General features: G+C 44.4%; 2 protein-coding genes across 2 annotated transcripts in view; one reads left to right on the forward strand and one right to left on the reverse strand.

Moving 5' to 3' along the window:
- LOC113485844 (cytochrome P450 3A29-like) overlaps window positions 1–9,768 on the forward strand; it is a 13,096-nt gene extending 3,328 nt beyond the window's left edge. Inside the window, exons 4-13 of the mRNA XM_026859254.1 lie at window positions 197–296; window positions 722–835; window positions 1,424–1,512; window positions 2,090–2,238; window positions 2,738–2,865; window positions 3,202–3,286; window positions 4,271–4,431; window positions 4,632–4,858; window positions 6,313–6,475; window positions 8,619–9,768. Coding sequence (XP_026715055.1) covers window positions 197–296; window positions 722–835; window positions 1,424–1,512; window positions 2,090–2,238; window positions 2,738–2,865; window positions 3,202–3,286; window positions 4,271–4,431; window positions 4,632–4,858; window positions 6,313–6,475; window positions 8,619–8,708 — 1,306 coding nt within the window. The 3' untranslated portion in view covers window positions 8,709–9,768. The remainder of the gene's footprint in view (window positions 1–196; window positions 297–721; window positions 836–1,423; window positions 1,513–2,089; window positions 2,239–2,737; window positions 2,866–3,201; window positions 3,287–4,270; window positions 4,432–4,631; window positions 4,859–6,312; window positions 6,476–8,618) is intronic.
- Window positions 9,769–35,098: 25,330 nt separating this feature from the next.
- LOC113485635 (cytochrome P450 3A9-like) lies at window positions 35,099–46,809 on the reverse strand. The gene is made up of 13 exons (XM_026858946.1): window positions 46,703–46,809; window positions 43,923–44,016; window positions 43,451–43,503; window positions 42,231–42,330; window positions 41,509–41,622; window positions 41,129–41,217; window positions 39,969–40,117; window positions 38,815–38,942; window positions 38,102–38,186; window positions 37,586–37,746; window positions 36,915–37,141; window positions 35,942–36,104; window positions 35,099–35,720 (listed from the first exon to the last, which is right to left on the reverse strand). The coding sequence occupies exons 1-13, from the start codon at window positions 46,771–46,773 to the stop codon at window positions 35,622–35,624; spliced, it is 1,533 nt and encodes a 510-aa protein (XP_026714747.1). The 5' UTR covers window positions 46,774–46,809; the 3' UTR covers window positions 35,099–35,621.
- Window positions 46,810–71,283: the final 24,474 nt, after the last annotated feature.

Raw genomic sequence — 71,283 nt, forward strand, 5'->3', positions numbered from 1 at the left:
CTTTGTCCTGTTTTACTACATAATAAAACAGTTCCAGCCTCATCCCGTTGGCTGTTTTGTCAGAGGGGACTCAGCTGGCCCAAACCCTTTGGGCTCCAGCAGTCAATGTGCATGGCTCTGGCCACAGACAAAGCAGGCTGCTTTTGCTCCAACTGACTGAGAGAGATGGACTGACTGTGGGTTTCTCTTGGCTTAGAATTTTTGACGGCAGACAGCCTGTGCTGGCTGTTTTGGACCCCATCCTCATCAAAAACATCCTGGTGAAAGAGTGCTATACCATTTTTACCAATCGTCGGGTAGGTATCTAGTCCCACACTTTGCTCTCTGGTACAGAGTGGATGCAGCAAGAAAGAAAGTTTCTTTTTGGTTTTTATTCTCCTTCTCTGAGCCCTTTTGCAAGTAGTTGCTGTCTGTTGTGCCCCAGTTTATTGATGGAGCCAACAGCAGAACTCTGCTAGGGAAGCGTAGAGGCCACTCTGCCCGGCACACTGGGACATCAGCCTGGATGTGCCCTAGGACTGATATAATTTATGACTCTTACACTTTTGTTTCCATTTCTGTTTGCTGGTTGAGGTAGAGTTGATATGACTTCAGGTGCCAAATCAGCACTTGTGGTGGGGTATTTTTTTTTGCATTTCTGTGCTGTGGAAGGGGGCTAGAAGCATTCACCCATCTCCCTGTATAACTGTGCCCCTTTTGCTGTAACATTCTCCCTGGGCAGAACTTTCGTCTGAATGGGATCCTGGAGTCAGCCCTCAACATAGCTGAAGACGAGAAGTGGAAAAGGATTCGTACTGTGCTGTCTCCAACCTTCACCAGTGGGAAGCTGAAGGAGGTAGAGCAGAGGCCACTGGTACTTTGCATCAATTGCTGGAGGAGGACAGAGCCATTTCTGAGTGCAGACCTTCCCCTCAAAAGGGGAAGTTGCCCTGTTTGTCAAGACCACATCCCTTAGCACCTGAATTGGGTTCTGTTCAGCAACACAGTGGCTGTCTGCCATCAGGGGGAGGGAATCAGGAGAAGGATATGGGAGATGAAATGGCACACAAGGTATCACAAGCTGAGGCTATTGGCCCTATGACCTGTATTTTCTTCTTGCTAAGCACATCGCTCAGACCACGGGTGCCTATTTTCAGGAGCCGTGTTCACTCAGAGCTGGAATGGATGCTTAGCTGGAATAGGAGCTCTGTGTAGATTTCAGGAGGAGAACCTTGCTCCGTCATGGCCATATGAGCTCTGTGAACTGCTTATTAAGATAAGAGAAAGCAATGTCTGAGGCTTGGAAATGATACCTTCCCCTTGCCTGCCCTTCCTCCGCAAGCCCAAGACTTGGCAAGTCGCAGACAGCAGTGCAGAATGGCCCAGCCTTGTTTGGTGGAGGTGAAAGAGTCAACAGTGCATTTTACTCTGGTTTGCGTTTCAGATGTTCCCTATCATTAATCACTACGGTGAAAAGTTAGTGAAAAACATTGAGAAGAAAGTGGCTAATGATGAGTTCGTGACCATGAAAGAGTGAGTAACTGTGTGGGGCTGACAGGAAAGAGTTTGTATTCAGTGTGGGGAAGGGACCGTTTTGGACAGTCTTTTCCATGCTGCAGCACAGATCCTTGTCAACTATGGAGGCAAACTCCATAGTGGTCATGGGCATGGAATGTTCCTTGGTGGTGAACTTGCTGTGCTCTGCTCAAATGGAGTAACTGTGCTTTGTTCCCTGTTTCATTTTACTGGGGATGAATTCTGGGGAAGGTGTAGGACCCATTCCAGAATCTCCACAAGATGTGGTATTTTTGGATGTCAATTTTACACTCTCTTTTACAAATGGAAATCAGAATATGGTCTTTGTTACCCTAGACTGCAGTTCAGTGTTTTCCAACTACAGCTAGTTTTTGATGCTGAGAAAAATTGGGGGACGAAAGCAGCTGGGGAAACTTGGGAAAATATAATGATGGTTACTGGCAAATCAGGATAGGACCTGCTATGTTAGGACTCTGCACTGAGATTCCTTCTCTCAAGGATTGTTCCTAGATGGGCTCTTATTCACTACTCTGGTTGGGTTCACTCCATTCACTCTCTCTCCTTCTTTACCCAGCATTTTTGGAGCCTACAGCATGGATGTAGTGGCCAGCACTTCTTTCAGTGTGAATGTTGACTCCATGAACAACCCCAGTGACCCCTTTGTCACCAACATAAAGAAATTTCTCAAATTCAGTTTCCTAAACCCCGTGTTCATATTGTTAGGTATGACAACTTCATCTTATACAGCCCTGAATCAATGTCAAAGGTGGTGATCACCTGCATTTCTTGGTAGCTCCCTTAGCTTTGAGTCCTCTTTGGTGTATGGGAGATACTCAGCACTTGGCAGGGTTAGATTCACCCTAGCAGATCTGCAGAAATATTTCCCCAGGGAAACTGCAGTCAAGATTTTTAATAGCCCATGTGGGTCTTTGCAGCATCCTCCTGCAAGCAGAAACCTGTTTGCAGAGACATAGTGGAGACCTTCTCTGTCACAAAATGTTGCACTTAGTGTGGCATTGTGGCCCTGTAGTGATATATGGAAGAGATTCTCAAGTGCTAGTGCATTGCAGCCACGGTTAGGTAAAAAGAGAACTGAAGGCAACAAAAAGCAATTTTTGGAGTTAGAGTCCAGATTTATCCCTCTTCTGTCCATGCTTTGTGCCACTTCTCAGTTTTGTGAGCCCCTTGGAGCTAAAATATGTTGTTGCTTTATCTTCTTTAGTGTTGTTCCCCTTTGTTATCCCGGTGCTGGAAAAGATGAATGTGACTCTGTTACCCTCAAAGGTCATGGACTTCTTCATGAGTGTCTTCACAAAAATGAAGAAGGAACGAGAACAGGGCAGCAGCATGGTGAGTCCAGCCCAGGTGGCCTTTTCTCTTCACTGTGCCGTCCTGAGTGCAGGAGGGGCCTGGTGGCATCTTCAGAAGCTGTGATGTATTGCCTACTCTCCATAATAGCTCCTAGCACATCAAACCTGGGAAGGGCCAAAAGCATACCCTGCCTGGGCTTCCATGTGGAGAAAGCATCTGTGTTCACAGAGGAACTCCAGTCTCAGCGTGGACTGAAGCTGTGAGCCTGCTGGTGGGGCTGTGAATGCAGCAGGTGTCTCAGCAAGGAGCTTGTGCGGGACAGGGTTTGCCTCCTCCCCACCCACATCCTCTCTGACTGCCTCTGTTTCTCCCCAGGACCGGGTTGATTTCCTGCAACTCATGGTTGACTCACAGAGCTCACATGAGAGTTCCAAGTCTGCTGAGACCAACTCGTACAAATGTATGTCTTGAGATCTGTCCTCCTCTCAGCAGAAAACGTGGTAGTTCATTGTGTGGGTAAAAGAAGGAAGTAGGAGAGCATTTTAGTCATTAATCCTACAGGAGGTTCAAGGTCTCAGTAGTGGGGTCATAATGATGCTTACCACATATCAGCCACATTTTATTATATCCTACTTCCTGGGATACATCTTGGGATCTGTTTGTGCAACAGAGCAAACAGAGTGAATATCTCCTTACTCCCATTTCTTATTTTCTCTTCTCTGAAGGCTGGCGATGTTGGCTGTATTTCATAAAGCACACAAAGCACATATGCTACATGTGCCTTCCTCATCTGTGAGCTCATCTCTGTTCCTCATCCTAGGTAAACTGTTAGATTTAGAAAATAATGGCTCAGCCAAGGCATAGTTCCAGTCCATCAACCTCAGTCAAGGCAGGATGCCCATAAACTTTTGAGGTGCCAGGACAGGGTATTTGTCAAGACCCTGCACTGCAGGCTGCATCCTGGCAGCTCTTGGCCACTACTGCGGTACCAGCGTTAAATCCTGTATTGTCCTTATTACCCCTGCCACATTAAGCTCAGGCTTACCAGCCCCTCGGCAGTGCAAGGCTCTTCTCATGACTTAGAGGAGCTACTTGACATCTCTTCATCTCTAACTTTTCCTGGCATGTGCCCCCATTTTTTCAGGCCCAGGAGCGTGGTCACAGAAGATAGCAGAGACTTTCTGAATCAGGTTCAGGCTGCACATACCTTGACTCTTCTCTTAAAGGAAGCAACATAACACTGCTGATCTTGACAGCCATTTTCTGGCTGTACAACAGTGCCAGATCCACCCATTTGTGGTACCAAAGGGTTAGCTGGATGTTTCTTTTACAGTTAAATCGTTATGAACAGTGTTACCTAGCTTGATGAGTGGGATTCTGAATTTCCAAGGGTTAATCACTGTAGTTTTCAGCTGCTTGCATGTGCTTTTATGCCTCTTTTCAGCTTTGAGTGATGAGGAGATTCTGGCCCAGGCTCTTATCTTTGTCTTTGCTGGTTATGAAACCACCAGCTCCACCCTCAGCTACATATCATACAACCTGGCCACCCACCCTGACGTGCAGCAGCGACTCCGGGATGAGATTGATGCAAACCTGCCCAACAAGGTAAAGGAGGGTGGGGAGATGCGGGGTCGTTCCCATCTGTGCCTTGTAGACCCTGAGCCAAAAGCCAGGTTGGAAACAAAACCAAGTGGAGGAGGTGCTGGCACTGAGATTTCCCCTCCTCTGGTCTCTGATGCTGGAAGGAGAAGTGCTGCAGGGTGTTGGGGTGGGGGTTGAAGTCCTGTGTTCATGGCTCTCCCCAGGCTACTCCCACGTACAATGCCATCACGCAGATGGAATACCTCGATATGGTGGTGAATGAATCTCTCCGGCTCTTCCCTCCTGGGGGCCGGATTGAGAGGGTCTGCAAGAAGACGGTGGAGCTTAACGGTGTGACTATTCCGAAGGACATGGTGGTCATGATCCCCATCTACGTGCTGCATCGTGACCCAGGCTACTGGCCAGAGCCAGAGGAGTTCAGGCCTGAGAGGTGAGGGCCAGGCGGGGGGAATAGCTGCACACTCAACCTCAGCCCTGGGAATGGAAATGGAAGCGAAAGTGCGGAATGTATGATTATAACATTTAAATTAGGCATTTATCATTGTCTGACATCTAGTCCCAGCATTACCATGAGGAGAGTTTTATGATCTACATCCATAAACTGTGCATGGAATTTAATTAACTGCATTGAAGGGAGAGACAGTGAGAGCAGCTCCTAGCAGCTGTAACACTGAGGGGTTTATGGCCAGATATTGCCAGATATTAAAACAAGAGCCATTGGGTGACTGGCACAATGCCGTGCAAATCAGCAGTGGAAGGACAAAGACGGCTAGGAAATAAAACTTAATTTTTCAACTCAAGTTATGAAACAATCCTCTCTTAGGAGTCTCTCAGACCCTGCAAAATGAGGCAATAGCCCAAGGCAGACCTGGGAGACCCTGGGCCTGCTAGTTAGTCTTCAGGTGGCCACGATGACATTGAGGTCTGGTCCAGAGAGAGCAGGACAAGATCTGTGCTCTTGCACCAGGAGTTGAAATACCCCTGGAGGCTAACCCTGGTGTGGGGATGCAGGCACCTCAGGGACAAAACGTGTCAGAAGTCTCAGGCAGAAGATAGGGAGGGAGACAAGTGCTGGTGAAATCACCTGTGGACCCCTACGGTCACCTCGTGTTGAATGCAGAAGGAGCCACCCAACTAGGAGTACTCTGGCAGTGGGCAGGTTACACCAGTTACTCCAGTTAACTAATCAGTCATGGGTAGCTGGACAGGAGCTCTTTAGGGATCACTTGCCTTGCTGGAAACTCATCAGAGGGATGTGTTGGTGTCTCAGTAGTGAGATACTTCACTGCTGACTTAGCATGTATCTGGACCTCATGCACTGGGAATAAAAAGCTTCCTGACATGAAAACTAACTGATCACTAAGAAGCATTACTGAAAATGCTCAGTGGCAAATTTCCCTGTGAAGCTGATTGTTCTTCCATGTTTTTCATGATGAGGAGAGGAATGGCTGGCGTGTCTCAAAAGCAACCCTCCCTTTAGTCACACAGGGGGAGAACATCTTTGTGTTCACTCGATCCTTTGATCTAAAGGGAAGACGTGAAGCTGTAGACCTCTGTGTTTTAGGGTTTGAAATCTGGGTTCAGTTTTTGAGCTGAGAGAGAGTTCTGAGAAAAGAGCAGTTATGAAATCCATTAGCATATTTCAGGTATTCCCTGTTCACCTGTTGCACCTGGAGATGCACAACCAACTCCAAGCAGCAAGATAAAAGCAGAGGCATAAGGTATCTATTGAGACGGAAATAAGGGACTTAGCAGGGTTCTTCTAATACACACAGAAACACAAAAAGCTTTTGTCTTCCCAGACCCCTCATCACTTCAGATCTGAAAGCTGACACATCCTGGAACAGTTAACTCTTTCTAACATTTTCTTGTTGTTGTAATCAGGTTCAGTAAAGAGAGCAAAGAGTCTATTGACCCCTACACCTTCCTGCCGTTTGGGGCTGGCCCCCGGAACTGCATAGGAATGAGGTTTGCTCTCCTCATCATGAAAGTGGCTGTGGTCGTCCTGTTGCAAAACTTCTCATTCAGAACCTGCAAAGACACTCCGGTGAGGATATGGGATGATGTGTTTCATTATCTGCCCTTTAGTCCTACTGAGATGGTCCTGTGTGCCCTCTTTTGCCTGCATCTCAGGGCTGACAGGGAATGGTCTCTCATGCACATTAAATCCCTCTCTTCCCCGAGGAGTTCAGAGACCACTAGCTTCAGGACTGCTGAACCTGTCTGCAAACTTGGGTTTTACTACTTCTCACCAAGGAAGATTTCACTGTGGATTAGAGAGGCATGTGGGAATAACTGTATTTAAATCTTCACAGTTAATTTAAATGGTTCACCACAAGTTACTGACGCGTATTTTTAAGCCCCTACAGAAGCAAATTCAACGTTGGTGGAATATGACACGCTGAAATCCCTGATGCCCTCTGCCTTTCTTTGGGTGCACCTAAGTGGTGGAGTGCTTGCTCCCCTGTGGTGCACTGCCCGTCTGCCTTGACCCAGCTTAGGAAGACCCTGCTCCAGAGAGTAAAAAGGGAAATATCCCCCCAGTCCACTCCAAAGCTTCACTTTGCAACACAAACATAGCTATTCTCTGTGAGAGACCCCAAGACACCAAAATTCATCTCTTATGGCCCACCAGACAGTCTCTAAAGAGTAACAATTTTCAAGCAAGTGCAATCTGAATTGGCAGCCCTGTCCTTGGAGGCTCTGCCGGATCCCACAAAGTTCTGGCTTTGCCTGGGATCCCTGTGAACACTGCACGCAGTTCTGATGGGTCAGGCCCTGCAAGATGGGGCTATTTGACATAAAGTGAATGAGATGGCTGTTGGAAATTATATGTCAAGCGAGCCCTCCTGAAAACATGGCAGCTCCCTATGACTCAGAGGCAGGTAGCACTGTGTTTGTGTTAGCTTCTAACCCTGATCTGGGTTTCTGCATTTACTGCCGCAAAAGATATTGCCATTAATACATTTTGTTCACAAGGCGAGCTTGGGAAATCAGAGCAGAGAGGGCAGCAAGTGTATTCAAAGGACATTTGTTGTAAGAAACAGAAAAATCCTTATTAAGTTATTACTTGGCACGGGTGCTCAGCTGGAATCTCTGCAGATTCAGATTGCAACTCAACTAGTAACCTGGAGGTGAAAGACTGTAATAGTCCATTAACAATGCAGTGACCTATCCACCCTCCCCCAAGTCTAATGACATTTTTCTAGTCCCCTGCAATCCATAAAATTGATTCTTTTTATAACTGCCTTTAATTAAAAGGAGACAAGTTAAATATGTATTGTATTATTGGTGCCCATAGGTTTATGGGGCTCTTTCGGCCCTTTTTTCTACAGAAGATGTCAAATACATCAGACCAGAGCAGGAGGGAAAAAGTCATGCCAGAACATCCCTTTGGACTATGCATATGGAAGCTGCATCCTCCTCTCACTCCTCCACTGATGGCCCATTGGGCTCCAAGCCACATTGCTTAGATTTCCTGAAATGAAGATTACTGGGCTATGGGGATTTTAATGTAGCTTGTCAGGCTGCAGTAGTATGACCCTTGTCCTGATGGGGAGGAGAGCTGGGATACAAGCAGCATCAAACTGATGGAGGAGACTTGGTAAAACACTCTTCCCTTCCCTGCAAGATGACTCCCTCCAACACCAGTTTTAAATGTTCTTCTTTTTGAGATTTCCAGCCTACCTCAAGGGAGCCCAGCACTCTTCTGTGTGAGGATGCTTTTTCTGTGGCGCTCAGTCTGAGCAGCAATCTTAGTTTTGTTCTTCCTGGAGACCTTACAGCTCCTCAGCTCCCATTACGACTGAGCTCACCTTAATGCTGACACACTTCAGCAATAAACAAAATGCCACTGCGTGCCCCTCCTTAGCTGTGGCTCCCGGATGGATTTTGGCTGGTTTTCCCTCCACGTGCAGCCTGTTGATCAGTGCAGCTTTCCTACCATGCCACATGAAAGCCAGAATTCACTAACCAGTTTATTCAAGAGCTGAGGGCTGTTAAATCCCAGCTCATAGCTGTTTAGCATTAGCATTAGTGACAGTCCTGCTATAAGTACATTTGTAAGTTAGAAAATGCAATGAAAACAAGGGGTGACCGACATATGTGGGCTGTAAGTGTCCTGTAGGTGTCATGACTGTCCTTTTCCCCAATTTACATAGTTATTTTGGGGGTTTTTCCTTCTGTTCAAGATTCCGCTGGTTCTGGACACAAAAGGTTTCATGCAACCGAAGCAGCCCATCGTCCTGAAGATGATCCCCAGAGCCTCTCTGGAGAAGTGAAGGAAACAGGAACAGATCATAGACTCTTGTTTGACGGTGCCTCCTCTAAGTCTTGAGAGACCCAGATTGACGTGTGCACTGGAGAAATTTCAGTGGCGCAAACCCCCAGTTCACAACACGGCATTAGGGGTTTGGCCCAGCATAATTACGTGAGCATTATCCTAATGAAAACGAGCCCCAGATCCCACTGTCCCCAGCCACAATAGGCATTTTGCAAGATCACTTTCACTCAAGTTATTTGGGCATTTTTTTCTCTCCCTCTGAAGAGGCACTTTTCTAAGCAATTTGATTCCAGACACTGTCAGTCTCTACTGGCAGTGTAATTTAAATCAAGATAGGGAGAGCAAATTGCACATAGTTAAGTAATGCTACCATTGCTCCTGTTCCCTCTGCCTGCTGGGTGACGCTGTATGTCTTCTGGTTTTATTCTTCTGGGAATGCAGAGTTGTCCAGGGCTATTTCCTCAGCTGTGTGCTATGACCCTGACAGGTGTTAAAATGGTCACATCCTTGCAGGAATGAACACCTGCGGCAAGCTTTCTGATGCTGATTTATTTAGATTATCTTATGATTTTGGATGGCTTTTGCATGATCCAGATTGCAGATGAGTTAACTGGAGGAGCCCAGAGACAAGCAGTTACCCCTGATGACTGGAGATCTGCAGAGTGGGTGAGAAGTGCCCCACACGTGTTTCCTGATTGTTTGCTTATGTTACCACAGGCATACAACCATCTCCCATAGAAGGGATTGTCAACACAGGCACCATCTATACTGCTGTCATAACACCTTGTAGTATCTGATTTATATTAGGCCACTGTAAAACCAACTTAACTGAATTAATAATGATGCAGGGTGCAGCACTGAGATCCTTCAGATATCCTGGAGAACACCAGTCTGGAAGAAAAGTGTTGCCTTTGGCTATTGAGAGTTGGAAAGCCTTGCTAGACTTTGCCATTTTTGTAGATTCTGGAAAACCTATATGCTCACATTTCATATTATTCCTTCAGAAACTGCTACTGGAAGGCTAACTGCAATAAAAAGCTGATTTACCTCTTCTGTAATCAACTGATGCCAGACTCTGCTTCTGCTTTTTCCTCCACACATAAGTAAATCCATCTATAGGTTTCATAAGCCATTGGCCAGACAACGATGTGGTCCTTCTACCTCTTCCATCCAGGCTTCCTCACTTCTTTGTGGGATCCTCAAAGGAACCTCAAAAATCAGTGCCACAGCATGGAGTTAGAAGTTCTCTTTTACAATTCATTCTTCCAGTCTCACCTCATAGCACCACATATTACTAAGGTGTGGTCTTGCTAGTGTCAGCCAAGCACTTGTCTTTCTGTGGAAGCAGAAGGATTTGATTCCAGCATCTGCTCCATGCCGCAGACTGGCTGACCTCATGCAGGCTCTCACCGCTCTCTCCTAAACATCTCATGCACCTGCTTTGCTTGTACCCTTCCACAGGAGGAGGTCTTCTGCTTCCAAGCTGTCAGATTTTGGCACTAAGTGAAATACTTGCATGTCCATATACATCCAACCCAGTCACTACCATATATTATGTAATGCTGCTTGGATTCATGGGAGATGAAAACTCATTATATCCTGAATGAATCCCTATATGTATCATCAGGAGTAAGAGCTGCTTCTGGAGATGCAGAGTTTAAGAACAGCAGTCCAAAATAAATGGCTGAGAAGTCACTGATAGGGTGAAGTTGTTGCTATTGCAAAATTGGGCTTAAGAACTTTATTCATTACATAGCAGGTTTTATATTTCTTTTATAGTCTTTTATACAGATAGACATATTATGCATATATTATTTTATATTATTTTTGTACTTTCTTTCTATATTTTTGAAGAATTGTGTAGAAAACCCCCAAAGAGACATAATACCTTTCTGCAGCATATTAAATTCCCCAGTGGAAGACACCCTTGACTGGAAGTGTAGGGGAAGAGTAAGGCTTCTTCTCTAGAGAGTCATTGATGAGCTGGGTGAGAGGGTTAGAAAATTCCCAGCAGCTCGGGCAGGCACAGCTTCCCCTTCTGCCTTCGTAGCCTGCAGCAGTGTGGCTCCCTTCTGCCACCAGTGTAAAAAGTGACAATTCATCATCTTTTTCAGCTGTTACTGTCCCCCTTTTTAAAGCCATGGCACTATGTTTGACTGTGATAGCACATCTCAGGGGAGAACGGCAAAATATAGAAGCAGTCAGACCCCTGGAGAGCAAACAGCCAAAAGAGTCTGCATCATCACAGCGGTTCATAAAAAGGGGCATGGAAAATCCTCAGGTCTCTGCCTTGAGAGGTGACCAAGAAGGTGTGGGTGACAAAGTCACACACAGTGTCACCGGTCAGGGATGAATTAATAACCTTTCTGGAGCAAAGGTCGTAGCTTGCCCGGTGGCAGCAAGGGAAGGGTTTTGCCTCCTCACTCCACGCCTGTGTTGGAATTAATCACTCACATACAAATGTCAACACTACGGAAAACATCCTTCAGGATAATCTCTCTCACAAAGCTGCTTAACTTTTTGGTAATATACAGTTCACTTGCAGGTGTCAGAGGATTTCAGCCTCTCATCTCTGTTCAAAGGCATCTTCATCTGCTGGCACCCCGCGCCGATGAAGCGGGCGAGCAGGCTGCTGCAACGGCAGCAGTGAGGTACCCACAGAGCCTGACCTGTGAACTCACAGCGCTGCTTTATCTCCCAGCACCTGCACGGGATTCTGGCAAGGGACAAAACAATGTCAAGATGTGCCAAACCTCATCTTTATTTTGCTGGATTTGGTCGTGCTTAAGAACAGAAAGTGCACACCTTCGTCAGTTCCCACATGTCTTGGAGGGAGGTTTGCCATCAGATTTTGGCTTTGTGGGGTGGTTGCTTGGGACCTTGCAGGGGGGAGTTGCTCAGACGCTGTGAATTTTCCAGCAGGCACAGTACATTGATTCTTGGCTTTATATCAGACTGAGCAGCTATTTGGGGATGTTCTGTGTCAAACTTTTCTGGTCTGATTTCCAGAGGTAACAAGCCTGCACCACTCCCCTGTAGCTAGAGGGAAACACAGCTATGCTCTTAAACAGCTGCGTGCCTCAGTTTACCTGCATGTAGCGGGGGTTTTGTAAATTATTTACAGTTAGGCAATAGTGAGCTTTGACATGCGTCTGCCTTATGCCGTCTTTGATTCAGATCACAGCAAGGTCACAGAGGGAGCAAATAGGTTTCTTTTCGGATGACACTAAGGCAGAAGTGCTTCAGGAGTTCATCTAATGTGTTCCAGCTGCTGACATCTTGAAGCAAGTCCTCTACTTCCCCTAAAAAATTCATAAGGCCCTCAGCATCAACTCCTTTGCTCTACATATCCCCCTCCTATAGCACAGCACCTCTTCCTAATGCAAACATAGCTTCAGCTTAGCAACAGCTCCTTCTGTAAGGGTAGTCCACCAGCAGGTTGCATCCTTCAAATCTGGCCCCATTCATTTATGCTTCAATTATTTAGGCTGGTTTCAAGCAAGAGCACCCACTTGCACTTAACATGGTGCTCACTCGTTGCAGTGGTATCACTGCCAGGTGTAACACGTGCTCGAGTGCTTTGCTGAAAGCTGGCGAGGGGGAGGTCCCTGGGCTGGTCCCAGGTAGACTGGTTGTGCCTGCCACAATTTGCAAGGTGGTTGGAGCATTCCTGACCCAGGCTAGCATAGAGGTTGTCTATATTATTGCTGCTGCTGCTGTACTGGACCCACTGCTGAAGAGAGCCTGGCCTCCAGACACCCTTACTGAATGCTCGATTCAGTTAAAATCAATGGAATAATCAGCCTACAGAGTCTGCCCAAAGGTCAGGAAGCAGTGATTTTTTCCTGCAGCAGCTTTGGTCTTGAGCCCTTGCTTTAGTGCAAGGATTGCAAGCAAAAGCACTTCAGCAGGTAGGTTATAAAAGTGTTATGACTGCTGGTATTAAGCTGACAGGCTAATGTAACAAGTGCATAACAAGGTCTCCTAAAATAGAGAGGTAGATTCTTTGCAGCGCTCATTTCTTGGACAAGTAAAAACCGAGCTGGTGATGGATATGACGCAGTCTGGGCTGGCATCCTTCTGCAAGCAAAAATACAGAAGAAGCTTGAAGAGGAGCCCACCAGCATGGAGAGGGTGGAGGATGCCAGAAAGGGGGTTCAAGACGGTGGGACAGGACCAGGTGGGAAGAACCCCTTTTTCTCACCCCATCCCATCTCACGGCCCCAGATATTATCCTGCCCCCCCCGCCCCTCCCAATCTGCCTGTTGTACTGAGACACCTCAGTGGCTCCTCAGTCCCATATGTGCCACCAACAGTCATCTGCAGATTCAAGGGACGCAACAGGAGGACCCATCTTTACCTCTCTAACCACTCAGGCACACGTACACTATCAGCTGGACTGATGACATACCATGGACTGAATTTGCAGAAACACTTTGATCTTTCATTTTTAAGTCCAGTGATTCAATCCCCCACAGAGATAAAGTAAACGGCTGTGATGCTGCTTCAGTGGATTCAAGGTTTCAAGTCAAACAGCAGTCATTTAACCACGCTTTTAAAGTTCATATCATTTGAATGTCATATGTCAAACTGATGCTACTTCTACTGAAGGCAAATAGATGTTTATTCCCCTCGCAGCTGGCCAGCAGTCTGACATTCATTATTGAAGCCTTGCAGCTGCCAGGGATTGAAGCTACCTGTAGGAGTGTGTCTATCAAAGCCTTCCACCTCTTAAGGGTTATTTCCTGTAATATCAGCTCATATGTTTTAGTTCAGGCTCATTTTACAGCTGCCGTAGGTCTGCAGTTGTTTTTTCCTATGTCTGGGCAAGGTCAGGCAATGTTTTTTGCCCATTCCCTCCAAAATTATGTCATTACCTCATTTTTCACGGCTTCTCCTGGGTTCACACTCACCATAACCGTGCACTAACCCTCAAGATTTATGATGTGAATGTTCCTTGGCTTATGGCTGTGGGCAACTGTCAGCCCACAGGACCATGGAGTTGGTGGCCCAGCCGCAGTATCTTGATGCAGCTCCAGTCCTCCTCCAGGCCAGCAGTGCAAATTCTGTTTCTGGGGAGTAAATTCATGCATGAAATACCTGCTATTTTTGTAGCTTATTGGACATTAAAGTGTTCAACTGGCTGCAGAGGAGTATACAGAAAAAAAAAAAAAAAAAAAAAAAAAAAGGCAACAGAGATATTAGATTAGTTTGCATTTAGACATTGCCCTGAAAGTCACAGAGCAATTTACACCTGTATGAAGAGTCTGCAGAGTTATATTGAATCAGACCTGGAGCATTTTACAGCCACTTTGCATGAGCATAAATGATAACATAAGGTGCAAAGGAAACAGCCAGCCGGACAATTACTGAGCGTCTTCGCACGCCTTATTAATCCTCATTACAGCCCTCTGTGCTGAGACTCGGCATCTTCCCTTCCCCGACAAGGGCCAGTGAGGCTGTGGAGCCAATTTAGCCACCTGCCAAACTTGCAGCGTCTGACGGCTGGTATCAACGTGTCCTTGGTCCTGGATGCTCCTTGCCTGTGCCTGAGATGCATCTTGCTAAATTACAGTGATGGAAATCTCAGCTGTTTCCTGTCCTACCAGGCTTCTGAGCAACGTGTGATGTTATGTTCAACTATAGGTATGTCTTTTTGTCTTCTTTTTTTTTTTTTTTTTTCAAGCTTACCTCCATCGATATCTCAGGAAGGAGTGGTGGTGTTTATCTGAAAGACCGCAAGCCCAGTTCCTTGCCTGTGCTTACGCACCCATGAAACAGGTCCGGATGCTGTGTTTGCATGCAGGGTCATGAGCCCCAGGACACAAGCAAATGGGCTAAGAAAGGGTTATTCATCCACTTTCAGAACAAGGATCTGGAAGCACTGCCAGCACGTGCCTGAGCCGTGCCAGTGCGCTCAGGTTAACAACCCAATATACAGCTGCCGGCATCGCTCTCTATCTACAGTAACATTTCACGAGCAGGATGATTGTTTGCCATAGCTCTCACGTTTATATCTGATACTGACACTCCTTAAAAGAGAGCAGCTACCCGGTGTTTCTCAGCACTCCCAGAGCTCTCGCCCTGCTTCCCACTTGGAGTCTCTTGCTTAAAAGCTGGTAGACCTGAACTTTTCCCACTGAAGATGACAAAAAAGATCTGGCAAACGTGGAGCTAGGCAGGCAGCAGACAGCCTGTACAGTTAGACTGGGTGTACACAGTTGGGAGATTGGCTGTTAATGTTCTTTCTGGGAATCTTATTAATGTTATCTTATTATTTCATAATAGATATAACCCATGTGCTAGTGCTGGCAGGCTGTAATTGGGCCTTGCCAGGGAATTACTCATATTTTTCATTCTTGAAGGAACGAAGAGCGTATTCGGTTATGCTAACGACCTCATTTGTGTGGATTCCATTCACTTGATATGTCTCGCTCGTGAAGTATTACAGCTAGAGCAACAATTTCTCACTCAAAGTAAACGTCAGGGTGTCTTGAAGCAGATGTTCTCCTCACCAGATGCTGAACGGATGCCTCTGCCATGTTTGCCTCTCCTTTGGCACCTGCAGACTCACCTGAAGGTGGGTTTTTTTGCAGAACACCTTTCGCTGATGGTGATGTGCATCTTTCTTCCCCTCTCGGTGTCTTGGGATGCTGCAGGAGACATGGAGCTCTTTGAAACAGAGGGAAAAAATATTCATTACTTACTGCTGCTTTATAAATTCTTTCTGCCTATTTAGTAACCCTTTATTTGGGCCTTGGGCCTTTTGGGGTGGCTTGTAAAACACTACAAGAGGTAGAGTGTTTACCCAGGTTCTTAGCTGAGGGGTTTTTTAACTCTCCACAGGGTACAAATGATAGTTTCAGCCATGGAGAACCTTCTTCCCCATACTTACAATTACACTCCTTTGTGTGTGTATCAAATCACAAGCAACATATCCTCGTCAATAAAAGCCCTTTCTAATTCTCTTTTATCCTCCCCAGGGGAGTCCTTAGAGCCCTGTGGAACCTCAAGCAGCCCTTTAATTCCTTCCGCTTTGGTCCTCGCCACTGCTTGGGGCCTGTTGTTGTAGCAGCCGTGCCGGCTGTGAAAAATGCTGCTCCTTAATCGAGCAGAGCGGTGGCTGCTAGATGACACAAAGCATTACCTGCCCACGGGGACTCAGCGCTCTGGCTGTTTCTGCAGCGTTATCAAAAATGTTTCCATGCATTTGTTTGTAAAATGTCTTTATCCAGCCAGAAGAAATGTCCCTTGAAGTCAACTAACCAAATAAATAAATAACAGTCAAAGACAATGCAGAAAAAAAAAAAAAAAAAAAAAAGTTTCTAGAGGGAAATAAGTGATGGATTGAAAGAGATTTGAGGCTGTTGTGTTGTAGAACTCGGTGCACAATGTGACAGGAGAGAGTCCTCATGGTGCTGCTTCCTGGTCTTCTATTTTAAATGAAATCCTAAAAATGCTGATTTAAAAGGGTTGAAGAAACAAAATCACCTGATGTACACTGTGGACATTTTTTAGACCTTCTGAACTTTTTTCACAATACATCTGCTGATAGCTGTGTCAAAATAAAGCTCTTTGGCCAAGGTGTGAGAGAGATGCTGGAGAACTATAAGTTTTTGAGTGTGTTCATGCACAAATCTGAGCAACTAGAGGAATGATTTCACTATTCACATATAATAACACCAACCAACAGGAATCCTGACCTGGAATTTGTCCTTGCTTTCCAAGAGCATCCCTGAGCAGTCTGTGGAGACCAGAGGAAAATGTTGATTAATACCACCATTAATGAAAATAAACACAGACTGAAATTCCAATCACTGTGATTGTTTCTCAAAGCATCCAGGGATAGCAACAGATGCAATAAGGCAGAAATCCACTTTGACTGCCAGGGGATAATGTTTTCTACTTCAGACCCTAGGCCTTGGGGGTAGAACATGCCGCCCACAGCAGAGCAGCCCTTGAAGCTCTTGTGTGTTTGAAAAGCCATCTCAGAAATGCAGCAGACCTGAATGCTCCTGAGGGTGACTTCCCAGACCTGCAAAGGGTCTAATAGCATCCACCGATCTGCATGGACCTGGATACTGTTTGTGTATATGTTCATTGGCTTTTTCAATCTGCGTATTTATCTCATTGATTTGACCAAAGGAATTACAGGATTGACAGAAAATTAATAGTTTCCTGCCCAGCCAACTTCTTGTTTTGATTCATTCCATTCTTGTCACTTTGAGTGAACTAAATAATTAATCATGTTACCGAAAATAATTAGGGCTAATATCACACAGATTACACCAGCCAGTTCTAACAATAATTTTGGTAAGAAAATCTAAATAACCTGATATTTAATTATAGTCTGGCTTGTTTAGTGATGTACAGGTTTGGGGCTTTGTCTCGCTCCAAATTTTGGCCGGCTACATTGATTAAATGAGAACTTTTTATAGCTAGTGTTCAAATTATCAAATACTTGCCTAAAGCAATCCCATTGATCAAGTGTATCATTTGTAATACAAATGTTTTTATTAGGAGGCTTTGTTCAAGATAAATGAAGGATCAAATTAACTGGAGATTGGATTGAGTAGAAAATGCTGCAGCTGGATAATTTCAAGCACTGAGGCTGAACATTTCTTTCAAATGATGAGAAGTCATCAACTAAGTCTTAATATAAAACACGCACACACAGAGGCCTCTCTGTATTGATTCCTCTCATTGCTATGGCACGCTTTAGACAAAATACATTTACGTTCTCTAGGATAGGCTACAAACCCATCACCTCGCTGCAACTAAAGCGGTCTGAATTTTCATTCTGGCCAAAATTAGGTACGCTATCAAAATGCCAGCATGCACCAAAAGCCTCTTCCCGCTCCCTCATTTTTCATCAGTGTTCTGCTGCTTCTCTTACTGCTCAGTAAAACTCCTTGTGCAATTCTGCTCTTAACCCAAATGCCTCCTTTGCATCCCGAATGGCACAATCATTTTCCTCTTTTTAGGAAGGAAAATCACTAGAAGAGAGCCAGCATGAATATTTAACTATGTAACTATTCCAGCATTCCTGGTTGCACAGCAGGGTCTGGATGTGATTGAGGGTTTATCCATGGCCAGCCAGTGGAAAATTATTGTGCAAGTGAAATGCTGTTACTTTATATATATATATATATATATACACATTTTAATACAGTCCAAATTAGGAAAGGTATTTGGGATTACATTTATTTGGCTGTCATGTAGAGCTGTAGATATTAAGTAGCTGCTTTCTGAAATAACTCTCCCTTCTCTACATCCCTCTCCCAGAGCAACATGTAAAGTGTTTGCTGATACAGGAATTACAGATGTTGGAGGAGCTGCTATAAAACCTCTCAAGATTTACATCTCCTCTGTGAGGTTTCTCCACGGACTGACTTCACAGGGAGAGGTTTTACAAGCCTTCAGGTTCCTTTTGAAATTATCTCCAGAGACGTTTGCAATAATCAGAGGAAATCCCTTGAAGCCTGTCAGATAAAATACACAGAGTTAGGAAGGGAGCACAGAGGTCAGTGAGTCCCCATGGACAAACTATTTTTGGCTTATTCAGGGACACAAGGCCAAGTTTCCAACTCATGCTGAGTGCTGGCTTCGTGAAGACCTCCAGATGCTTGCAGACTTACTCTAGCCGCAGTTTGGTCTGGCTTACAGCATGAAAATAAATGTAAATCTCCTAAAACTGCTGTGTTTCTTCTTAATTTTGGGTAGAGAGGAAAGTTCAGCTCCACTACCTGGATCTAACCACTCCTAATGCCCATCCTAGTGCTCCACTGATGTGCCAGGCTAGTGTTCAAGCAGTGAAATATGCAGCACAGCTTTTAGGGAGAATTATTACTTTATTCATTATTTCAGTGAAAAGAAGAAATGAGCCCAGGTGGAATTACAGTGGTAATGAAAAAGAGAGACTTGTTTTTCTCAGATATCATTTGTGGCCGCTTCACCTATATGTATATGCACATATGTATACATACTTACGTGTGTGCAAGTACCATATGTATGTAACTATATATATATATGTGACAGATATACAAAGGATTACACATATACATATATATATATATATATATATATGTGTGTGTGTGTGTGTGTGATGTTACATCCATATTTTGGAGCTGCAGACTCTGGGTTGTGAGGGCTTGTACTTTGCTTTTATGCTGTGGCCAATAATAGCTTATTGCCCTCATCATAAGGTTTAAGACTTGTGCCCATTACATTTTCTGAAGGAGGTTTAAACTTCACTTTAGAAAACTTCAGTGTATAGGTGCAAGGTGTATTTCCTCCAGAAGAGCTACAGTTAGTGTAATAAAAACAAGCAAACAATCAAATTTATGAGTTATATTTGAAGAGATGGGGAGTGAGAGCAAATTAACCCCCTTATGCTGTAGCCAAGGCTGCAGCACGAGGACATTGCTGCTGCCTTCTCAGGAAAATGAGGAATGAAAGCCACGGCATGTATTGATAATGGGTACCTTGGTGTGAGTCGCAGTTTCATTTCTATAGGGAGCACAGTGATTGGAAGCAGCACTAATGCTGATTAACGCCCCTCCCTCTTTCCCGTCTCCTAATTTCGCACCACTTGGCGCTCTTTCTTCCTTTCAGCTGATTTCCACTGCACGGATGTCAAGACACCTCATGCTACATGCACTAAATACATGCAAAATCCTGCAGATTACACTGGTGCCTTACTTAGCCCGAATAGTTTATGGCACTGTGTTTATCTCTGCTAATTCTAAAACATCTTAAACAGTTCATTTAATTACTATTTTAGTGATTTACTACAAAAAAATCTAAATGTTTCATCAGACTTTTGGGGTTGTTTGTTTTTTTTTTTCAGGTGAGATTTTGCAGCACTGCATCCCCGTGCGGTTCCCAGGGCCATTCTTGGAGTACAGGACCCGATGGGATATATGCTCTCTCCTGCCTGTTGTCTCAGTCTGGTCCCAAGTACAAGGACAGAAAAAGGGGAGACAAATTCATGCTCCCCATAACCACCCTTATTTCAGGAAAACTGACCCAGCTCGATTTCAGGGGGATTTCTGTTTTCATTTGGTTTAGTAGATAATCTGATTTCAGGGGCAGAAAAGCATGATCTAGGTTTAGAAATGACTCATGTTTGGCCACCCAAACAACATGAGAGCTCTTTCACTCTTTTCTGTGTTGGGAAATCTCACTTAATTTCAATGTCCCACCTCTGTCTCCAGCATCTCCTGGAAAAGCCATCAAAGTGAGTCATGGGTTGCTTCATTCACCAAGACCTTTATTGACTGCTACTGTTGCAAAAAAAGAGATTTCCCCATCTGGGGCAGCAGCTGGGCTGCTGTGTGGAGTTGAAACTGTCTGTGGAAACAGAGGATGTCTAGGAGACAGGCTGATACAACACAGTTTTAGGCAGGAATGCATCTGAGGATGGAGTTTGGCAGGGAAAGCTGAGAAGGGGGAAGTGTGCAGAAATTGCAGGAGCAAAAGCCTGACTTTTTTTTTTTCTCATACTGTTTTCAAAACGAGGCTGATATTTCTGGGGGAAGTGCCAGGATTTTCAGTACCTGGTTTTCTTTTCTGAGTATTAGACAGGCCTGCCCAACAGACATCGTGGTGAGGTTTAATTGATCGATTTAGAGAAAAAGTGTTTCCAGTTGCCAAGGAGGCCAGACTGTATATGCTGCTTAAGAGCAGACACTACTCATCTGATCATCTGTGTTCACATATAGTAATAATAATTATAATAATGATAATAATAATAGGATTGCTAAGAGAACTTCTCCTTAGGTTGGAATAATAGAAAAATAAATGTTTTGTGGCAAAATAGTTCTGAGTTCTGCCAGAGGTTATGGACATGAACTCTATCTGGTCAAAGAAACACAGTAAAGCCATGTTCAGTGGGTGTCAGAGAGATGGCTGGGAAGGGGGAGGGTGTTTACTTCGCCAAGGGATTATAAACTCTTGCACAGGAGAGCAGCATCTCGGAGGACTGAGGATCAGCCAGGTTGCACTGCTCAGTGGACTTCAGACTTGGTCCATGCTGTCATGAGAAGTATAATCTCAGTGCTGCTGAGCCTGGTTTTACATGAGTTCAGCTGGAGAAGGCTCAAGGATTTCATTGCTCAGCATCCACTCCACCCACTTTACTGAAAATGTGTGCAAAGATTAAGCATGACAAGGAATTTGTTTCTAAGAGACTGATATTTTGGGATAGATTAAGAAATATAAGTACCCTCCTTTCCCTGGAGAGGGAGGTAGGCTGGCTCTGCCTCTTTGCTCTGGGCTCCATGCTGGCCAGTACCACGTAGCAGAACAGAAAATGGTATCACAACCATCATGGCTTTTGGGATTTATTTCTCTGCTTTTCCTACAGACCTCTTCAATTCAAACTCCAAAAGAAAACAAGTTCATCAAATGTCATCTCAAGAATATCCATCTGCATCCAGGCATTGTGAGTGTGAGAAATGACTTGTCGGGCAATACTACAGCTAGTGTTTGCCTGTCCCAATCCATCTCCTGTCAGCATTCACACCCCTGTTGACAAACTGAATTTCACCTTGATTTCATCTTTCCAGATAACACAGATTAACTGGGAGCTGTGTCATTTTTTTGTTTGCTTTGAAAGCATGCAGAAGGAGCAATCCTACAAAAGAGTTACAGATGTTGGCTGAGAAAATCCTGCCCTTCTAGTGAGCGTTTCAAACCAATGTATTGCTGGAAACAGAGACACTGAGATACCAGCAGCTTCTGTAAGACGTTGAGCACAGTAAATGTAAACGCTTGTATTATTATGCTGGTTTAGTACTGTTCTCATGTCTCCCAACCAGCATCTCCTCCGGAGCTGCAGGCTCCATCTTCTCATGTTCATGGTTGACTGAGACACTTCTTGAAGCGACTCTAGGAGCTCCCTGAGCATCTAATGTGGCCTTGTGCACAAAGCAAGGACAGTCAGCCCACAGCTCAGGTAGGCAAGGACAGAGCTGGTGGCTTCATATCCCACAACAAACCCATTTGTATTATGCTGTGCTCGGTGTGTGTTGCTGTATACACATTCACCAGTGAGAAGAGATCATTCCCTCTCACTCTAACCAGAGAAAGAGACATAGGAGATGGAGGCTGTGATGAGATAAATGGTTATTATGAGGTATAGACATTTTTAATTAGCTCCTGCAGACTGCACCACACTGCTAATGAGCTCTTGCCAAGTTTCCTGTGATTCCTCTTTACTTTTTGTAACTCTGTAATAGTAACAATATAATCATTTTCTATATTAACCGTGATAAAACCCAGATAATCCTTCTGTAACTCCTGCATAAGCTTCATGTAATTAAATCAGTTGGTGAAACATTCTTGGTCTAAGGGATGGATGAATGCAGCACAGCTCTGCTACCCTATGAAGAGAACAATGTGGAGTATATTCCTTGTATCCTCCTACCCCCAAAGCAGTATAAATCCAGTGCAAGATTGGAATAGTGTTTAAAAGGCAAACAGTTATGTTTGTGTCTCAAATTAGCCCACCATTGCCAAAGAACAGGCCAGAATATTACCAAAGCAGTAAATTTGGTTCAGAGGGGAAAGCCTGATTTGGGTTGGGTGGGTTACCGGTGAACAGGCAGCTGCTGGGCTCCCAAAGTAGAGAGTATTTCCCAGATGGGTGGGGAGGTGTGAGAAGGGATGAGGGGAAGAGACATCACAGCAGTCACGCTTTCATCTGTCCTTTGAAGAAGGGGGAGCATTTCTCAACAGTGCTGAGAAATGTGATTTAGATAAATAGCTGATGGCTCCTATGAGGAGTCTATCCAGCTTGTTATCTCTCACTGGTCTGCTCTGATTGATGTACCCCAGGTGGTGTCATACGTGCTTATTCTTTTCTTTCCTTTTCTCTTAGTTAGGAGGCACGTGTTTCTATAATGACTCCTCTCATAAGAATTTCTCATGCAAAAGTATATATACATTGCAAAAGAACAGTCTCCTTGCACTTGGGTTGGGTGAATAATTGCAGATCTGCTGCCCTCCCTCCAGGAGCCTGGTGATGATGAAGCCTTTAGTGATGCTGCCTTTAGATGAGAACCTAGATTCTTACTTTCCCAACTCAAGTTTTAGCCCCTAGAGTTTATTGTCAACTGTAGAAAACTTAGCTGTGGGCAGAGAAAGGCAGCAGCCACCCACAGCAGTGCCACAGACCGATTCCTATGAGGATTTCTGTTGGAGAACGAAGCTATCCAGTTCTGCCACATATCCCCATCCCACAATTGCAGAGTCAACAGAGGTGAGTGAGCTTCCAAAATCCCCACTGGACATTTCCTGGCTAGCACTTAATGCTACAGCATGGCCCAGTTAATGCAGCAAACCTCAGCTCAAGACAGTGCAGTGGAAAATGGTAAACCTGTAAAACAAACTTGCTTTTGCTCACTGAAAGCCCCATGTGCTTCCAGGCACCAAGATGTGCATGTAGGTGGTTCAGGAATTTTGTGGTGACACGGAGGACAAGGGGTGCTCACTGCTGGCTTCTCCTGGGGCCAGCAACCTTCTGCTGGGTTTCAGATGAGCATTTGTACCCATTAGGAGCTGACAGTGACTGGATGTTTTGTCTCTCCATCTTCTCATACACCCCCCCACAAGTCATTAAACAACACTTCAACTCCTATGCTTTGGGTCTCTGTCCCCCATCACCTGTAATGGCATCATTCATCAGTCTGCTCTTTGTTTAGCTGTATTTTAGTGTGTACTGTGGGCCTTTTGGTCTGGGTGCCCTGCATGCAACGCCCTGTATGATCTCCATCACCTGCTAGCACAGGGACCAGAAGCACAAGGCAGTCTTTCAAACCCCCTTCTTCCAGCTCTTCTTCTTTGCAGGGTGCTTCCACACCCAGACTTCCCTTGATCTGCTGTGATCTCCTCACCTCTGAGCATCTTTCTGTGCCTTTGCTTTAATAACTGACCATGAGAAGAGCTTCAGAGATTTTGAGGATGATGTTCACATTCACCCTTTTAAGACAAGGACTAAAGGAAAGGATGCTCATCTAGAAGAAAATGAAATGCATTGTGAAATGGATACGATGCCCTGAGAACAAAAGTCCATTTCATTAAGAGAGATGGGAAAATCCTAACCTCAACAGTAAACTCTGACAGCGTTTGGGCATGTTCTGGTTGGTAGAGCATCCAGATTTTACTGTTTGCAAATTGGGCTCTTAACTGAACCAGGTGCTGAACAAGTGCTTTCCACAGGTCACTGAGTCCAACTTTATTCTAAATAGTACCAGCCCCAGGCCAAATTCACTCCTGAAATAAATGGACTCATGTCTCACTCACAAAGCCACATGCCCTGGCATGGTGCATCTTCTGTGGTAGCCTGTGGCATCAGGAAACACACAGCAGGCTGATTTCTTCTTTAGCTCTCCTGCGGGCAATGCAGTTACACGCTGGCCCTCATACGGGTTACTACCTTTCTGCTCCACTTATTGTCACAGTTTATGAAAGCCTGCAGTGAAAATGTTGTACTCATGTTAGGGGGAGGTGAAAGGACAGAGGAAGCCCAGCAAATACTTAGAGTGTTGGATGGTGCCCTTCCCTTTATTTGGCCGTCTTGTATTTTCCTATGTCTCTCACACCCCATGCCGTAGGAGCCACTGCCAAACCGCTGCCCTGTTACAGTCTTTCCTACCTGCTAAATATTAGATAGATCCAATTTTGTTCTTTCGTGCATTGATTCCACTGACTACTGAAGGTGATCTCTTCCCTAGCTAAATGCAAGCAGCAACAGACAGGGTATGGATGATCAGAGAATTTGATCATCAAAAATCCATCCCAGCCACCTGAAAGCTGAAGTATGACTTTAAAATATTCTTACTATTACTTCTAAGAGGAAAAAGGAAAAAAAATACCTTCAAAATTAACTAGTTACTTACTCCTGACAAAAGGGTTGCTGGGGTTCCTCATTTTCTCAGTGCCCATTCTGAAGTACTAGTACCACATCTAGGCTGTCAGATGCAAACACACTGGGGAAAAAAGCATAGAAAAGATAACAAAGATTTAGTATTTAAGGCCTAAAATAGGGCTTTTATAATCTTCTGCTTCCTACCCTTGCACCAAACTTGGAGACACTCAGACAGGCCCTAAATATCAGACAGAGATTTCTTCCTACTGAGGATGGAAGAGGGTCTCCTGCGCCCTCAACATGGCTGAGTGGGGGCATGCAGGGTTTCAGAGCCTTGGGCAGATCATGAACCTGCCCAGGCACTGACAGGTCTTAACAACCCTGAACAGCCTCACCTGGGCTCTCCACCCCCCTCCCATGGGCCCAGAGCCCATTTAAACTCAGCCTGGCAGTGGTAGTCTTTTCCCTGAGCTTGTCGAGAGGAGGGCAGGTTTCCAGTGCAAGTGCAGCCTGACCATGGACCCCCATCATCCCCTGAAGAAGGTGGTCTTTCCACCTAATGCCAGCATAGTAAGGCTCTGCTTTGCTTTGCTTCAGGATTAATACTTGATGGTTTTGTGACTCAGGCTCTGTAAGTGTGAGCTTGCTGCCAGGGTTGCAGAGGGGGAGTGGGGGTGCCCAGGGGAGGATGGGGACAGCCCTGCCCAGCCTTCTGTGTCCCCTTCCCAGCCACAGCCCTGTGCCTGAGCATCAAAGCTGCTGGTCTGCAGTTTAGCTAAACTTTCCTCAGCTTGCTGCATAGGCTTTGCACAGACCTGTGACTACATCAGAAACTCGACTCCTTTAGGATCTGATGGTTTTGGACATGAACAATTATGGGACCCTGGTCCCCCCAGGCAGGGGCATGGGAAGCAGTGGAATTCCCTTCTTGCACACAGAGGTTCATCCCTTCCTATTTACTTCTGAACATTTTTCATTACCATGTTCTTACAATGCTTTAGGGCTGGAAACATCAGGAATATAAATCAGAGCCTGTCATTCACAAGCATCACATTTTACATTACTATATGTTTTCTGTTAAAATATCACACATTTAGATGTGAATTTTGGTGAGTATCAGAAGCTTACTGCAATCATTTCCCTTCCTTTTTATTTACACACATGAAATGATGTGTTTAATGATGAATTGGTTTCTGACTGAAGGGATCAGGCTGTTTGAAAAGTCACAGCCTACACGGCCTCTGTGCTCTGATTTACCAATTCACTTGTCTCTGCTCCCCTGAGTTTTACCTCTTTTCTTGTTGGTGAAGGTAGCAAGGGAGCACAGAAAGCCTCTTCTCTACTTTTTCACGGCTAATACAAGAGCAGAGTCCAGTATCCCCCCCTTAGACCAAAAATCTGGGGAGGAAAAGAATAACATGAAAGAGAATCTAATTCTGGAAGTTCTTGAGGATTTCTCTGGGGAGCCTGAGAGTGAGGAGTCTTCCCCTGACACCTTCAGCATCAGTCAGCTGTAAAATACTTCGTGAGAAACGAAGGCATGGAGAGGGGCAGGTCTTGTTATCGTGGGCTGTCTGGTAAGAATCAGAAGGGAGGTATGTAACCAAATGATATTTTTGGTTGTGAGCCTCCAGCTGCATGACATATCCAATTATCCAAGCACATCCATATGGATGTGCAGACCCCCGCAGTGCTGACATGCTCTGTGCTGCCACAGCAGCCGAGGGCCCAGCCGAGACAGAGCCTGACACAGCTCTGCCACCATCCCACTCCCACAGACGGGCACAGGCAGCTCGCAAAGCCTGATTTAATGGAGAGCAAAACTTTGTCCTTGAGATCTCTGTACGCTGTCGGCCTGCATATGATGTTCAGCAGCTTTTTGAAGTGTAGTCCAAAGCCTCGATGAAAGCAAAGACACTGTTTTCCTACGGAGTTTTTCCTCTCCCTGATGCTCTAGCTCAGGACAGTGGGCAATTAACTGAGTCCCAGGCAGACAAGTTTGGGCATCCTGAAGGACCAGGCATGGGTTTCCTGTGGGGTGTGAGAAAGGATGCTATTGTTTCTTAGAAGGGTTATTAGTGATTGGGAACTTATCCATCCATGGGAGTAAAAGCTGTTACACCCACATAGCTTCAGTGAGTCAGATCCAGATAGCCAACACCAGCAACAATCAGAGAGCACAGGGCAGGGGGAGGGGAGCAACCCATCATACTGATCAACCCTTGCTGGCAATAGAAAGGTTGCGGGGAGGGAGATTTATAGGATACTCTTCTCCCAAATTTTCAGGAATAGCTGCAGGATCTAGGCTTTATAAACTTTACAGTAAGGTCTGCTGATCAGGTATGAAAAATAGATTAGATATTTTTTTCTATAAGCTTCATTTATACTCATCAGATTGCTACAAGTAATAATACCAGGAAATAGATTTGCAGGCAGAAGCATGATTTTTAAGTTAACGATGTTCATTTAATTTCAGCTCTTGTCTCCTAGATGTGCCTCCTCCTAATGCTCTAAATAGCTCCTCTGCCTCTTTGATGTTTACACCCTTCAAATGCATAAAGACAGTTCTCTACAATTCCTCATTTTACCAAGCAATACATACTTAGTGCTTTTCATCTCTCTCCATAAATCAATCCCTTTCCTCCAACAGGAGTAGAATAGGATTTTTTTTTTCCTTATTAGATTTGTACTGAGAATTTCTTTTCAGAAACAGATAAATGATACAAGGTTTTTTCATGACAAAGCATCCTATCATACATTATTAGCAAACACTTCCACAGTAGAACAGGAATAAAAATAGAAAGTGGGCTATAAAAAAGAATGTATAGCAGGATAGCATCTAATCTCGCAGCATGGTACTAAAAGCGGAGCAGCTCCTTCACATTTCTTTGCAGATCTTCAAGGAAACATCTAGGAGGCCTAAGAAACACTTAGCGTCTTTTACTTAAGGATTTAGTTAAATTCTGTGCAATCTTTGACATCAAGTTAATGAATTTTCTCCTTATTCAAAAAGCCCACCTACTGCTTGCAATGTGTTTGAAGCTGCAGATCCTTTCGAGCCAGCTTAGCTGCTGCTCCTTGCCATCCCTCTTCCCTGTGTCTCAGCACCGTGTTGGCTGTGCACACCCTCTTCCACAAAACTTTAACCGAAAAAACACCTGAGGTATAAATTGGTTTGGACCCCACTTATTTCAACACCAGATTTTTTTTTTTTTTAATTATTTTTTTTTAGATTTTCAGTGGAAGCCATCAAACGTGAACAACTTGGGGTTCTCACCTGGCAGGTCAGGTTAACAAATACATAATGTCCTTTTAAGATTGCTTCTTGTGATGGACCCTTCCCAGGGATCACATCCTCTGACTGAGATGGTTGGCTGTGCTTTAGAGGCTGCAGTGAGATAAAGCTTGCCTAGGAAAAATAGTCACCCTCAGATTTCCCATATTTCTGAAAGCAATTTTGGTTGAAGGCCAGCAAACCCTGCAAAAATGGATTTAAAATGAAATTACAAATGAAAGATGAATACTCAAATGGACAACAATTTCAGCAGTTATTTGTCAGGAAAAGCTTAGGACTTTGGAATTAGTCTCCCTGGGCAATTACTGCCCTGGGACAGAAGCACGTGTGGGTTGTGCATGTTCAGCCGAGTGCCATTTGACCTGATGTTCTTCCCTGCATTGCTCTTTCAGCTATGAATATGAGGAGTGAGGAAAGGAGAGGTTGATCAATGGGTTTATTTTCCTCACTTGTGGCTTCGGGGGTGAATTAAGGAATGGGAACATTCCCCTGGGGCTGAACAGCCCACAGGAGGTGGCTGTTAGGTCTCAAAGTCTCCCTGGGAGCCAATAGAGAGATGGGCAGAGGCAAGGAGGTTGAGACCCAAAGCATTTTGGTAAGTAAATTAAGTAAATGTGGCAAATAATAAGCTGTGCAGCTGCAGCATATATTCAGAGAGAGAGCCTGGAGGTAGCTTCTATCATCTTGCAAAGGAGCAGGTGCTGCAAAGGAAACCAATATTTGAAACTTTTAGCAAAATGCCAAAGATCTTCTCTAGAGCTGTTGCCAGCAAGCAGAGAAAAGGCAGAAAACCCAACACAAAGCTGACATGGCTTTATAATAAACAAACCAAACCGGTGCCAGAAGTCGTTGTGCATCGGGTTTTGTGACTGTGCATTTAAATTTCTCATTGTTCTGGCTGTCCTTGGAGCTGGGTTAGCACAGCAGTGGGTCCCACCACTTCCCTCTGATTGCTCCTTGTTGGACACCATTGCAGATTTCTGTCTTTTGGAGCACTGTGTTCTTGTCGCAATACCTTCATTGCTTCCACCTTGGGGCCTTCTGGATCCTATGAAGATTTATGCTCTGGCATTTTGAAGTTTGCCTTTTTGCTAGTTTAAAACAGCTTTTGAACGAGTTTGACTTGGAGTGGTGATTAGGGAATCACAGAATCGTTTAGGTTTGAGAAGATCTTTAAGATCAAGCCCAACTGTTAATGTATCACTGCCAAGCCCATCACTGACCCACCACGTACAGTGGCCTCAGCCCATGGATCCAGCCTGCCCAGATCCCCCTGCAGAGCCTTCCTACGCCAGGCAGGTCAGCGCTCCTGCCCAGCTCGGTGTTGTCTGCAAACTTGCTGAGGGTAAGTTACCCATCACCACTTCAGATCAAGACTTTTGTGAGAGTAATACTAACAAAAGACCTCTTGCACTGGACACTAAAGAGGACAGTGGACTTCTACTGACTTTACCTCTCAATGACAGTCTTCACATAAACCTAAGTGCTGATAAACACTCAGACCTGAGGCTGTGAAAGCCATTTATGAACATCGGATATCTTATACCCCTCTGATGTCCACGGCAGGTTCTGGGAAAGGACCTGGGCACAGAGTTGGCACCCAAGCTCTGCCTGGATGTGTTGAGAGCCATCTCTTCAGGGTTACCAGCATAGGTTAGGGACAGGTATGTGTAAGGGTGGGATCTGCCCCAGATCCAAGGACTTGAGAGTACTTGGATACTTTACCTGGAGGGGAGATTTTGAAGTTTTAGCACTTCATAGCTCTCAGTGTTGCTAACAGTGTAAATTTCTGCTTACCATTTTAGAATAATAGTATTCTTTTATTTTTAAGTTAGTACAAAACCATCTTAAACATCACTAAATGTGGTACCTCTTGGTCAATCAGAACTTGGAAGGTTGACTTTTTAAGCTCAAAGGCCAGTGTTTAAAAAATATTTAATACTCTTTTGACCCATTTTTGTTGTCTTTCCTGATATGTATTTGAATGTCCCTGCCCTTCCATGGTGAGACTGAGAACTGCTCAGTTTTGCTGTTGCTACTGAAAGCAGATTTCTGTAACTGCTCTTGCTGTTGTGGCACAGAAGTTTAACACACCAAGAAAATAACAGCTAGGAAGTGGTGGGGAAAAAGTTTCTTAAATTCAGGTTGTTGGTTAGTGAAGAGCCCAAACTGATGAATTCTATTTAAGATTAAAAAAAAAAAACAAAAAAAAACCCACCCACCAACAAACCACTGAAGGTGGCAGTGGTTTAGGTTTTTAACTGTTGCTGGTAAAGTGCAGTTGTATACCTTGGTGGTGGAGGGCAGGTAAATGTACTATGCCATGGTCTAGGCACTAAGTTTCTCACTGCAGACACTCCCCAGGTGGATATCAGACCTGGCATTGGAGAGTCTCTCCAAAGACAAAACAGATACCCCTCTGCCCTTTGTGTGTGTGTATATGCACACATATGTGTGTGTGTGTGTGTGTATATATATATATCTACACATGCTTGCTAAGTTTGTAATAGCACAATCTGTCTGTTTGCTGCACATTCTGTTTCTTAGGGCAACATTTAGACTGTGAACTCCCTGAAGAAAAGACTATCTTGCTGAGTGTTTCCAACATGCCTAACCCTCCTGGGCTTTAATTTCCTGACTGGCTTTTAATGTAATGTAAAGAACAGAAATAATATCTTCCATTAAAACTTTATTAGGTAGCTCTTCCACTTAAGAGAGCTGATTCACTTACTCTCAGCCAAATGAATTCAAATCACTGAAAGCTAAACATGAAAATTCAGGAGGGAGAAACAGAAAGCCACATGCAGTCTTGAAAAGATGAAGAAAACCAAGAGTGTGGTGGGTTCAGCGACCTGCCTGAGAAGATGCGCATAGCTCACTATGGGGTCCTGGGCCAGAGCTATGTGTGACAGGACAAGACTACAACAGCCAGCATGGGAAACACTTCATTTCTTAACAAGGGGAGTCTGCAAACACATGTCCCCCACTTCTGTGTGCTGCTGCTTTCTACTGGAGACTGTTGTAACTATTGGGAACATCAGACACCTGCTTGCTTCTGTGGATGTTGCTAAGGCTGCTGGTGGGCTGATTGATGTGTGGTTGCCACCAGAGAGCAGACTGAGTGGCAGCAGCTGACCTTCTTAGAAGCATCTGTATTGTACCTCACCTTCCCTCTGGCTTTTGCTGTGACCTTTGGATACAGATCGATCCCATATTAGTGTTTGTTAACAATAAATACCCTAAAATTAGGATACAAGTAGACAAGTTCTGAAAAGGTTAGACAAGCTCGGGGCAAGTTAGTGCAAGCCTCTGCTCGCCATGCTGGCAAGTTGGGCTGTGTGGTCTGTTTTCCAAAAGTATTTTCCAGTCCTATTACCTATAATTCCAGAACAAAACCAGCTGGACAGCCCCAGGATGGGGGAGCTGCAGTGTGGCACCTGTGCCTTCTCTGCTGGGCTGCACAAAGCCCTGATACAGTTCAGGGAATGGACTATAACTTATTTTTCTGGGCACTGTACGGTGTGTTGCTGGAACTAGTATCTTGCCAAGCAAAGATGGGTAAATGCATCCAGCTGTACTGGACTGGCTTCAGTTCATAAGTGGCAGGCAAGGTTTTTCATTTTCCCTTGAACAGTTATGTTGTTCTCCCCACTCCATTTGCAAACTTCTGCCTGCACAGATATATCAAAGTATGCTTATACATTATATATATATGATATGGAAGCTGTAGGCCATGTAACAAATTAAATTTGTATCTAGACATTGTACCCAGCCATATAAAGCATCACTGATTATCAACAATGAACTGGTTAAATAAAAACTTTGATCCATACCATCAGAGGTATTTTGAGCATCTTTGCAACATCTTCACGTGTTCAGTAACAAAAGAAGCTCTGAGGGGAAAATTAACTGTGTCATGGGTGATATAAAAGCTGCATCAGTACCTATAAAGTGCCATAGCAATACAAGAGAACTGAAGTAATGAACAGAAATGCTCAGTTAGAGCTTTTTCCATATTTTATGTTAATCATTAGGGTAGAGCTGAAATTAGCTTTAATTGATATTAAGGGTTGAAAAAATGAATCCTCTGGAGAATGAGTCTATTTAACCTTTAATGATGCAGTAAATAAAATATCCTGTCAACATTTGTGCAATAGTAAGGGTTTTCAAAATTCCATATCTGTATGGTGAGCGATTCAATATGCCTAATTTTCTCCATTACAGCAGATAAAGGTGATGTCAGTGCATAAATTCAGCTACAGGTTTTCCACATTTCCAAGCTATCTGTCACCCTGGTAATTCCCTATGCTGGCTTGTTAATTCCAACAGGGAGATGAAGAGAGGCAGGAGAGACTGTGAGAACAAAACAAATTCTGCATGCTGGCTTTTTCATTTGTGCACTTTCTGACTTGTAGGCTTCTGATGCCAGAGTATCAATAAAGAAACTGTGCCTCAGTAGAGGGTAAGGTAAAAGGAGCAACGCTGCCTATTCTTCCTTTCAGGTGAAATATGCCTGAAAATGTTTCATTTTTCACTTTAAAGGCAAGGTGGAATTGCAAAAGACTTCAATACTTTAGGGACACTTAGTTTGGTAATAGTCAGACCATTCTTCTACCTGTCAGGGCTCAGCCCGGTATTGAAACACCTAATAACTGACTTGGAGAAGCACATGAAATATTCCTCTGCTGTAAGCAGGAAACCTGTTTTTCATAAAATCCATTTGATCATTGCAATCAACTGGAAGTATTACATCATTTAGGCAAGTTACTGTAACACTGATGGTTACTCTGCTATAGTTAACTGAGAAACAGAAAACAAATCTCCTCACTTATAACCATCTTTGTCTTTCATCAGGACTGACACAATAACAGTTCTCATACCATGGAGTATAGATCTCCTTTGGAAAGTCCCCAACAAGTCTTTCTGTAGTAAGGGGAATATATTTCTGCATACTTGCAGAAGTCTACCTGAGTGATGCTGATGTTCTACCAGGGTGGGAGCCTGTTACGCTTGCACAGTGATCTGACAATAACTTATCTGATGAGACACGGTTGTAAAGTCTTTGAGAAAAGCATCCTTTTTTTAAAAAATGCTGATGTAACATTGATTTTCTTCATTCTTTTTTTTACTTCATAGGGTTTGGGAGGATTAAGGGGAGGAAGTGAAATAGAAGTGTACCCAAAAATAACTTCTACCTTGTACTGTGTTTGGAAGCTTTCCTCTGACAAAGACCCAGCTATCCTGGGACAATATGATGTCCCAGGCTTGCCAAGGATGAATTGAAACACTTCAAGGGATCAGCAAGGTCTAGATAAAGTAAAAGTTTTATCAGTGAAAACATTTGAAAGTCGAGTTAAGCAGTGATATGTCTGGTTTAAAGAGGAAACAGCCAAACCAGTGAAAACAAATCCAATGAATGCACAGCTCCCAGGACCGGCGGACTCCCGGCCAACTCACGTCCATTTCTGAGGGATGGCCAGCAAAGCGATGGAAAGTGCTGGGAATGACGGAGGCAGCCCTTATAAGCAAAGTAATTTTATGGACTTAAGACACAGAGGATCTAATTTTCTTCTAGAAGACTCATTACCATGATTTTGTTACACGTTATTTATGGGCTGTTATGATAGTCCTGGCAGGTCATAATTGGCTGAAGCTGGAGAATTAGTCACATTTTTCACATTTGGAAGAATGATCTGTACAGTTACGCTAATGACTTCATTCCTGGAGATGCCATGTGCTGGGCAGGGACTGCCTGTCTCGGGGTATGGCTGGATTAACCCTTTATGGTTCTGAGCACTATGCAAAGGTGCTTGATTTTGTTCATGAGATACCAGAACGACTTTACTTCAAAGCAGCTATTTGACAGGTGACTTGCTGTTTCATGATAGCTTCTCCTTTCTTTCCCTCTCCTTGAGTCAGTTTTGCCTAGCACTATTTTTCTACAGGGAAAATACTTTTTTTTTGTTTTAACTAGTTTGCCCATGCAGGGGCATTGTACTCTCCCCATCAGAGCTGCTGCCACCTTACAGCAGTAAGACAGGCCCAGCTCTTCCACTGATGGTTTTTAACCCCTGGTAAGAGATGAGCAACAGTTTAAATTGAGGAAGGGCCTTATTGGCAGCACTTCTAACTATGCCTTGCTGTGTACACAGCAAAACCCAAACAATTTTTCACAGATGATGAACCAGAAGGGAGCACTATAATTGTTTTATCTGCCTTTTGGGACAGCACAAGCTGCTTACTCTTGAATTAGAGCCTGGTGAATGTTGCTGTATCATCCTGAAAAATGGACAGATTTGATTTGGGGATTTCCAGTGATCAGGAATCCACTGCACCTTTGGCTGACCACTCCCAGACCCCTTAACTGCCATTGCTGGTAAAGAGTGGACATAAATTCTTGAATAAATTTGTACAACGTTAGACTGTAGCATTTGGGTCATGTTGCAGTTTTCTCTGCTAAAGAGAAAAGCATGTGGCCATGGGAGAAAATTATAGATCATGATTTCAAAAATATTGCTTTGGAATGAAGGATGCTGGAAGAAAGTTAAGGGGTGATTTAATCTGGTTTGCAGCTCTTCTAAAAACCTTTCCTGTTTAGCTATCATCCTTCTTGGTTTGTAGGTGTCAGAACCAGCACAATATGCTAGGGTTAACTGGTGTGTGAAATTCAGGTGTGGGAGAACTGCTCACCTACTTTTTTGATATTCCCTGTTTATGTGGTCAGGGATGGCATAAGTCCTTTGGTCAAAGCATCACACTGATGGCAGGACCAGCCCACAAGGCCCAAGCTGTTGGCTACTCTGGAGCAGTTCAAGAACACAGCAGCTCGCAGCAGGCTACCGTGTAAAGCCCATCCGTGGCTCTGGGAGGCAAAGCTCAGCTACAAGCTGTGTCCAGACAACTTCCCCAGGAACAGTGTCCCTCCTGTCACCACCTCTGTCGAGCTGCTCCTGCTGCTCTCTGCAATCCAGCCTCTGTCTCTCCAGCGTGGAAAAGGGTTGGCCGGTGCTGAACTGAAGGCAACCTCTTAATCAAACTAAGAGGTGGGAATTATAGTGTTTGTAAAATACTGTACAAATGGGAGGGTTCGATAGCATTAAATGAAGGAACAGATTCATTAAATTAAGTGGAATGCAGTGTACAGGGATAATTTCAAGGGTTGAAGCTGAATACAGTTTTTAAATAGGAAGTGATCAGCCACTCTACACAACACAGAGCAGCTCTCAAACATGTTTAATGACAGTATTTGTACACGCTTTATTTTAATTAACACATGGCACAAGAGAGGTTTGGTAACTAGGATGTAGTCTCACACCAGTCGTCTCAATTATAACACATGAAATTTCAAGCATCAATACACCAAGAAGAATGTCACCCATCTCTGCCCAGCAGGGTCTGACAATTTGAATTCCTATCACACCTTTTTTCTCTTGGATGCAGCAGTGATTCCTTCTCTCTAGATGGAGAAGTCCCCTTAGAAGTAAGAGGATGTTCAGCCTCTCATTTGGAATTATTTCTTGGTTTCTGCAATCAAAATTAAAGGAATTGTGTATTGTCACTGCCCAGTGATCCACACTACATTTCTGACAGCTATGTTTATTAGTAAATATGTAGAAATTGCTTCCAGAATTAACCGTTGCTCTTCTGTGTCTGTATGCATAGGAGAGATTTCCTGTGATGTGTAATTCCTTCGTTAGCACAGTACTCATTAGACGCTGGAGAACTGTTGCAGCCACAGCTGGGTTTTATGCCTTTGCAGGTGCAGTGTTGGTCCGGGGAACTAACTTCAGAATAATCGGTTTCTTTGGAGTTAAGAGTCCCTGTGAACTCAGCTGGAGAGGGATCTGCAACAATAAGAGGAAAAAAACATGCTTGGAGATAGACAAATTAAATAAGTAGAAATTAAAGGAAAGAAACTTGGTCACGGTTTGGACATAACTTGATCCATATTGCTTGAAAGTGCACCTGCCCTGAAAGGGCAAAGCATCTGGTGTTGGCACCCACAGTGAGAAACTAGGCACCTAGCTCTTCCCATGTCAGTTTCAACATGTAACGGACGTCTCACCTGAGTTTCTTTACAGGTCTGGAAGGTGAAATGTTGCAACAGGATGGTGATGGCAACTTTCAGAGTCAGGAGAGCAAATCGCATCCCAATGCAGTTCCTGGGACCAGCCCCAAAGGGTAGGTACGTATATGGGTTTATGGTCTCTTTGTTTTCCTTACTGAACCTGGATAATGACATGGTTGGGGAAAAAGAAATTAAGGCAGCAAAAGATCGGAAAGCTACATATCCGTATTACCTATCTAGAGATCTCTCGCTGGTGTCCTGCAGAGACTTGTTTGTTTTTTCACTAAGGTATCTCAGCATATCCCAGCAATCAGGTGCTGTCAGAGCACTCATCCAGGAGAGGGTAGGATCCCATTTGGGTGTTTTAATTCTGTACACCCAGACTAGTAGAAGTTGGAAGCAAGGTGAAAATCTAGGCAGCATGGTCTCCCAAAGTGAATGATCTTTCCTATCTGTTGTATTTAGTGTGAAAGAAACCATGAGTCATCTTGGGTTAGGAGCAGCTTATGGCTTCAGTCTTACTGGGAATGAGAGATTATTATAAAATAACCAACTAGGGAAAAGATATCACTTCTCTGAAAACAAGGAGGGAAGGCACTCTGGAAGGGTCAACTATGGTATATTTAGTAGCAAAGCCTGTGTGAAGGAAATGGGTTCAGCAGTGATGATTATACAGTTATTATAAAGTTATTACATAGGCTAGCAGTTACAAAAACTCACCAACTAATCACTCTGTCAGCAAGCCTAAAAACTGTGTACAAGATGTTGGGAGCTATCAGTGTTATTCTCCCAATAAGCTTATGTTCTTTGAAAGCCTGCTTTAAGTGTAAAGCTCATTCTCATCAGTGCTACTTGTAAAGAGATAGGAAGAACACCATTAGGAAGTTAGGAAGTTAATCAGAGGTTAATACTTAATTACTATGTGAGGAAAAAGCAGTGTATTTCTTCCCTTTCATTAAGCTTTTTGTACCTTTCTGGTCTGAATTCTTCCGGGTTTGGCCAGTATTCGGGGTTGCGGTGCAGGATGTAGGGTGGGATCATAACAATGGTTCCTTTGGGAATGGTCACTCCATTTATTTCTACATCTTTCTTGCAGGTTCTCTCAAGCCGTCCTCCAAGGGGATAGAGCCGAAGGGTTTCATTCACTGTCATGTCAAGATATTCCAATTGCATCATCGCTTCATATGTGAGAGGAGCCTGTAGGACAGCAGGAGAAAGATGACCAGGTATGTTGGCACAAGGATGGGATTGTCCTAAAATGACTGCTGAGACTAGAGTGTCCCCAACTCCTACTGCCCCAGCTATGACTTGGACTCAATGAAGAACAAAATACAAGGTAGAAATAACATAATTGGTTTCATTTTCCATCCCTGAGTGATGGAGATGTCCGGAAATCCACTTCCACTTGTGCATGGGTGTGCAGAGTATGGCAAATGGGTTTGTGCAGTGGCGTGGCCTGGAAGCTTTCAGCTGCCAAAAGAAAATCATTACAGGACTGAGTTGTCTCAGTGTGTGCCTCTTAGAGCTCTTAGAAGATCCCAGGGGGAGGGTGTTTAGGAGCTAAAGATTTCTCATTGTCTTGACTGAACAAGGAGGACAGCAGGGTCAGAGGGTCTTCGCCATCACTCAGCGTCCTCTCACCTTGTTGGGTAAAATTGTGTCGATTTCCTCCAGCATTTTTTGCTGCACATCAGGATGCAGGGCCAGTTCATATGCCAGGTAACCAAGGGTGTTGCTGGTGGGCTCGTACCCAGCAAATATAAAAATGAACGCTTGTGACAGGATCTCTGTGTCAGTCAGGGCTGTGAGGAGAGAGGACATGGGGAGATGAGCAAAACCAGTGTTGGCTGATGGTCTCAGCAGGGAACAGGTAGCAATATCTGGGGTTGAGGCAGGTTTGCTACTCTACTCTCTGGAAAAAGTAATTTGATAGAGGAGCCAGACGGTTTCCCAGGTATAAATGATTAACACAGCAATCCTACTCCCTCGCAAAGGACCCTTAGCCCTGGTGCTGGCAGCAAGGGACAGAGACTTCTGCCTGGAGCTGGTCAGTGGAGCTGGTGGTGACCCACTGAGCCTTTCTCTGGGAAAGAGCTTCCCATATTCTCCTTGCTCCCATGGCCCGTGTTCCTGTGATGAGTATTTGGATGTTGTTACCTTTGTATGAGTGATTTGCTTCACTGCTCCCGTTACTGGCTGAATTCTTGGATTCGATCATCAGCTGCAGAAAATCTACTCTGCCCTGAGAAGAGAAGCAGGAGAGTTTCTTTGGTGACAGGTCCATTGGAGAGCTCAAACAGATTTCACAGCCTAAGCATGATTTCTGAACTGAAAGTGCCCCAAAATAGTAGTTGCTTTTTATTTTAGAAACATATCTGTCCTTTTTGTGAAGCCATTGTGTAGGAGAGCAGGGTCTTGAATGAATTTCAGGAAAGGGATCCAAACACTAAAATGGAGAATTTTTCCAGGAAGCAGCTTCAGTTTTTGAAAAGTGAGAGGGGAAGGCGCAATCCTGAACAGTGGTATTGCTGCTCTTGTGCTGCTCTCTCTTCCTCTGCCTAATCTTCTTTAGGGACTGTCTTACTTTGACTTATTACAAGTTCTGCAAACCCAGGCTTAGTCCAATTCTAGCGAGCCTTTATCTGGATTTAGCTTCAGATCACAGATATACAAAGTCCATTTGCTTCTGTGACAGGGCTGGTCAGGTGAGGTTTTTCTGACAGTATTAAAATCAAGTGTTTACACTTAAGTAGATTCAGAGTTTTGTTGAGTCATTGTACTTTGGCTTCCCCTTTCATATCATCACCCTAATTATATTTCACTTAAGTATATTTTCTGCCACAATTACTAGCAAATTCATGCTCGTTTACCTTGTGAGTCTCCTTTTCACGATCCTGCTTAATTTTGGAGATGGATCTCATGAAGAAATCTACAGCCTCACTGGGGAAGAAGCTTAAATTCATCTTGACCAAAAGAGGAACAAGAAATGGGAATACAACTGAAAAACAATTTGAGAATAAAATCACACACTGTAAACATATTTCACCTCCTATAAGGTAGCTATGGATGCTACTGAGGAAGTAATTATTTTATTACCAAGAAATTTTTTCCTTTCTTGATTTCTTTCCCTGGGAAAAGCCTGGAATTTGCCTTTCCCCCTCTTTCTCCTTTCCTTGGGATAGTTGGTCTTGATGCGACCCTCTCCCAAGTTTTTGTCAAGTACAACTGAGCTGGGTATAATCATTGCTCTAAGAGATGACCAAAGCATATGTCACCACCTTTTCTAAGTACAGGCCACTTCTCTACATTGTATAGCACTACAACAGGAACGTGGCTCAGAAGAGAAATACTGCAAATTCGGAATTCTTTTTTTTCAGGCTGAGCTATTCACTGCCATGCTGTGCTCATACAAAGACTTTCAAGTCCCCTTCAGAGCATTTCCTTCATCATAGAGACTGGATCCTGAGCTCGTGTATAGACTCATAAAATCTGCAGCACCAGAAACTCCTCTGTGCACAGATCACAACTTTCCCCATGTTTTAGCAAGGTATCTAATCTTGATTTAAGGTTGCAAGTGATTTAAGGTCCATCACCATCACTGCTAAGCTATTGCACTGCTAGGAAATAGCATCTTAATTATAGTCCCCACTCAGCACTCTTCCAGAAAATGTATTTCAGATAGCACCACTCTCCTCAAGCTTCACAGCTTAACTTGCTTTTCAGCTCTCGAATAGTTTTCCAGTATTTATTTGGATATTGGCTGGGATGTTCATATATTTCTTGCATTGTGGATGTCAAAGGTGGAGGAAGTTTTTATTCAGATCCTTCCCAGAGTTTTAGCATGAAGCTAACAATGAGGAATTGATGAGACAAAAGCCATTAGGACTTCTATCCTACCTAGTGAAGTTATATAAGCAATAGTCGTTTGGTTAATGTATAGGATGCACCAGTCTGATATGCTTGTTAAAGTGACACTTCAGTAGTACTCTGACACCTGAATGAAGTTTTCAGAAAAGTCACATACATGACAAGATGAAGAGTGGGTCAAAAAAGTCAAACTTGATCAGCTTCTGCATCTCTCTGACAAAGGGGTCTTTGGGGTTGTTCATGGAGTCAATGTTCACACCAAATGAAGTGCTGGTGACAACATCCATGCTGTAACTTCCAAAGATGCTGAGAAAATATAGAAAAGATAGACTGTGGTTAAATATTTGGACCAAGTGAATATATTTTTTCCTAATGCCTATGTGACATTCAAATATAAGTTCTCATGAGACCCTGGTTTTGAAGAGGGAATTGGCTATATGGTAACTGAAAAGCACTTATAGTGAAAGGGATAGATTTTTAGAGAGCTTTGGTTTCAAGCCTATGTGGGTTTTGAAATCAGACAGCTTTTCTGAAGATTTTAAAACAGCATGTGGCTACATGAACGGGTTAGTGCAAGAACAGTATGTGGCTCTTGAGCATGTTAGCTTCTTGGGGAGGTGGTGCTTGCTTCAAATGAAATGGTCTTGTTCAACCCAGCACAGCCCTATAATACTACAGACTGTCCAAGCCTCCTCATGGGATTTTTGGTAGGGGAAGACTTTGCTGGTATGTGACTACTGGTGTGCAACTGCCCCTTCTGCATCTGTGCTGTGAAATTGGGGATAAAATACACGGGGTTTGTTCCAGAGCCCATGTGGAGGGCACAGATAAGGATGATACACCTGGGGCCACACTACAGCCTCCTTCCCCACTCCTCCCAGCAAAAGGGCACGTGATGGATGAGCATCCCACAGTGCTGTGTGCGGGGCAGAGAGGTCAGCAACCCCAGTGTCCTGCGGTGTAAGAAGGTGGTGCACAGACATCCCGAGTATATGCAGGCAAAACTCAGTTTTCCTGACAGATTTGGGGTTATCTTGAATCCGTGGATTCACAATGCTGTTCTGGAGCATTTTTCTCTCCATCTAATTCCATTTAGAAGACTTCTCTCTGAGTCTCTGCCTCTAGAATGCTTCATTAATATCTCAGCTTAAATTTTCTCTTTCAAATTTTCAGCCAGGCATTCATTCAGCTAGCCCTGTTCCTCATTTCAGAGGTCTGGTTTACCCAGCAAGCAACCTGCATTGCCAGTAACGAATGAACCATAGCACTTGCTAACAAGGTTTGCTGCTTAGCCTGCTTCTCCTAGCAGCTACTTACTCCTTTACAGGTACAGTGTTGTCCTTTTCCACTCGCTTTTGAACATTTTTTATCAAAACTTCCCCATAGTGCTTCATTATAGGGAACATCTGTAACACAAACCAGAGATGGTCACTTAAGTATAGTACATTTTATGCCTTTAAGACAGGCTTACAAAGACTGCAGGGAGTTTCATGAATATTTACAAATAAGATCTTTCTGGTAAGGTTTTATTTTAAGCTTTTTTCATTTTAAATTAGGCATAAATTAAACAGGCCAGCTTAGTTGCTGGGCTATGACTGAAGTCTGGGTCTGAAATCGGACCCCTGTGACAATCTCAGCCTGAAAACACTGTCTACTGACTTTCTGATTTAGTTTGTACCTGCTCCTCTGTGTTTTACCTCCTTTAGTTTCCCACTGGTGAAGGTTGGAGAGAGCACAGTACGAATCCTTTTCCACTGTTCATCTTCAGCTAATGAGATAGCGTTTTTCAGCACCCCTGCTAGATCTGTACGCTAGAGGGGAAAAAAACAAGGTGTTAACCCCAGAAAAGATAGCAGCCTTCTTGCAAGAATGGGAACGTAGCATGCAAGTCCCTGCCAAGGCTATTTCAGGGGCATCACCACTGGCAGCAGGCTAAGGCCTTACAAACGGCTTCTCTCAAGACACACATACATAAATAATCCCCTTCCCTCCCGTAAACCTGCTGTGAGATGCCATTTCCATAACCAGAACAGGTAACCCAACAAGCCCAACACCCGTATATATACATGCACCCACACCTAACCGTGGTTAGCTGCATCCCCAGTGGTGGCACATGTGCTAGCTGGACCCTTACAGATTCCTGTATGCTCTCACAGACTCAAATTCACCCATATATATATATATATATAAAAGTGTGAGAGCAGAATTTGTCTGATGTGCAGGCAAACAGCTTCCTCTGGCAGCCTGGCTATGCAGTCCCCAGGCTGTAAGGCAGGGGAACAGTGACATACAGTGGCCATTTACAGTAATCCCTATAGAGCAGTCACTCATTCCCTATGGGAACCCTGCTACACGCTTGGCCTGCTGTCTCCTCCTGTTTTTTGGACTCTGTGGTACCTCACGATGTTTCTGCTCTTACCCTTCGGTTGGTAAAGATGGAGTAACACTCTTTAACCAGCACAGATTTAATGATTTGGGGGTCCACGATACCCATGACAGGTTGTCTGCCATCATAAATCCTGGTGGGGGAAGAAGAGACAGATAAACAACCCCGGATAGTGGAATTGCAAGTCTTGGTTGATGCCCATGAAACAAACTCTGTTAAACAAATGCTCCTCCATCACCAGCCTGCTGTTCTGCAGATACCTAATATAGAAATTAGAGATGGAAAAGGACTCCTAGGCCTTCTCCCTTCTGGTTTTGTAAATGATAAAGAGGGCTAAACACCTCCCAAATTCACCGGGAAATGAGCAGGGCTCAGTCCCTCAAAGGACCAGATAATAAATGAAGCAAGTGTCTTCACTTTCTCCCCTGACTCTCTGTGTTTTTCCAGGCACTTAAACACATTACAGTATTAGAAGAAAACTTGTTCGACCCCTTTCAGGCTCCTGAATTGGGTGTCTGGAGACTTGGGCTGACAGCACTGAAATATCCTTGGAGATGAAACTCAATCCTTGTTTTTGTCTTTTTAAACTGCCAGTTCTGAATGCTTTTCTGGAACAGATGTAGATTAAGTGGATTTATGCATTTTCCCCATTTATGTAAAATATCTTTTCCAGACTCCATGTTTTAAAGTTGCTATAGGGACCAATGGATGCATTATAGAGGATATGCAGGTTTGTAGCCCAAGTTATAACAGCAGTGATAAAAGCCATAGAAGACGTCCAGAGCAGAGCACCGATAGCTGCACTAGCTCCCACCACAGCAGATAAGGATCAGCAGCACAAGAAAGTTGGCAGACTTTGGATCTGCTTCTTCATTTGGTATTGGGAGTCACTCACATTCTTCTGCTGTTGATAAACCAGAGGAACCCAACCTCGTGGTTCCAGATTCTCCCTTAAGTAAATAATGGTTTTGCTGCTGATTCTGTTAGGAGCAGGTGAAAGCCTTTTGTTATCAGATTTAAAACAGCTTTCGTAGTATAGGTCAAAGCAATTTCCATATAGCATGACAGCAGCACAGCCCTGCAATCATCTGGCTTTAATGTAAGCCACCACAAGCACTCTACTGTTGCCGTACTCATCATGCTGGGACCATTGGGCTGCAGGTAGGGAAAAGGAAGCTTTCCTAATGAATTTCTTCTCCCTTTTCTATGGATTCTAGTTTTACCTATAGAAGAGATCAGTGGTTCATACTCACCCCCAGACTTTCCCATATTTCTGGAAACATTCATTGTCAAACTCCAAGAAACCCTGTGGAAAGTAATTTAAAAATTATCTCACAGACAACGCAGCGGAGGGGATGAGGGTGGAGATGGTGTGTTGGGAGGAATATCTGTAAACTGCTGTTCATGGATGCCTTCTGAGCTCTCCTCCTTTCCAAAAGGACAGCATAAATGTACATTATGCTTATGAATGAGCTGTTTGCCAGGATGCCAGCAAAGGGCAGCTGTAAATCAGCCACCTACGAGCGCTTGTATGGAGATGCTGTAGAGACAAGGCCCTGTGGTCTGTGTTACAGAGCCCTTATCCCACACTGGCCTTTGCACAACCTGTGTGTTAGAGTGGAGCTTGGCATTTGGAGATAACTTATCATCGCCATGTATCTGTTTAGCTACAGCTGCATGAGCAAAGCAGATATTTCTGGAGCCAGAAAGGCTTCAGTCACTTACTTTGCGATATTCCAGGCACGTTCCAAAGAAAGGCAGAGGTCTTGGCCCGGGAATACCCAGCTTCTTGAATAAACCAAATGGCCAGATCCCATACCTGTGGGACAGAAAAGACGACTGAAGGCTACATCACTGTGGCATTGGGGCTGCGAGCTCTCCTAAACCTGGAGACTGCAACAATGTCCCTTTGGCTCTAAGTAGAAGGCTTGATCCAGGAGCTGGAGAAAAGCAAAGATTGCCCTGTAAAAACTACTTAATAAACATGGCAAGGCTTACTGCTGCCACACAAAGCTTCAGAGAGATCGCTTTGATGTAAAAGCAGCTGCCTCCTAGAGACATAGGTGCTCTGGTGGAAACAGGACCTTAAAGCCTTCAGCAAAAGTCAACAGAGGAGCTCATTGCCAAACAAAGGAGAGGCAGAAAAGGGAGGAGAAGGAACACCAAGCTTACGTGTTTTTATTGAAGAGAAATCAAAGCAGTGCCAGAAGAGATGTCCCAAACAGGGCTTTTGTCAAGCTACACTTTAATTTCATTTACTGTTCTCCCTCCCCCTAGCCTGGTGTTAGCTCAGTGGTACATCAGGAAGTCTTGTCTTGATAGTTTTCTCTTTAGATTTTATTGACAGCTTTGCAGATTTCTTTCCTCTGAAGCACCCTTTTTGGCAGCTGTAAAGTTATTACTTCTAGCTCAGGGCCTTCTGTTTTCCAAGGGCCTGGGCTGCAGCCCTTTGAAGCTTGTCTTTGGCTGTGTTGAAAGAGCTTCACAAAATATTTGTTTTTAGTTAGTAGCAGCAGCTTCCCAAGTGAGTGGTTCATTGCAGAAGGGATGTAAAACTGCAAAAGTTTGGCAGAGGGATGTTATCAGAGGTCCTCTTTGGGCCACATGGCAGCAGCCACTCAGCATCTTGGGGATGCTTTCCTGAAAAGCCAGTGTCTAGGCTGAGATTTCGGGAGGTTTCCCTTGCATTTAGTAATACTTTTCTAAATCTGGGGGACCCCAAGTGACATCAGTCCCCCCTAGCACAGGTTCTGCCAGAGCACAAGAGCAGACCTCATCTTGTAGTCCAAGCAGCACAGGCAAAAACCAGGGAGCAGTGCATTTGCAGGTGCAAAAAGGTTTCACATAGCTCAGTTTGTCAATGTTTAACCTTTTCTGTCAAAGGTTAATTCAGTACTAGGTATAAAACATTTGTGGATTCTCATTTATAATGTTTATGGGCAGTTGGAGCTGTGGGAGGACATGAAAATGGCAGGCTGGACTGTTACAAAGGCCAGAAACACTATAGGAACATAGGCTAGGCTTAATCCATTTGAAACATGGCCAGGAAAAAATGCAGTCTAATGCTCTTATGACTAAAACGTGACATGCTTTTCTGCAGGCTGAGAAGGACCATTCAGTATAAAGCAAGAGAATAATCAGTACTTCTTCTTACCATGGATATGAACCAGAAATATCTGATATTCCTTTGTGTGTGAAGAGGAACAGCACTGCCCCAGATGGACAAGAAACATCTGACCAATGACCCTCTATTTTAGGTCATATATCAGAGCACAAAGATCTGGGCTTCATCCCTTTTGCCACAACAAAATTGCAAGTGATTGCAGAAGGTGGGAGTCTGGTAATCAGCAATCTTAGATGGCCACCGAGTTATTGAAATATGAGGGTTTAGGGTCAATAATAAGGGTGGGGGTTTGGGGTGTTGGTGGGGGCTTTTTTAAGAGTCTGCCCCAAACAGGTTGTTGAGTGATCCAAATCACAGAAAAGGGTTTGACAAACAGGGCTAAAAGTTTCGGAGCTTACTAAACTGCTGTGGTTGGAGCATTGCCAGGGCAGACAAATGGATGGTGCTCATGTGCACCACATTAATCGTTAAGGTTTATGGCTAGCAACATGCTGTCTCTGCCTAAGGGCTTGTCAACACTACAAAGTTTGTCAGTTCAGCCTTGTTGGCAGGGCCTGCCAGTGGAGATGCTGTATGTCCCAGCAGAAGGGGTTTTCAGCCAGGCCTGCTATGCTGCAGCGCTGAACGCATCAGCAAAGCGGACAAAAGCATTTTCTCACTAGCACAGCTCCTCTGAAGCAGTAGGGTATGCTTCTTCCTGCTGGAGTTTGTCTGAAAAGCCAGAAATAGAGGGGGAGCTGACCTTGCTCTGGGCTTCATTTCTTCCCCCAGCAAGTGTGGGCTGTGGAGACAGGCATGGAATGCTGTCCCTGCTAGCCTGTGGCAAATTTAACTTCTGCAAAGTATCCCTCCTGGTCCAGTGCCCATGTCTGGAACATCTTACCTGGACACTATGGAAGGAGTCAGGAGGAGTAAGAACTACTCCTGTGAATGCTCTTTTCCTGGTGTCTTTCTGCTGCTCTCCGCCTTTGCAGGTCATGCAGTAGGGTTATCTACATCCTACTCCCCTCCATAGGGCAGCCTCAGTCAGGGATCCACAGCCTTCCTTACACCATGTTTCTGTGGAAAATAGCCTAACGGATCACAATCATCACTGGTTCAATCCCTGCTGGTAATGAATGCCTCACACCATTATCATTTGATTACTGCTTTGATGCTTAACAGCAACATTGCAATGGTGCACAGGAATACTCCAAACCTTGGAACAACATCACACATCTGTACAGACTTTAGACTCCTCTCCTACTTCCCAGAGCCTTGTTAGAGGCTGGAAAACAAACTTACCTGTTTGTTCTTCAGCAGACTAGTTGCATAAAAATGCACAATGGCAAGAACAGGAAAATGGCATGAGCAAAAAACCAATAAAGAATATTTTACTTACGCTATGAAGAGGGTGAAGAACATAAGCAAAAGGGCCCATGTTTCCATAGAGAAGGAGGGTAGAAGGTTCATTTTGATTCTTCTCTGGTTGGCTTTGAGTTCTGTCTTGATGTGTTTGTCCCAGGTCTGTGGGAAATAGGGGAGTTTCGCAGTGTGCAATCTTTTGTGTCCAATCATATGATTTAGGGGCTGTCCTTCTGTCATGAAGGAGGAGGAGTGGAAGGCAAAGGTAGCAAAGTATCTGAAAGCATGATTCATGTGACAAATAAATGCCTGGCTGAACTGTCTAAGGTTCAAATTATTTAATACATATGTTGCCAGGCATTTCAGCCACTTTATCTGTTGTAATAGTAAGTAATAAATGACTTCTTATTGAGTACACACTCCTGGGCTCCTACACCAAAATAAATAAAACCAAGTTACAATGAAAAGGTAAATCCCAGAGCAGGTGTCGGAGTTGGTTTGCAAAAGGGAAAGAGAAGTGAAAAGGTTATTCATATATTGTATGACAAGATCTTTTCTGGCAGGTGAATTAACTTTGGCATTATTTAAGATTTTGTCTAAAATATCTTTCTTTCTGTGTTATGAAGAGCAAGCACTGCCTGCTTCTGCCTGTGGTGGGTCAGAAGCAGCTTCTAATAAAGGCAGGAATTTGCCCGCTATAAAGGCTTTAGAAGTCCACCTTGTCTGCTGCTTTGTGGCCAGGCATTTCATAAGGGAAAATCTGTTTTTCCACAACTGTAAGCAGTTAAAGTACCACTATTTCCAAAACACCAGCTCATGGCTCATGAAAAAACAAACAAACAAACAAACAAACAAAAACAGCACCCACCCTTCTGCAACAAATGGCAAAAAAACACAAGCGAAGGGAAAACATAAATTTTGCAATGGTTCTCTTGTAAGGATGGTGCAGAAAAATGTCAGGATCCTAGAGGTATGGATGTGCTAAGAGAGGATTATGATAGTGGAGAAAACTGGGCTATTTGTATGGTGTTTGTTAGTGGCCATAATGTTAGGGCAAGAGGCTGTATGGTTTGCACAGATGTGTACTACACCATCTTTAGGGCTTCATTCAGAACTCTAAAATGAGCAATTCCCTTCCTGCTGGCAGAGCTGCCATCTTCAAAAGGGAGTTTCCTGGCTGCACTGGTTGCAAATAACTGAGTGTTATGAATATTTGGCACATCAAATGCCTCGTGTCTCCGAGGATGTTGCTGTGATTGATGTTGGGTTGACTGATAAGTGAATCTCAGTCCACATGCTGATACGAGACATATTCTCAGAATCATCTGACTCATGTCAACAGCATTTTTATCTCATTTCACTTTGCCCGGCCTTTGCTCTGACCTTCAGAGACAAGTCAGTCGCAGATTATTTTGCAATAAACACAGTCTACCTTAGTTTGACGTGAACAGGCAAGTTCATGACTTAGTTATACAAGACTACATAGGGTCCTACCTTGCTTGATTTGGAGATATTGAAAGACCACATGATTAAATAGGTGCTTTCCCATTCAAAAACTTGTCACAGCAGTGATTGTTTTGCCAGGGTTCCCCTTTGCACATTTTGACATAGCCTTGAAATCTGAATTTACTGGGCACCAAATGTTCCTGACTCACCCTGTTGGGAAACAGGTTAATACAGTTTCTTCCTGAAATAGAATTGAGGTGTGGCTCACCATTCTTACTGAAGCTAAGACTCAATCCATGTCCTGTTTGGGTCATTTTTAAGGGTAGGAATATGCTCTGACAAAACCTGTGAAAAAACAGATAGGTGTGAAGTCTTGTTGCTGGTTTTGTATTGTGATCTTACGATTTCTGCCAAATGGACTTGCCTATTAACTTCAAACAAATGAAAACGCACCATCCCCTTGAGAAAGCTGATAGATAAATAAACAAAACAAAAAACCTCCTGTGTTAGTCCATGGCAGAGGACAATCAATGACCCAGGAACAAATGACTGATTTTCGCATGACATGTAAGTCCAGCTCAGAGCTGGGTTTGTGCCCTAACTTGCCCTATATTAGAACTGTAAACCTCCAGCTCCAGGCTGTGGTGGCTCCTAAATGGCTAACAGGTACCCAATCCAGCTGGGAGGTCATGTTTGAGAGGTCTTGGGCATCTTCAGAGGGGAGGCCAGGAAAGACTTCTCCTGCCCTCCATCTCTGGGAGAGAGGAGAAATGCCAGCTGTATGGCATCATCTTCAGACAAGGCTGAACCCCACCTACCAGAAATAGGGGGAAGGAGGAGAACCACATGGCAAAGCCCCATTCTACCCTCTCCCTTCCAAGACACAGTCTCTGCCCACCTGGACACAGATGCGCTGAGCCAGCACAACTGTTCCTTCACCCTGTTCAAGACCTTTAGATGCATCTTATTCCTTAGCACCATGGGCTTTTAGGCCCATCCTCTGCTCCTCCTGGACAGTTTGAAGTGCACTGCAATCTCATCACAGGTTTTGGTGAGCTCATCACCCCAGGCATCTGGATCAGTGGCATGCTGCCTGGGGGCATGAGAAGGTGCAAGCCACAGTGGAGGTGTAATGATACCTGTGGGAACATCCTGCTAGTGACACAGCTAGTCTCGTTCATGAGTGACAATGTCACATACAACGTGCAGTGAATGGTGGGTGTGCAGTGCTCACCCTCCTTGTTCAGGCTGCTGCACCATATGATAACTCCTATGTTGCCACCATGTTTCCAGGACAGCCACAGGCTGCAGGTGAGTGGTTTAAGAAGCCAAAGTTTGCAGCAAATTCAGAAGAGAACTGAGCTGCTTTTCCATTTCTAATGCCCCTAAGTAGCTCAGATTAATGGATTAATGACTTTCAGGAGAGCAAAACAACACCACGTTGTTATTTGCAGTGTAATGAAGGGAGTGTTCCTAATCCAGGTCGTGAACAAGGTGTGATGGGCAGGAGGGATTTCTTGTATAAAAATGGCTGGGGGCTGGGCAGTAAAATGGAAGAACATGTATTTCTTCCACAAACTGTGAAACCAAATGATGTAGAGTAAGAAAAGCACTGTGGTATAGCAATTATGACTGGGGCACAAGTGTGGAGAAGAAAGAGTAATTCATAAGAGAAAGTGGTATTGGGAAAAAAAAAAAAAAGCCACAGTGCGTAACATTTTGTGTTCATGATGAAAAGGACTGCATGGGAATAAGGAGGGCCAGGCTGGATAAGCCTGAATCTTTAGGTCAAACTCACTTTTGAGTATGATCATGAAAAAGGTTCTCCTGAGATACTTTGGGGAATTTGTTTTAGATTCCCAGGGCTGGGACAGTTGCAGTAGAGACTCCGCAGTTCTACTTAGGATATAAATCTTAATAGGGAGTTGAATCATCATGGAGTACTTTAAACTCTCTAAATACAAATCATAAAAAAATGCTACTAATCATGCAGAGCTCAGATAATCTCTGTAGGGGAGATGGCTGCACTGGAGAAACACCGAACTGGCAAGCAGTGGAACTGGTTTAGCTTCAATGTTGATAAGTAATTTAAGATATTCTAGAAGAACAGTTAGGAGTAAAATTACCTTGGGCTGAATGAAACACATTCGTTTAGTTTAATGTAAGTGGAAGTATCAAAAAAAAAAAGAAAAGTTTATAACTAAGGCTAAGGCTCTCTTTTTCAGGAGGACAAATTAATGAAACAAACCAGTGGAAGATCTTGGGGCCTTCAATGTAGGCTGTGTCTAACCTCTGTTTTAAGTCAGCGGTGCTAATATTATCAGACAGTTGTATGCTAAGAGTCCTGCAGGAATGGACTGTACACCCAACTGCCTGAACAGCTGCATTGAAAAGGATGCTCGGACCAACCAACCAGGTGGGAGGTGGAGAAACAAACACAATGGCTTTGTAGTTCAAGGTATACTAATATATATACTCTGGCCATATGATCTTCTGGGATGGGAGCTTATTTCTGTGCCTGCCCAGTACTTGAACATGCTGGCTCACTGGGGTCCAACTAAGGGGGTCCAGCATATTAGTGGCACTTCTCATGTCCTTGGAGATGTGGCCCCAAAAATCTTTTTTCAGTCGAGCTAAGTGATAGCTGGGCTGTAAGGTGGTTGCTATGAGATAAATGCCAGGTAGAAGAGCTATTTAATCAAATTATGATGTTGGCGCAGAGACAAATGGGTATAATGCAGCCACAAATAAATGCTAGACTGGAAATGAACGCAGTCCTGGCCTGGAAAGCTCAGGAGTCTTCTCATCATGGGGTTAAAAAAAGGAAAAAGTTCAGATAATATAAAATGGGGCTGAATAAGACTGCTGCTGGTGGGAGGAGGGAGCAATACATTAAATTTATCAACACTTCTGCCAGAGCAGTGTGAGAAGTTAACTTTCTGCATAGGCAGAAGATGCGGGGAGGCAACTATTTATTTTCCCTGATACACAGTGGTTTAGCTACCCACAGGAAAATACTTCATAATGAAGGCTACATTTTGTTGTCAGTGGTTAAAATATTGATACACTACTGCTGGATAAAAAATCAATGTATTTGAAGGGGTCTCTAATGATACTTTATGTAGTTCTGTGTATAGATGACTGATACCCTCCTACACATAGATTTCCTTGGGATTTAAAAAGCGCACAAAAAACCTCAACAAAAAAGTAATTAATTCCCCTGGATGTTTTGTTCCATATACTGAGCTTTGGAACTACACAGAAACTAGGACATTTTTCTGATGTTTTTTCAGTTAAAGTAATATCCCTAATACACACCGATCTTCCTTCATAATCTTTACAATATATCATTATATTCCTTTTCTTTCTAAGAAAGGACAGCTACAAAAGCTGTATGATATCCAGATAGCTAATTAACTCTGAGCACTGCATTCTTTTGCCCAGTCCAATACAAATATGTGTTTGAGATTCTCTCACTTTAACCTCATAAAATGAGTTAAGAAAGAATGAAGCATCCTGCTAGCTCCACACATGACTTCTTACCGACAATGAGAGACAATGTTACGTCCCGCAAGGGAGCGGCTACAACAATCCTGGACAAATGCAAATTAGAAGAGATGCATTTCCAATACAAGGTGTAAGAACATGTTCTTTCCTGGATATTTTAGGGAGGATACCTTGATGGGGCAGCTGCGTGCGAGTGCTGCTTTGTTACACCATAATTTTGACAAAGTCATTCCAAGAAGTGTCTGCGCACGTCATTGCCCGAGCAGACTTCTGCATTGGTATGTCACAACCCGGTGAAGTCAGTGCACTTGACTCATTCAAAGCAATGGATCTTTTAAATGGTGACAAATCAAACTCTTCATTGAGAATATAAGAATTTTGCTATGCAAAGCACTGCATGAGATGGTGCCTAAAGCAGGAATAACGTAATGTCTTCAGACAGTGTCCCTGCCTCCGCTGCAGCCATCTACAGGGTGACCTGCTCTCATTGTATCTCAGCAGGCTCCGCTCCACCTTGGTTGTACTTAGACTAGTTAGTAAAGGTCATGAGACTCCAGTCTTTGAAATAAAAGAAACCAGAATCCATTCTCAGTGTGCTTTTAGACCACAAATCACTTGCCTCCCCACCATCTGACCAGAGGGTTTGCTTTCTTTATTGCTCTTTGGTGGACTGGGATAGGTGAGACAACCTCTCACGATGAAGATGTGCAAAAGCAGCCGATGTCAGGGCTGTCATGCCTGGGGGTTCATGGAAAGGGCTGTATGCAGTAACATAGATGGCTATTTTTTAATGCATTTCACTTAAACAGGAGTGTTTCCAAATTGCTGCTCCCTCATCCCCTCTCCCTCTTGTCAGATACCTGATCTGCTCCCAGCTACCTATAATGCTAGAGAAGGATTATCTCAAGGTCATTTTCATATCACATGTCAGTGCATCCTGATAGAGCCTTTTTCTCTTCTGTTTTCTATTAAATAGCATTTCCTCAGGGTTTAAAGTTTCAGCTGTAAATCAGACCTTTTTTTTTTTTTTTTTTTTTTTTTTTTTTTTTTTTTTTTTTTTAATTATTAAAAGTAAATGGGATTATTTTGAGAACCAGTCCCTAAAATTATCTTATGTGAGCAAAATACATGGGCATTTAGGTCATCTCAGCTATACAGGCTGTTGTTTGAATCACTCTGTGATAAGTTTAGTATGCACTTGTGTTAAGATAGTTACACTATTAAAAAAAAAAAAAAAAAGTTGTCATCTCTATTGGAGATTGGAAATGAGTCTGAGAGATCAAATGAGTTTTAAGTACCCAGTAGCATGGACATGGGTCAAAGAGTCCCTGGAACTGGCTTATCTGAACTCAGAAGTTCATGTGAATAAGTCCTTTGGGATGTCACAAGTTCTGATTTCAGTTCCACATATAAAAACATCTCTCTCTGCCCGATTTGCCCATACAGTTTACCTTGTTGAATATTTAACCAGTCTATATGGTAGTATTTAAATTCCTGAGCCTGGAAATCCCTAACAGAGGTGTGGGAGAGGAGAGGTCCCACCAGAAAAATTTCCACTAGTTGCAAGAAACTAAGCCTCTAGTTTCTCCATACCAGGGGGCTTCTATTTAAGCCTTCTGTGCTTTTACATAACTTTGTGCCCCTCTAGCTTTTGACCTTTTTACCACCTTCCCCTCCCTGGCAGGAGGCTCTTTAGCTGTATGTAGAAATGCTTGGCTTGGCTGATGAGGGCACCTCCAGCCCCAAAGCCCCAAATCTTTCAGGCGCTTTAAGGAGTGGAAAGCTTATCTCCACAGCAAGGATGCCTGCGCTGCCCCCAGCTTTGCAGGCGGTTCCTGCTGCTCTTTTAATTTAGAGAGAAGTGTATTTTGGAAAATAGCTCGGCGTGCTCTCACTGGAGAGTTCCAGCTGTGGTTCCACGCTGGCTGCCGCCGATGCCTAGGAGGTGAATTCAGGTGCAAATCTGACAAGACACATATAAATGGCAAGGACAGAAATAGGAACTTTAAAACACAATTATTCCCTTAGGTTGACACTTGTACCCAGCAGCGCAGCAGGTTCTCAAGGAAAAAGCAGCTCTAGGGAAAGTGGTTTCAAAACTTTTTTCTGAAGTTTCATAGCCTCATCCTGTAATCCTTATACACCCAAGGAATCCTTACATCTGTGATCTGGGTTGTTGGTGCGGAGTGTCTGACTGAAGAATGAGAATCAGACTCTAGAAGTTATTGATCATTACAAACAGTTCAGCTGGTGGCCCTTGTCCACCTCCATGCCGATTTATGCATTTCAAGAAGAATTGCAGAAATAACATGAAGTTCAGAAGCTCTCAGAGCTGATGCTGAGCCTCCTGCCATTTCATCCCTTCATGAGGATGGTTCCTGGTGGACATCGTACCATCAACTTTCAGTGTTAACTGAGGGAAGGGCCCTTTGGAGCCCCCACCATAAGCTTTCTTTTCTCTCACTCCAGCATCAGCCGCAATTCCCACTCTTCCCAATAACCTTCAGCTTCCCCGAGCCTATATGTATGACAAAGACAGACCTTTAAAATGTTGGACAGAGACCCAAATTGAAGGGCACTGTGATAAATTCTGGCAGCGGTTTGACATGATGGGAAATTCATTCCTCCCACATAAATTATTTTGTGCACTTTTCAGGCTTTAGCCTTTTACTGTGCATTTTCAGCAATAAACAGTGAAATATGACATTATTTACTTGTGAAGCACTAATAATGCGTACACGCCATAAAACCTGATGATGCTCTGGAGAGCTTGCAGTCACCAGCATAAACACAGGGAAGACAGAACGTGCCAGAGACCCTGCGAAGGGATGGCCACGGGTGCCCCAGCTTCTTCCCTGCTTTATGTCTCCCTAAAGCATCATTTATTGCAGGCAGCCCAATTTATTCCCTGTTGACTTAGTTCCCCAAACACATGGGATGCCCTCTCCTTTAGGGTTCATCTCCCCTGATTTTATAAACATCCCTGAGCTACTCCATTGCAACCTGACCCAGCTTGTTTAGCGACACATCCCTGGCACAGCTGAGTTCAGCAGAGGCTGTGAGGTGGGGTAAGACCTGAGCTTTGTTAAACCCCGCTGCCAGGCCTACAGTGCTCGGGCACAGTTAACTTGGCATGGGTGGCTGCAGGGTTGAAGTGTCAGAAATGATTTTCAGCATGTAAGTGTGGATAATGTCATAATGAAGTCCAACTACTTTACTGCTTTTTTTTTTTTTTTTTTTTTTTTTTTTTTTTTGAGGCCTTTCATAGCTTTGGGTTAGCTTAGCCTGGCTTTGTGTGTTCAGACATAGCCATGTCCACACCGTGTTCTCATACCCACAGTGTCCTTGGCACTTGTGTCCTTGGCTCTGTGGGCTGGGAGCTGGCTGGATCTGCAGCAGCATCCTGGAGAAGAGGTTCATGAGATGCATTTGTGGCATCCCAGTGGTACCATTTCTTTTGTTACACCAAGCCAGGGAAGTTTCAGATGAAATTAATGGTGAAAGCCTGGGATGTCCCTGAGTGCCACTGGGACTCTGAACCCAGAGGGATTCCTGCAAAAACTCTGGTAAGGGCTTGGTTTAAATGTGTTAGGTAGCTAGGTCATCCTTTGTCATCCCTTTGGGCTCTGGCAGCATGAGGAGAGCAGTTTGCCTATTGAACCCTCAAAATGCCTGAGAGACAAGAGCTGGCAGTGCAGTTAGACTGTCTGTGAGCGGGGAGGAGGAACCTGGCCTCCTCCAAAGAAAATACGAAGCAGCTTTGGCCATATCTATTATCATTATTGGAGCTGTCAGCTGAGATTCAATACAGAGCTTTAGATAGATATATCGAGGCCAGCTTCCACGCTGACTTACCACAGCAGTGAAGGAGCCAGCTCCCATCTCATTTGTGTTCATTTAATCCCATTGATGTCCCCGGAGCTAAGGGTGAGGAGGAAAGCAGCAGCGGGCTCTGCAGACCACAGCTCAAGGCACCAGCTTGGCACGACCACCTCATCCTCCCTGCACCATCCCCAGGAGATGACAGGGGGATTTGGAGTCCCAGTGTCTTGTGCAAACCCCAGGACCAATGCATAGGGACAAGCTCTTCCGGAATAAAAGATTTTGCTTGAAATCAGGTCACTGGGAATCTGAACCGTAACCCTCTCATTTTCTGATTTCTATTATTCTCCCTCTGTGGTACATTCTTACAGCTTAACCGTTTTGCTCCATCTTAAGGTTGTAATGAGAAAGGGAGACTGTTTGCTATTTTAGCAGAAGTTAAGCCAATATTTCACTGTTTTCCAGCCCATTCCACAGAGCTGTGCAGCAGTCAGTCTCAAAGAAGCAGGGCCATGTCAATTCTCCTGTCTGTTATAAAAATATTGTGTTAGGAGTTAGATCCCTGCGGGGTGCTGATTTTCTTCCAGTATCTATACATTTCTGTAGAAAATGAGAATATTCAGGAGAGGTAGTCAGTCTGATCTAGGACTACAGCTAGAGTTTGTTGTCCAGATTAATTAAAGGGATACAGAGGCTGCGAATGTGATTACCTCTTCTCCTTATCTCGTTCCAAAGTCCATGCAATATCTACAGTGTTTCAAAGATATATATGTTTTTTTTTAAAAAATCAATAGGAGTGGAGTTCTCATTATCACCAACCTTCAAATAAAGTTGTATGAGAGGCAGAGAAGGGAAAACATTGGTGTGGAAGCAGATTTCACCTTTGTGTTTGAGAGTGGATTTTCCTCATCAGAAAAACTACTAAAAATCTCAAAAATTACTAATGCAAGACAAAACAAAACAAAACTAAACTAATCCACCATCATCACCTCCTGCAGGTGAGGCTCTAAAAAGCAGTTGTCTGAGTACTCAATATCTGGTACTTGAGGTGAATCAGGTGTTGGATTTTGGCTTGGCCACCAAATTCCAGCCTGTGAATTCTTCTATATCTTTTTCTTCATGGACAAGGACAGTTTAATAGTAGGTCCCCCCAGACAACCTGGCAGGATCTCGAGAGATAGAGATGAGTCTGTTCTTTGGCTCCAAGAGCTGAACACAGACACCTCATATCTTCCCTTATCCTGACAGATGTGAGTCTTGAGTAATTGCTGCTATTCAAATTGCTTTCATTAATTCAGAGCACAGCATTTGAGAAGAAGGGAGACTTTAAACCTGCGAAGGATGCTTTCTCCCATCCATCTCACGGGGCACTTGCCATGTCTCACATGTGCCCCCCATTGCTGCCACCACCAGCTGCACCCTCAGATGGAGGAAGGCAGCTTATTTTGCCCAAGGGCTGTGCTGATTTGGGGCATCTGTTGGTGGCTCAGCACCAGGCTGGTGGGCTGGGCTGGGATCTTCCAGCCTCAGAGGAGTTCAGGCAGAGATGCCATCGCATCTCTTCCAAAAGCTACCACCACAACCGTGTCGGCTCCAGGGCTGTCACGCACTGCCAACTGCAAGCAGCAAGGTCAGCAAAGTTGCTAGTGCCCTTTTAGCCTGCTGTGATAAACACACAGTCACAAAGGTTTTATAACACAGCTCAGAACAGGATCTGCCCTTTGTTATCCAAACGAGGTCGAATTTGTGCCAGCACATAGCTATGAGTCACGGCAGGTTTCGATTGGGATTTCTGATTCCTGAACAAGGACTGATGAGGCTCCCCGGTAGCTCCCATTAATCTTCTTCCCGCGAGCTCTGCATGGCTGCAGTTGAAGAGGTTTTGTGTTTGCTCTCACTCATTTGCACAAAAGGTGACCGTGCAATGGGTCTGACAGCCAGGACATAGACGGGAAGAATCTTGTCTGGGTTTCAGGCCACAGATTTCAGGGCAGTCCTTTGTCATGTCAGCAGTGCCTTGGAGAAATGCAGTTGCAGGGAGAGGTCTCAGTCCTCGCTGGTGAGATGTGGTGGCTCAAGACAGCTTCTCTAGGGATGAAGAGCTGCTTCTCACTGGTGGGGCCAGGGCATCCCACCCCTGGAGAATTTCTTAGCACGACAGAGTTGCAAGCGACTGCCTACCACATCGATACTGGTGCCTGTAAGCAGCAAAGTTGCCTGTGCTTTCCAGTGTGGGAGGCTTTTTGCTCAAAGTTGTGTAGTTTAGGTCTCTCCGTAGTACCTCAGGAAGCTTTCAGATGAATTGAATATTTAATGATCGCCTCTCAGCTCTTTGCACAGTGGCTTTGCTTCTGCCTTTGTTGCAGACTAGCTACATGCCCATGTAGAAACCACCTTAAACATACCCGGGACAAGACAAAAATTCATGTCCCTGCTCCTCTGCTCTCCTCCCCAGACCACACTCTGCCAAGGAGGGAGAAACCATCAGCCCTGGGTTCACAGTCCTGGGAAGCCAAGGGAATTAGTTTTCTATTGAACCTTTCATTCTCCAGATATCAAAACACTTTGTGAAGTCAGGGCCTGTAGGGAAGCTGAGCTGCTATTTATGTGATCAATAAAAAGTTTTACACGGAACCTTGGATGCTCACAAAAGATGGGAAAGAATGTAGCTGAAACAGCTCTTCACATGAAAACAAGATGTTTATTGGTATTGAAACACCCTGCTAGGCTGAAATCAGATGCCAAGCAATGTAAGCTTAAGCCAGGATGGTTCTCATTGGGGAGGGGAACAGAGTAGGCTGGCTTTTTGCATAGGACTAGCTAAAATTTCCCTGTCATTATGTGTAATAATAGAAGGATAAATGCACAGCATAGTGAGGCAATTGAGGTTGGAGCCAACGGGGGCAGAGCCAATAACATTGTATATATTTTCCTGCCGTATGAATTCTTCACACCTTGAACTACTTTGCTTCTTCCCCCTTTTTTTTTTTGAGGCAACAGCCAATAAAAGAAACTAATGGGTTAGAAACCACGTAAGCAATCTCCCGCTGAGTTTTATTCCCCACAGGCTCATTGCATCAAAGGGAAGGCAGGAAAATAGAGCGACCAAATGCTATGTAACAACAAAAACAAGTTGGCTGCTGCCTGCTTTGCCCCACGCTTGGGGCAGGTCATGCTTCCTGCAGAGGCTCTTGGACTTGTGGGGCCTGTGGCAGCTGCCTGAGCCAGGGTGAAGAGGACATTTCAGGGCTTTACACAAGGCAGCACAGCTCGTGCCTTTGCTCTATGTTCCTTCTTCCCCACTCCTTCAAATGCAAATACTTCTCTCTAGCTGCCCCACTTCTTCCTGTGCCACCTCCATTCTCTAAGAGGTTTCTTGTTTTCTGCCGTTCCTCTCGTGCTGTGTTTGAATCCCGTTTTCTGGCTGAGGTGTGCAGAGACAGTATTTATCCCATCTATCTCCTGCCTGCCGCTTCATCAGGAAGGGTAATTTCATCCTACTCGCGATGTCTTCCTTTTCTCACTTCACCTTACTGACCTCAGCAATGTCCAGTTAGCAAATCTGGGCCTCTTGTATGCAGCAGATATTACTTCCACCTCATTTCAAGTTCACCACTCCGATGGTTTTTGTTGTGCTCTTTCCAGCACTTGGAAATTTTGCTCCATAATAATGGGATCAGTGTCTCATAATTAGTGCAAACCGTGGTGCTACGTCCTGGGAAATGAGATGTGGTGGGACAACACTGTCCCCAGTGCTTCCTGGGAGACATCAACCCTGAAGTTTCAAAATAGTCTGGAGGAGACAAGTGCTGGTTATTGCAGACAGAAGTAGGCTGTGGGAAGTGCAGCGCTAAACTTTATGTGCTGAGTACAAAGCCTTGCAATCAGCGCAGAGCAACAGCAGCAACATGATTTGCAACTTTATCAGGGGCTCTCAAAGTCAAAATAAGGACTTTATGCAGGATAAACTAAGGCTTTTTGTAAAGACTTTTCCTTCCCCTAAATCCTGCTAACTCCACAGCTGTTGCATTCGCTCAGTGGGGCGGGCAGTGTGGCTCAGGGTGTCCTGCACCCACCGCCCCAGACATCACGTTTTACCTGTGCTTCTGTCTGGAGATCTCCTCTCCCACCCTGTGCAAGCCACAGTTGTGGTGCTGCTCTTAATTTCCTGCATTAACTAGCCACAAGCAGTGCTGCTGGTAGCAAGCTCTGAATAGATACAGGAAAAGAGCATAAGAAGATAATAAGTCTTATTTACAGCCTGGAGAATCTGCATTTTAGAGCGAGACACTATGTAAAAATCAGAAGAGACAAAGGGGCACCTTGCAAAAGTGAGTGTTGCCTGGGCAACATCAGCATCTGCATCCCTGTATCTCCCCAGCCGCGTGCTTAGCAAATATCTTCACTGTGGTGCCTCCGTGGACACTCAGACTTACACCTTGCCCCCTCTCACTTCCATCTGCATCTGCTTCTCCAAGGTGAACATACAGATATTGGCACAAGAAGTCTACATATGCCGCTGGCAAGAAATGAATCTTCCTTCAGTCTTTCAGCTTGTCTCACCTGCTGTGCTCTGCAAAGTCCCAGGTCTGTGCTTGCACGCAGTGCAGGCTTCACCCCAGGCACGTGCCTTCAGATGGAGCCTGGCACAGTTGTGCCCTCCCTGTTTGGAGCTGAACCACAGATCCTGTGTGTCTTATCTCAAAGTTACATTTATGCAGTAGTTAGGCTTAAGGACAGATGCGTTTTTTTCCCCATCTGCTTTTTTTTTTTCTTTTTTTTTAACAGTGTAAAAGAAAAACACACTCATCTTCCAGAGTTGGGAGTTCTCTTGACAGCAGAACAGTGTGATGGATGTGCCAGGGCATCATTTCATCAGAATATCAAGTCATGAGGTTGGCTACTGCCATTCATTCTTGTCATTTGAATCCTATAATCACATTAAAATCCTGTAAGAGAAAAGTGCTGCACATCTTGTCAGAGAGGGGTATGCTGGTTCGTTCGTCCATCCAGCCCTGGGACAGCAAGGTGAAGGGGAGATCTCTGCTGGACCATTCACTGAAGGTGAAACAAAAAAAGTCTGCTGGTACCTAACCCCAATCCAGCTCCATTTTCCAAGAGAAGAGAAGGACAACTGTCATGGCATTTATTTTTTTCAGCTTTCTCCACCCCAATTATTAAAACAGTTAGGGTCTTTCTTTCATCTTGCTAATGATGAAAGAAATTTGTCTTTCTTATGCCTTTTATTCTTCTCTGACTTTTGGGGTTTTTTACCATCTTGAGCAGTGGGCTGGTTGCCAGATTTCTGAAGGTGTTTAAGCATCGCCAGATGCAGCTGGGTACCTGGAGGGATTTTCAAAAGCATCTTGCTGTAATTGTTTATGATATTCTTCACTTCCCATCATGATCTCTTTGGTAGCATCCCTATTCCTGCCAGCATTGCATCTCCTATTGCAGAAGTAAGTTGGATTTTGTTTCTTTTCTTGCTTTTAGTCCCAGAACTCCAGGGAACTGTACAAAGGGAGAACAAAATGGGCAAAATTTGCTGCAAATGGATACATTTGCATAGATTTTAGTGTCCTTACAAATACCAGTGGGACCCTGAGAATGTGCATGCTTTCATTTGCAGCAGCAGCACTCCAGTATAAGCAGAGTCTTTTCATAGATGTGATCTTGCACTAAGAAACATACAGAAAAATCAACTGCCTGCTCCCTTTGAAATGCAAAATATTCCTGTGTTGCAACATCACGGCCAAATTTGCTTGAGGATTTTCATCATTTTGTGTTTTCTTAGAAGCAGCAGTTAATTTGCAGAGACCTTCCTTGTCACTTTTGCCCACTGTAAATTCTGGGGGTCACGTTTGAGTTGTTATTAATAAAAAAAAAAAAAAAAAAAAAAAAAAAGAGTGAGTTTTGCAGGTAGATCTGCAGAAAGTAGTGCTGTGAGGTTGGCCTCCGCCAACGGGACAAGCTGCAGGAGCCGTCACTGCCCAGGGTTGTTATTAAAGAGCCAAAGGGTCTGCAATTTCCATCCTGCACTGCCATCTATAGCGCAGCGCTGTGCACAGCAAATAACACTGCACAAATCAAACCAGAAGCCAAAAAAAACCCAAATAAGGCAGGACGCTGTGAGAAACCTTAGGGCAAATAATTAAATTGGCAATTTAGGGACCATGGCCCATGTTGTGTTGGACTAGATGGGAGTGGAGGAGCTTGGGGTGTGAGTCCCACCTGCCCTCCCTGTATGGGCATCCCTAATTTGGGGGGAGTCGCAACACAAATTCATCACCTTCAAATCAGTACAGAAATGGCCAGGTTTCTCCAGGGGACAGCTCAAGTTATACCAAATCAGAGGCGTGAAACCAAAACCTGTTTTGACTCTGATGAGCAAAGGGAATTTCTCTTTATTTTTTATTTTTAAACCAGATGTTGCTTTCATGCTCTGAAACCTCTGAAACAGCTGAATGGATTTTCTTCAAACTCTTCACACACACAAAAATTCACCTTTGGGCTGTGAACAAGCTTAAGAAATTGCACTGCGATGGAGATTATTTTTTTTTCCCCTCTCCTCTTTCTTTTTTTGATTTGGAAAGTTAAAAGGATCCTAAAATAGAAGCTGAGAATTGGATTAAACATTCCTCTGTTAACTCTTAGCACTGCTCCAAGTCTGCAATTATAATTTCTTAAGGTGCCTGGTTGCCATCCTTCTTACACTTCCAGCTGCCACATTTTTTATTAAAATAACTGCTAAAATAATGCTGAGGACCAGCTCAACTCTGATGCAGTCTGAAGAGGGAACTTTGATGAGAAAACTAAGAGAAAACCCAGTTTGGCCCAATTTCACATGCCTTCAAAATTGCCCTGTGAAATTGGGGAAGGAGATGGAGGTTACAGAAGCTGGGGAGCCCTAAATCAGGAGAAACCCTGCTGTGCTCCTTGTGGCCCACCAGGATCCTTTGGCAGGAGGGGCAAAGGAATGGCGTGGCAGTGTCAAGCGCTTTGGCTTGGGCCATTGGGTATTGAAATAAGTATTATGAAACCTGCAATGCTATGAGAGCAGAAAAATAGCACAAGCCAATTCACCTCCAGGAATGGATAAATACCTCACAGGCAGCTTTCCTGACCTAAATCTAGCTAGAAAAGGACATGAGAAATAAAAGATGAAGTTAAATCATATACATAATATATGTAGTTATCTAAGAAACCTTATAATACTGCTGAAGTCCCAGGTTTGTTTGCATCAGTTCTCTGTTTTTCAAGACCAAGCCAAGGGCAGCTTTCAACAGAAAAGTAGTGCAGGCTGTCTGATCCCAACAACAGCCTCATGGTAATATTCATTAATGGTCTTGGGAAATGCATATCTAGCTTATTACAGTCCCTTTCTGTATTGTAGGGAAATATCTAGGAGCACTGAATGCCTGGAAAATATTTTCATTGACAAAGGATGGGCCAAAATCATCAGCTCCTGTTCTCACCATTAATTTTCAATGACCCCCATTTGTGTTGATGAAAAGTCTTGCATGAGTAACTGCTCCCAGTCTGAACACAGAGCAGATGAAGCCCTGTGTGGGTATGGGAGGAAAGCGGGGTGGGCTTTCCCAGATAAAGGATTTCAGCCTGAGGGGGAGCTGTTTGTGACCTCTGGAAAGGATTTGGTGAGAGTAGCCCTTCACGCAGAGAGGCCAGACAGGCTCTGTGCAGATGGCAGCATCAGTCAGCTTGGCCACTAACTGTTTTAACAGAAAATTATATGCTAAATCAAGCACTGGGAGACAAATTGCACACTTGGCTTGGCTTGAAGGCCAGTGCCTGGCACAGACAGCTTTTCTCCATGGAGGCATGTCCACCTCCCGCAGGACCTGCTGCTGGGATTTGCCTTTAGCAATGCTGGATGGCCAGAACAAAAGACGGAATCTCAAGGGCATCTTCAGCACATGGGTGCAGTGTTTGCTGCCAAAGTGTGTATATTTTTCCTGGTTATCCACTAAGGAAAGCCTATGGCATGGGGGTACCTGCTGGAGGCTTGGCTTGAAGGGGGAAACAAAGCAGAGGGTTTGCCCAAGGCAGGGCTGAAACCTGCTTGGCTAAAGCTCTTTGGGCAAGCCAAGATGTTCCTGGAGGGATGAGATGCAGGTTCATGTGCCCTCGTGAAGGGGCAGCATCTCCTGCTCTGAAGCTGGAGGCAGGAAGGGGTAAACCAGAAAATCACTTTAGCTAACAAAATCAGCAGTAAACCTCCCCTGTTTACACTTGGAGTTATTCCTCACCTTGTTCTTGCAAGCCTAGTTCAATTTTCTTTTTATTCTTGTGCATGTATCTGCAAATAGCCAATTATTCATGTTAGACCCTGCCAATAAATTGTATGCTTTTTATTTGTTTCCCTTCCTTCCGGAGTCGGTTTGCATTAAGTACCGCTGCAGCGTGCAGGAGGGGTTGAGGCAACGCCTTGGTGGCCACATAAAACAAGTTACTATTGAGCACGGCCCATCTTTCTTGCAAAAGGAGCACTTGGAAGATGCAAGCAGCTGGAATATGGGTATTTTCATGACCATAAAAACTTCGTTTTACTTTTATTGCTATTGAAAAGCCCTGGATGGGTACATTTCTCATCCAGCTGGTTAATCGGAGGTTAGAGGCCACCACACCAACAATTACACAGATATGTACCTTTGTACGTGTGGAAGCAGTGCATATCAACCTTTTTCCTAAAGAAAATCAAAGGCAGAGTGTTGCTAGCATGGACACAAAAAGAATACCCTCTCTTCTTCATCTGAGACTCCAGCACCGGCTCGCTACGCCCACTTAGGCTCCTTTCAGCTCCCAACATGCCTCTGGGTTGCCTAGCAATCCTAACAATATTTTATGAGGCCTTATTCCAGAGGCACATTTTGCTAATGCCGAATTTTAGCTAGAAGCTCCAGGAGAAGCACGGAGGAAGCCTCAGATAGCATTGCTCCAATTTATTACAGCCAGGATACAGGGGGGAAAAAAAAAAAAAAAAATCATGACAGGGATTTAGCAATAAGGTCTTGCATCATACCCCGTGAGCCAGCACGCTGCCAGGGGTGGTCTCCATGCCATCAGCCAGCTGTAGCAACACAAACACGTATCTGTGAATGTGCCGGGGCTCCAAACAGGCACCTCTGAACGGAACTGGCTGCTGGCAGCCAGCGTACCTACCGCAGGCTTCAGAGCAAGCATCTGATGGAAAGAATTGTGGAGGGAAAGCAACTTCTGGATGAATGGGACAGAAAGGAGAACCAGCTGTTGCCATCCTAATGCTGAGTGCATCCAGGGAAGCCTGCCTCCATTGCCTGGGGTTGCACCCCAAGGTCACTAATGCTGGGAATTCAATGGGCTGAAGGGGCCGTGGGCTCCAGCATGGCTCAGAGAGCCAGGGGGGAGCTGGTTCCCCACTGCCTGGGCTTGTTGCACAGCTCCACCTTGGAAAGGCCCCTGGCACATCTGTAGGTCCCCAAAATCAATGGGTTCAGGGTTGTGGGCTCCCAGGTCCTGCAGCAGCAGACCCCGGGGTCTGTGCTTCTCAAGGTGATGCATTAAGCTGGCACGACCTGGATGGGACACCCGTGGTGCATCCATCCCGGCTGGGCTGCGGCACTGTTGATTGCAGAGGCCCATCTAGGTAGCTGCTTCGCACCTCTGCACACCCGCAAAGTTCAGATGCTGAGCGGAGATGGCTTATTTTCTGCTCTGAGCTATATGGAAAATAAAGGTACCAAAATACATAAATATGTTTCAAATCACATTCCCTTGGTTTTTCCCTCTCTAGCCCCAAGCGAACATATAACCCAGGCTTAAACAAGCCCTTGGGGTTAGAGTCAATGTTTCTGAAGGCTACCGAGTTCCTATTTTTATCTTTCAGTTTGGCTAATGCAAACTTTGTCTGAGACCCAAACTTTCTATAAGTTAGTTTTAATGGCTGGCGTTTTTAAATCCTACCTTTAAAAAGAAAAATAGCACCTTTAATTTCAACAAAGATTACTCTATAATAGTAATCTCTTGGTAGCATAAACTGAACTCGATTCAACCATTAAACTCTTACATGATTATTATTTTGTTGATGAAGAATGACCCTTGGTTAAATTCAACAACTGTTTCATTTCTGTAAAACATGTATTTATAAAAAAAATCAATAGACATGTTTTAATGCCGCCTTATTTCTCTTTTCCTGGTTTTTGAGCATTTTTATTTTTTTCAGTTTCCAGGGTGCATGGGGTTTTTTTCTAAGCAAGTAAGCACGTCCCCTTCTGCCTGTAAAGCAAGCACATTAGCATGAGGGAACTGGTAAGTGAAAATTACGCTAAACTAAAGTGAGACGCATTTCATTGATTTTTTCACTGGCCCAACTGAAGGACAAGTAAATTGGATTTTTAAAATCCTTTTGCTTTTAATACTGTATGGTATTATTAGTAATAGAAGTAAGTAAAACTTTTTATAGCAGATGTTTTTCTGAAGTTGACAGTGTGCCCTTAAAGTGATGCATGATGATTATAAATCCAGGTTTTTCCAGCACTTACAGCAAATGCCCTTATCACACTAACATATCTAACTAATGCAACCAACTGGAAAGGGGAGTGCAGAATGGGAAAATAAGGGAGTTTCACACTTAATCCAGATTTTACTGGGAACCAGGGTCAGTGCTGGAAATATAATCAAAACTTAGGTTTGCTCAGTGCTTTAGAGGTGTCTGCAAAACAGCAGGACATTTGCAGGAAAGTCCCTCCCCCAGCATCTGCTCCCTGCTGAGAGACTCCAGTGATCCCAGAGGATGCTCACCTACTGAAAGCTCGTATGATTTACAACTGCCTTTGCTAGTCCCTACTTCAAGGATACCCTGCTGATGGCCAAAGCCAAGAATAGGTCACAGCAATCTCAGATTTCCTCTGCTGGGATGCTAGGCAGTGGCTGAAGTCCAGGACTGTTCCCACATGCATCCCTGAACACCTTGGTTGGGTCCGTGTCAGGGCATTGTACTCTTCACCTCTACCTGCGGTCCCCCGTTCCTTATTTAAGAAAAAACAAAGCCGCCTGAAGACTGGCCACAGCATCCTTCCTCTAGGTCTAATTTGGCCAGAAGGGTGTCCACCATGTATGTGCAGCCCCAGGATGCTCCAGGACAGAAGCCCTGAGCAGGGTGAAAAGGCTGAATCCAGACCTTTTCCTTTCTTCCTGACATGGCTTGGCCTGGGATGGGGGTTCCCTTTTGAAAAGAAAGCTTTTGGTATCCAGCAGGTTGATAGGTGATAGTTGATTAAAAGAGTAAAGGAAACTGTCCACTTCTAGAGAGGGAATTTGTTGAAGAACTTGAACGCAGCCATCTACGATGGCCGGGATAATGCAGGGTCCAGGCTGCTGGGTCATGGCATAGAAGTGGCGTAGCAAGGAGGCCATTTACACCCATAACCTGTGGGTTATGGATCTGATTCCAGATTGCTTGACCTTCCCTGTGTAGCTTTTATGCAGGTGAAAATACAGAGAGAAACTGGATATCTGGTGTGACCACTGTGGTTTTGGCAGCATGTTTACACTGGTTGTATATCATGATAGATACGTTGTCATAGGTGTGGATCATGAGGTAAGTTTTGGAACAGTAAACACGCAGGTCCTGTGGGTTTTATTTAAATGTTTTGTAATAATACAGGGCAAATTCTGTAGTTTTACTGACTCCTCTAGCTTCATGGGTAGATAGTAAAGAAGATACTTAAGATCAGCTGCTTCCAACCCTCCAGACAACGCATGGAGCTTGTTTTCAGCAGTGACAGGCAATATATGCTATAGTTGCTCGTAAAAGTCCAAAACCATATTCCTTTTGGGCTGAAATGCTTCATGTTTGATATCAGGTTTTATATTTATTGGTTCAGTTGGTTTTAGCTGTTGAAAAGTATGTGGGTTTTTTTCCTCTGTTTGCATCGATGGAAAGTGAGAAAATGAGATCATTCAAAAATGACTAAAGCAAATAATTCAGACCTGGCTTGTGTTATGGATTTCACCGAGGCCTATGTTTCAAGCCAAAATGAAAGTAAGTTAGCTAAGCGCCTTTAAAGCTCAAAGCGCACAGGCCAGTGTAAATTTTATGAATTATTTTAACTGCAACCCATGAAATGGTATTGCTTTTGTAAAATTATCTCAACAACAAATGGTCTTGTACAAGGCTTTCCAAAATGGGCTATCATACATCAGACAGGCTTTGGCTTGGATTCTAGAAAAGCGACAGCATTTCTGCATGGGGAATGAGCAGATCATATAATATCTTAGGGAATGGCAGAGTCTGGGCATCAGATGTTCCTAGGCCTTTATTGTATTTCAGAGAACTTGCTGTGAAAATATATTCTTGATAAGTGTGATTTGAAAAAAAATCCCTGTGAAACCTAAATAAACTGTGATAGAAACATTTCCAGCATACTGGAGTTTACAGTAAACAGGATCACAGCTGATTTAAAAATGAAAAAATTCATTACTATAGAAAGAACAATCTTTCCAGGCTGTGCTGCTCTTGGGAGGGAGCTAACAGATGCAGCATCTCATTTAGCCCCATCTCGCCAGGCACTGAGGCTGCTGCTCAGCACCCAGCACAAAGAACACAGCACCTTGCAGGAGGCAGCCCTGACCAAGCAGGGTTTAAGGAATGCCCCCCTTGAGCTAGGTCCCACTGTCTGCATGCCTTTTTCTGTCTCAGATACTGCTCCCTTCATCATACCAGCATATTGGCATTAGGAAAAAAACGGTAAGTTTGTATCCTTTGTGAGCTTTCAGGACCCTGAGTGTTCCAACTTCATTTCTGACTCACTGGTGTTGTTTTCTTCAACCTTCTGCTGATTAAAAGCTGTGCGGGAGAAAAAATAATTCTTCTATCTATGTATCACCTCCTCCACAGGCCAACACTTTCTTATCAGGCCATCTGGATTAAATCTTGGCTCAGAGATGCTGTGAAAGATTTGTAAAGCTGTTCTGACTGAGGAGGGGTATTTACAGGTGTCCCAGATGGGATTAGGGCTCTGCTATGCTCCCCAGACCCTTAGTGACAGGTCACATCCTCGATGCCGCTGCGAGCCTTGCAGGTGCCCTCCTCGTCAGAGATCTGTGTTGCAGATGCAGTCTCTGCAGGCAGGCAGATTTATATGGATTGCCCCAGATCAGGACTGAGGGTCATCACAACAGAGACATAAGGATTGGGGTTAAAAACACAGATTGTGCAACAGAATTGAGAAAACAGGTAGAAATCCCATGAGAGGCTGGGTTAGATACTGTGCGAGTTGTGTGTAAGACAGATACTATTATGTGCCTGAATATGTTTCAAAACAATGAATTTTATTTAACTTCTTTCAGCTGCTTGGTTAAGAAGAAAATCCTACTAGACATGTGTAAGTGCAAACCCCTATTTGCTCCTGTGTCACAGCACTCTGATTTCCCTGAGACACAAAGCAGAATTAAAACCCACCCAGCTGGAGAAAGAAGTGAGGCTGCTCCTGACCACAGGTGCGTTGGGGAAAGCAGCTCCACAGATACAGGGCACATTGTTCATCACTTACATTGCTTCAAATCAGTTTGGACAAAAAACACAACAGCGTTTAAAACCTACTTGATGGCTGAGGGAACAGAAAGGGAAAAGGGTTGTGGAGGAGCTGGGCAGGAATTTGAGGGAACACTGCCCTCTTCTTTTGTATTTTATCTAGTATTTGTGTGATGCAGGTCCTGAAGTGTCTGCTCGCTTGCTAATGATGCACACTTTACATCAGTGGAAACTGTATCACCCTTAACCCCATCAGATTGGCATCGTACTCAGGAGAAATGCTGGACTGGGTTAGCACGGAGACAGCAGAGTCTCTTTTACTTAGAGTAATTGCTTTCCTTCACTCTTCTCCTCCTCCTTCCCCGGGTCAGGGCTGTGAGCATTAGGCTAGCTTTCATTGTGAGCATCAATGTGTTGTCTAGCTGCTGGGTAAATACATCAAGCGGCTCACGCCCAGCGTGCAGTTCACATCGCTCCTTTCTGTCAAAGCTGCTTTTCAATTACGCTTTGGTCTGGGGGTAGAACAGATTTCCTGCAGTGTCGAAGCCAGGCAGGTTCTTTGCTGAATTGGGGCTTGATAAATATGTATTCAGTCTCATGCTTGAGAATAGTGAGCAACAGCCGTATGAAATGCTATAGAAATGCAGCGTTTCACTTACAGAAACTAAGTGTTTTTAAGCAGACGCCATCCAATAGATAAACGCAGAAATGTACCCTTTTATCACTGTTTTTGAAAGATTTGTGTTTGCCCAATGCAGTGGTATCTTGGTGACCATAACAACCCATTACATTCATTTGCCCACAACTGATAGCACGAAAGAGATTCCTGCCATATACCGCTGTATTGAGACAGTCAGCTATGACACACTGCCAAACAAATATTTGACAAAGGACAGTCAGATTTTGCACCGCTCTCTGAGTAACACCAACTCTATCCCAGCTACCCAGCTACTTTCTGCTCTCACTGTCCCTTTCCCAGCTGCTTTGTTTGAATGTTTAATTTCTTCTCCTGGTTCAGGTTCCCTATTACACAGATGCAGCGGAGCAGGGCAACATCTGGAAATGGCTGAAGGTGTCTCTACAAAGTGCCAGGAGGGATTATATCTGCATGTGCACAGGCAGTCATGCTTGTACAGGGTGTCAGTGTCACACCACGCTAGTGCCTGAGCACCGTCCTGGCTGGAGCAAGCCCACAGCTGGCCAGTTCAGATGGCTGGGGATGGCCAAGGTGCCGTTCCCACATCCAAGCATTTCACCAGTGCCTGGGCACATCACAGGGGTGGCACAAGGGCCGTGCTGTCTCCCTGCCCCAGCCCCAGCTCCTGTCAGGGCTGCTCCCCACCTCAGCTCCACACAGCTCACGGTACCTGGCTGGCAGCTCTTGGCCATCTGAATATTTCGGTAGGCAACTTGCGGAATCAGGAAGTTTGGCCACACCTGCAGATGCATCCATCTAAAACCCTGCTGAGGAAAATGAACCACTTTAAAGTCAATCCAGCCGTACAGGATGAGAATAATTTAATTCAAACAATTTTGAGTTCATTTACATCAGGCATTTACACTGGGGCAGCTGGTTTGACTTTAAGCAGGATTAGTTGACTGGAGGAACGCGAAGTGTTTCCTTGTCTGAAGGGCCCTTGGTTTGATGCTGTTGCGGGGTGGATTAGAGCTGAGCAGAACGTTGGAGGCTGCCGAGCAGAGCGCTCTGTTCCTCACAGTGCAAGGAGCTTAGGGAACAGATGCCGCAGGCGGACGGGCTGGTGAGACACGACGCTAAGCACAACCCATCAAGCAGCTCGGAGGAATCCTGCTTCTGTACACCGCTTGATCGCATTTTGCATGAAGCTGGGATTTATCTCGGTGGTGGTGCTGGATTAAGCAGCAAATTCCACTTGGAAAAAATTTCCAGGCAGAAAGAAAAAGACCTGTTAGAAGAAGAATCTCACCAATTCATGGAGCGCGAATGTCTCAGTGGCTGCAGGGTGACTGTGACACGTGCTGACATGCCCATCGGCATCCCCAGCCTTGGAGCAGCAAGGCTGCGCTGGGTCTGCCCCAAGCGCTCAGGAAGCCTCTGAGCAGCTTGAGGATCTTCAGAGTTGGCCTCACGTGCCAGCCCTCAGGTTATTGCCCAGCTGGAGCTGCAGAAATCCATAGCCTGTATTCAGTGTGGGAGAGGTAATGGGGCCCAGCCCTGGCAGCAACACGCCTCTTGGCCCTACATCAGATGGGTCCACAGCGCTGCCTACAACTCCTTTAGAACCACCGCCCCGGTCCTGCCCATCGGGGTTGGCTCCTGCCTTGCCAGCCAG

This window comes from Athene cunicularia (assembly GCF_003259725.1).
Source record: "Athene cunicularia isolate RWA chromosome 14 unlocalized genomic scaffold, athCun1 chr14_part1, whole genome shotgun sequence".
NCBI classification, from domain to species: domain Eukaryota; kingdom Metazoa; phylum Chordata; class Aves; order Strigiformes; family Strigidae; genus Athene; species Athene cunicularia.

What these genes read in the sequence shown, in the direction of transcription:
- LOC113485635 (XM_026858946.1), bottom strand. Translation starts at nt 46,773, where the DNA reads ATGAACCTTCTACCCTCCTTCTCTATGGAAACATGGGCCCTTTTGCTT. An exon ending in CCATCTTTACCAACCGAAGG is followed by an intron (nt 41,623 to 42,230) that starts GTAAGAGCAGAA and finishes TTTCCCCTCTAG; the next exon opens with CGTACAGATCTAGCAGGGGT. An exon ending in GAAGAATTCAGACCAGAAAG is followed by an intron (nt 36,105 to 36,914) that starts GTACAAAAAGCT and finishes GTCATTATCCAG; the next exon opens with GTTCAGTAAGGAAAACAAAG.